The 72,089-nt window shown below is 44.5% G+C and overlaps 1 protein-coding gene across 2 annotated transcripts; it reads left to right on the forward strand.

The window, feature by feature from the left end:
• Window positions 1-38,431: 38,431 nt before the first annotated feature.
• On the forward strand, window positions 38,432-41,499 carry LOC123404153. 2 transcript variants are annotated; one of them, XM_045098072.1, is made up of 5 exons: window positions 38,432-38,591; window positions 38,675-38,819; window positions 38,925-39,047; window positions 39,134-39,218; window positions 40,978-41,499. In XM_045098072.1, exons 1-5 carry the CDS (start codon window positions 38,503-38,505, stop codon window positions 41,145-41,147), a joined length of 612 nt encoding a protein of 203 aa, XP_044954007.1. In that variant the 5' UTR covers window positions 38,432-38,502; the 3' UTR covers window positions 41,148-41,499. The 2 variants fall into 2 exon arrangements, with proteins under 2 accessions (XP_044954007.1, XP_044954008.1); XM_045098073.1 differs by having other exon boundaries at window positions 38,678-38,819.
• The last annotated feature ends 30,590 nt before the right edge of the window (window positions 41,500-72,089 follow it).

Consider the following 72,089-nt stretch of genomic DNA (forward strand, 5'->3'; position numbering starts at 1 on the left):
TGACTATAGAAAATATACATGGATTTATCTTCTTAAGAATCGTTCTGATGTGTTACAAGTTTTCCATAAATTCCAAGCTCTTGTTGAACGTCAATTCAATAGAAAAATTCTTTCCGTACAATCTGATTGGGGTGGTGGATATGAAAAAATTAATTCCTTTTTTCAGAAAATAGGAATTTCTCATCATGTATCTTGTCCCCATGCTCACTAACAGAATGGATCGGTCAAACAAAAACACACACATATTGTCAAAGTTGGCCTTGCTCTCCTTGTTGCTGCATCCATGCCACTAAAATTCTGGGATGAAGCCTTCCTAATAGTCGTTCACCTTATCAACATCTTACCTACTCGTGTCATCAAAAATGAAACTCCCACTGAACGGCTCTTAGGTACCAAACCTGTTTATAACTCGCTTCGTGTTTTTGGATGTGCTTGTTGGCCTAATCTTTGTCCCTATAATCCATGAAAGTTCATGTTCTGTTCCAATCAGTGTGCATTTCTTGGCTATAATGCTAAACATAAAGGGGTCGAGTGTCTTGATGTCTCTAGTGGTCGTGTTTAAATCTCTGGGGTGTTGATTTCGATGAAACCCAATTTTCCTTTGCAAGACTTCATCCAAAAACTCGTGCCTTACTTTGCAAACAAATCCTTTTTCTCCCTCCACATCTTTATTCCGAGGGTGATAATACGTGCAATGATTTAACTTTGTCTAACTCCTCTAATCCTAGGGCTGAGTGTGCAGCTGCAGAAAACAGGGAAGAAAACGGTGCTGAAAATGATGCAAATCTGGTGTCAACAGAGTCATATTTTATGTGTCCATCGACACCCTTGCGAGACCCTGTTGTGGGATCTGCCTTGGGCCAGATTCTCATGCAATTTGTCCCTGGATTGCTGTTGTCTGCCGGGCCAGGAGGATCAAGGAGATCTTCATTGACTGTTGTGCCGCAACCAACCGAGGTGCTCAACTCTCCGCCTTAGTCCGATTCGCCTGAGCCTAGACGTGTCTCAAGACCTGACAGTCCGGCTGTCGGGCACGACTCCACCACCTACATGCCTCCTCGTGTGAGGCCCTTTGGTTCCCGTGTTGTGGTGTCCCCTGTTGCGGGGCCTTCAGGCGCCAACACTGCTTCCTCGGCATCTGGGGCACCTGGATCACCTGCGCCATCACCCAATGCGGCATCTCCAAGCTCTTCTTCATCATCATCTCTTGCTCCTGCACCGACACCTCCACGGACATGCCTTCAACGAGGGGTTAATAATCATATCAATTACATAAATATTGCTAAGTTTGGTTTAGCATGCTTGTCAGGTGAACCCCGCACCATTCATGAAGCTCTTGGTGACACTCGTTGGAAACAAGCAATGGACGACGAGTTTTCAGCACTTCAGAAAAACAAGACATGGCACATTGTTCCTCATCGGCCGGGTACAAATTTAATTGACTGCAAGTGGGTCTATAGAACTAAATGCAAATCAAATGGTACCATTGATTGTTATAAGGCAAGACTAGTAGCTAAGGGGTTTAAGCAACACTATGGCATTGATTATGAGGACACTTCCAGCCCTGTTGTTAAAGTTGCTTCCATTCGTCTAGTTTTATCCATTGATGTCTCCAAGGGATGGAGTCTTCGCCAGCTAGATGTGCAGAATGCGTTTCTTCATGGTGTTCTGGAAGAGGAAGTGTACATGAAACAACCTCCTGGTTTGAGAATAAGAATTCACCATTTCATGTATGTAAGCTTGATAAATCCTTGTATGGACTGAAACGGGCTCCCAGAGCATGGTACTCTCGCCTCAGTAAAAAGATGCGGCAAGTTGGGTTTGTGCCATCAAAATCTGACACATCCTTGTTTATTTATAACAAGTTCAAGACATCCATGTTTGTTCTCATATATGTTGATGATATCATTGTAACTAGTTCCTCTAACGATGCAATAGCTGGTTTGCTTAAGGATTTAAGTTCAGAATTTGCTCTAAAGATCTAGGGGAGTTGCATTTCTTCTTAGGAATTGAGGTAAAGAAAATCAAGGATGGTATTCATCTCTCCCAAGAAAATTATGCAAATGATTTGTTAAATAGAATTGGCATGATGGATTGCAAGCCATCACCTAAACCTTTGTCGAGCTCGAAGTCATTAACTCTGTCTCAAAGAGAACTCTTGAATCAGGAAGATAATACCAGATATAGAAGTATTGTTTGTGCTCTTTAGTATTTGACTCTGACTCAGCCTGATATATCATTTGTAGTAAACAAATGTTGCCAGTTTTTGCATGCACCCACTATCGTGGGAACGAGCCTGATAGTAGCGGTAGGGGGTACGTAAGGAGAGGGAAGAGTCCTAGCTCCAGCAAGTTCATACACACGAATGTATGAGTTCAGGCCCCTCCCGTGGAGGTAACAACCCTACGTCTCAGTGCTCGGGAGCTCTTGTGCCAAAGGGGAGGGGTGGCTTATATAGAGTGTGTTTCCCCTCATGAATGTCTGGCAACCAAGGGTTCGATCGTGATAATAAAGGTGAATGTTACTGATAACATACATAATAAATGCTACGTATGGTGACCAGTTGAACGCCCGTCTGTTGTCCTCCTTGGAGTGACTTCTGATATTTTGCGGTCGACTGGCTTCTGGTTCTTCTGAGTGAAATGTAATTGTCGAATGGAGGGAGATACCTCCGAGTGGATGTTCTCTCGAGTGGAACATGAGCCATGGTGATTTCAGCCGGAGTCTTCCTTGTAATCTTGAAGTCCTCCAATATAGTGCCCTTCCGTAGGACATGTAGGTCAGTCCTATGACCCTACTCTAGGTATATATCCCCATCATTAGCCCCCAAATGGATCGGGGTTCGGGTGAAAAAGGGGGTCGATGCAGATTTTTGAGCTTCACAGGAATATACATTGATTGAAGTCTTTGTCATTCACCCAGATTGATTCTGCCTTGAAATGTGTCTGAATGAACTTAAGCGTGGAAACAGGTTCGAGTAATCAACATGGTCTCTTGATGTGACGGGTCACTTCGTCAGGTCCAGATTTAACGGGATTCAAAAATTTGGTAAGCGTGTGCCGCGCGACGATGGCGCAACGACTTGGCTAAGTGGGGGCATGATGCCTCGATTCTCGCTTCGTCTATAATGCCACATACCGCGCCTCCTCTGTTATCAGGATATACCAAGATCTGGTGAGCCCACAGGTCAGTGAGCCACTCGGGCGCTTATAAAACGGAGCGGTGTGAGGGCCAGGACAGTACCCCTCTTCCACTCCCCTCCTTTCCTCTGCCTCCTCTGCTCCACGCACGCCGCTCAGATCTGCCCCCAACGACCGTTATCGCGATGACGAAGGGGAAGACGGAGAAGCTTGAGCGTGCTAAGAAAGGAACCAAGGCAAAGAAGCGGTTGGGTGCCCGGTCCACTACGCCGTCGGGGTGGATCCAAGGGGATTTCCTTCGGTCAACCGTCACGGTGAGGGACGTCCAAAACCTTGTCGACAATGGGTTGATAGCCGACGGGGCATGGAGGCTGTCGGAGGGAGAAACCGAGCCAGAGTCGCTCGAAAGTGAACGAGTCCTCCTCACCACTCATGTCGAGCGAGATTTTTCTATGCCTCCCCATCCATTCGTCTGTGGGTTCTTAAATTTCTTCGGTGCTCAACGTCACCACTTCCCTCCGAATGCCATTGCATATCTTGATGTCTTCATAATGTTGTGTGAATGCTTCGAGGGTTGTGCCCCTCACTAGGGCTTGTTCAAACACATCTTCACTGTACGATCTCAATCTATCAAAAAGGCCAATCCTAGTGATAGTAAGACCCATGTGGCCCAGCTATGCGGTGGTCTGGGACTCCAAAAGAGGAGCAAGAGTGCCTTTCCGGCGATGACCTTTCCTGAATCCGTTCGGGGCTGGCAGTCGACTTGGTTTTACTGCAAAGATGTTGCATCTCCCAGTATGTTGACTGGCCTTCCCCCTTCACATTGGAGCGACCCACTACTCCCAGAACATTGCACGCGACAAAGGGAGAGAAGGTCGAGGTAGGAATTTTATTGAATGCAGTAGTATATTCTATCCGTGGCGGAGTGACTGGTATGGACCTCCTTGAGGCGTTTCTCAGTCGGCGGATTCAGCCCCTTCAAGCGAGGGACCAGACTATGTGGCATTATTCAGGCCCTGAAGGTACCACTCGGACACATCCAAAGGAAGTCTATGAGGAGATTATTGTGCAGTGGCTCAGAGGTATCACCGGAGCGTGCAACAACCCTCCGGTAGCCAAGTGAATCTTGCCCTTCTCTGTTGCAAACCCGCTGGCAAATTGGGTGAGTTATATCTTTGTCGAATGCTTTCATATTTCATCGAGTGATTGGGCTTTCAGCCGACTGATTTTGTTGTTTTTACCTTGTAGGAGTTAACAAACATGTACTCGCCCGTGCCAAATGGAGAACGGTCTAAAGAAGGAGAAGAGAGTGAATACGGTAACATGGACGCTGATGACACCAAGGACAGTGAAGGCAACGACGACGACTCAGAGGAAAGCGAGGAAGAGGTTCAGTCTCCTCCGTGCAACGAGGGTCGATCCGAGCAGCGCCAAGGCCCAACGGTTGTTCCAAGCAGAACCTTGGCATCGAGCACCTGGAATTCAAAGCCCGGCCGGTCCGCAACATCTAAGTCGACTAAAAAGGCTGCAAAACAACCCAGGTCTAACATACCAAAACCTCGGAAGGCCCTCCCCGTATGAAGGTCACCGTGCCCGTCGTCTCAACGTGAGTGCTCATTTTCTTTCTTTTGCTATTGTGGATCTTCATGTCTTTGCTGATCGAGTGGAATTTGTTTGCCAGAGTTTCTACCTCGATGACATCGCCTCCAAGCGATGAAGAGGAGCATATGGACGTGGACACTGCTGACGTGGCCACCTCTCAACGAGGTATAATGAATCTTCACCCTGTTTAATTGACTGGAGGTGATTCGTCGATTGAATAATATTGTCGTTTGGCAGCTACAGACGTCATCCACTTGGAAGATGATGAGGAGCCACATCGACGGAGGACATCATCGGAGAAGGAGCCTCATAGGTCGACCGTTGCATTGTCTCAAGAACTTGGAGATTCTTCCCGAGCTACAGTTGGACTTGAGGTTCAGCTATCGAATACCCTGCCAACAACTTCAACTCTTGTGGCCTCAGCGCCAATTGGGCAGCTTCAAGCAAATCTTGTGACCTCAGCTGCAACATCGATTCCTCCAGCGCCTGCGTTACCAATGCACCGCATCCCGGAGGACCAGACTGGAGCTGGAAAAGAGGCCATGATCCAGGCTGAGCAAATGATGCTGCGAGCGAAGGAGGCATACGAGGCCAGCAAGTTGGCTTATGACACCAGTTCAGCGTTTCTTGCCAATGTCCGAGTAAGTGTGATTGTAAGTTCATTTCCGATTGAATTCCTGTCCATCTTGACTCTACACCCACTAGGTGTTTTCATTTGATGCATACTTGCTTGTTTTCTCCTCAAGTAGATCAGGTCTTAGTCGAGTGGTTTTTGGTCCAGTGGGTGCATGCTGAGTGCACCCACTGGGTGTAGTCCCCGAGACAGTTGTCGAATGGCGGTGACACCAACAAGGGTCTTAGATTTGTTTGATAGTCGCTTTGCACTCGATAGGTCGGACCTGGTCGAATGATAGTAGGTCCAGTGAGGGCACGCTAAGTGCACCCACTTGGTGTAGTCCCCAAGACCGTCGTCGACTGCTTGCATCGGCGGGGGTCTGATAGAGACAATCTTGCATGTTTGCCCTTTCTTTTTTTTTATACTCGGTCGGGTCGGACCTGGTCGATTGGTTTTTTGTCCAGTGAGGGCACGCTGAGTGCACCCACTAGGTGTAGTCCATGAGACTATTGTCGATCGTTTACGATTGGCAGTAGTCTTAAGAACTTGGACTCGGGGTCCTTTTTCGTACATGGAGTACGATGGTCACTCGATCTGTCGACTGAGTTCCTTTACTTAGTCTTCACTTAGAGTGTCTCTCTTAGGGATGGAAAGGTCCGAACTGGCACGATCTTTGAAGTAGGTTTCATCGTCATCTTTTCCATCAACCATGATATGACGCTTTGCAAGGGTGTGAGGTGCGGCGGCGGACTGCCATCCACTCGGGAGTGGAGAAATATTAGTGTCTATTGAACTACTTCTTTGTTGATTTCAGAAAGCCTGTGAACTTGGGACCAAGTACGTCGACCTAGAGAAGGAGAAAAACCAGCTTCACCTGGATCTGGAGGTGACCACGAATGACCTGAACTGCTTGAAGAAGGCGCTTGATGATAAAGACAAGGACCTTGCTGATGCAAAGAAGAAGCTTGCCGCAACTAGCAAGTTGGACAAGGAGAACGCCAAACTTAAGCAAGAATGGGCCGACTAGATCAAACAGGTTGAACAGATGACCAAGAGGAGGAGCAGCCTAGAGAAGTACTTGGGAGACTTTGCGAAGAAGATATTCAACATGCTTGAACGTAATTTTTTTGTTGAGTGAATTTCCTCAATTTCCTTAGAACAGTAGCATGACCAACCTTTCATTTCTCCTTCGTGTAGAATTCTGCCAAGACTTTATCAAGGAAACTGAGGAGATTGAGCCAAATCTAGACCCCACCAAGTCACCCGTCGGGGACGCTATGGCCATGAACATGTTTCGCATTGATGCTCGTCTCAGAAGTGTTCAAGAGTACATTGCTCGACTGAGTGCTGCGCTGGTGAAGATCGACAAGGAACTATGGCCAGAAGGCACTCTCCAAACTAACCATGAGTCCATGATGACCTGCCTCAACCAGATTCCCAGTCGAGTACATGCATGGAAAAAGTCCGATGCTCATTGTGGAGCTGACATGGCGCTTTCACTCGTCCGGGTCCATTGCAAGGAGGCCAAGGAGGACAAGCTGAAAGCTCTCCAGGTGGTCAACACGAAGAAACTTCAATTTGAAAACTTCATGGAGACCTTCATAGAAAAAGCCACTCAGGTCGTTGATGGGATAGATCTGGACACCTTCGTCGAGCCCGCGAGCCCGACGAACCTTGAGAAAAAACTTTGGTTGCAGTTAAAACTTTATTTGCCTTGATATGCGGAGTGATGGTGTAACTGTTTAAAACTTCGTTCGGGCTTTAAGCCCGAGTACTTCCACTTGCGTAGATAACTTTAATCTACGCTAGAAATCTTGAATTTATCAACATTTTGCTTTCCAATCCTTCGCTTGGATAAGTTGTTTGATTTCCTAATGAGATTGATGCTCATTACTTGAAAGAATCTTGGACTTAGGCGAAAACTGGTTCGCAACTAAGTTTCCGAGTGAATAGGATGCTATTCACTCGGCGGAGTTTTTAACTTAGGCGAAAACTTGTTCGCGACTAAGCCTCTAAATGAGAGGGTTGCTCACTACTTAGAGTTTTAAAAAAACTTAGGCGAAGACTAATTCGCAACTAAGCCCCCGAGTGAGAGGGTTGCTCATCACTCGGAGTGTTTTTAAACTTAGGCGAAAACTGGTTCGCAGCTAAGCCCCCAAGTGAGAGGATCGCTCACCACTCGGAGTGTTTTTCAAACTTAGGCGAAGGCTGATTCGCAACTTAGCCCCCAAGTGAGAGGGTTGCTCACCACTTGGAGTGTTTTCAAACTTAGGCAAAAACTGGTTCACAGCTAAGCCCCCGAGTGAGAGGATTGATCACCACTTTGAGTTTTTTTTTAAACTTAGGCGAATACTGGTTCGCAACTAAGCCCCCGAGTGAGAGGATTGCTCACCACTCCGAGTGTTTTTAAACTTAGGAGAACACTGGTTCGCAGCTAAGCCCCCAGTGAGAGGGTTGCTCACCATTCGGAGTGTTTTTTGAACTTAGGCGAAGGCTGGTTCGCAGCTAAGCCTCCGAGTGAGAGGGTTGTTCACTACTCGGAGTGTTTTTAAAATTAGGCGAAAACTGGTTCGCAGCTAAGCCCCTGAGTGAGAGGGTTGCTCACCACTCGGAGTGTTTTTAAACTAAGGCAAAAACTGGTTCACAGCTAAGCCCCCGAGTGAGAGGATCGCTAACCACTCAAAGTGTTTTTTAAACTTAGGAAAAAACTCATTCACAGCTAAGCCCCCGGGTGAGAGGGTTGCTCACCACACGGAGTGCTTTTTGAACTTAGGCGAAGACCGGTTCGCAGCTAAGCCCCCGTGTTAGGGCATATTTCTCCCTAAGTGGTTTTGGTCATTGATGACAGTACCTCTGCGGACTAATCGTGTGCATTGAGCATTTCAGATAATATATAATTAGGCACAAGACGATTCGGTGCCCCTCGGTTTTTTCAAGAATGGTGGTCTTCTATGATTCTCTATGGTGGATTTGTGTCGTAGGAAAGCCGTACTATTAAGAGGGGGTCCGCGTCGGAAAGGTTTGGGTGGAATCACACGTACACACTTCTTTGCACCACTTTCCCTGTGCCAATGGAGCTCCAACCTTCCCCATTCTAGCCTCTGCAAAAAGGCCCAGCGGTAGTACCGCTCAGGGAGTGCTAGTACCGCTCTTTCCGTGGTAGTATTTTTTCTACTACCGCGAGCGGTAGTACCGCTCTTTCCGCGGTAGTATTTTTTCACTACCGCGCTTAGGGAGCGGTAGTACTGCTCCAGGGTGGTAGTAATTTTTTACTACCGCTCCCTCAAACTTTTTGCGCATATTTTCTTCAGCCGTGGTAGGCACGGTAGTAATTTTTTACTACCGTGGTAGGTGATATTGCCAAGCAGTAGTACCGCTGCTAGCAACGGTAGTACCGCTCTGCGAAAGGCAGTAAGTGGGGGTAACGGTTGGATTTGTCCCCCCACTATATAAGGGTGTCTTCTTCCTCATAACATGTACCTCTCACCTCCCCAAGCTCCATTGTTTCTCTAATTCTCATTCTTGCCCAATCTCTCTCCCTAGCCAATCAAACTTGTTGATTTTCTAGGATTTGGTTGAGAAGGCCCTGATCTGCATTTCCACCAAGAGATATTTGATGCCCCCCCCACTAATCCTTTGCGGATCTTATTACTCATGGGTGTTTGAGCACCCTAGACGGTTGAGGTCACCTCGGAGCCATATCCATTGTGGTGAAGCTCCGTGGTCTTGTTGGGAGCCTCCGAGCATTGTCTGGAGATAGCCCCAACCTTGTTTGTAAAGGTCGGGTCGCCGCCTTCAAGGGCACCAATAGTGGAATCACGACATCTCGCATTGTGTGAGGCCGTGACGAGAATACAGTGGCCCTAGTGGCTTCTTGGGGAGCATTGTGCCTCCACACCGCTCCAACGGAGATATACTTCCTGTCAAAGGGAAGGAACTTCGGTAACACATCCTCGTCTCCACCGGTTCCACTTGCGGTTATCTCTTACCTTTACTTTATATTTACTTTTGTTGTGGTGTATTCTTTAACTACTATTGTTGTTGTGGTTGTTAGCATCATATAGGTTGATCACCTAGTTGTCCATCTAGAGAACCTTTTGTTGCTAACCATAATTTGATAAGAAAAGCTAAAAACTGGTAGCTGCCTATTCACCCCCCCCCCTCTAGTCAACCATATCGATCCTTTCAATTGGTATGAGAGCTATGTCTCTTTATTAAGGGTTTAATCACCTAAAGAGTATGGTTTACGATGGAGATGGTACGAGTGGACCACCCGAGGCCATGGCGGTGAGTTCGGTCACACGGGACGACTTGAATGAGGCTATGGCCTCACTCAAGACGTCCATGACGATCGAGGTCAAAACCATGCTTAAAGAGCTGTTTGAGGGAATGAAGAATTCTCCCGATCTGGTGTTGGTGGTTAAACCCACCACATAGGAGTCAGATGCCAATTCCGACAAGGAAGCGGCTAAAGGCACTCAAACTTCTTCCCCTAGCAACAAAAATGGGACAAGAACTTTTGCCTCAGTTCCTCCTCCCCCGGTCTATAGAGGACCGGTCCCTACACCGCATATCAATAATCTTGGTCCACCTCCTAAACTTGTTAAAGGTGAATTTGCTAACTGTGTCTTTGGCATAAAGTCTCATTTGAATCACAGCTCAACAAATCTCTGGAGAATCATCGAGCAAGGGTTCTACCCACGTGATCCAAACAACTTCACCCCAAGAGAAGAGGTGGCCAATCAATACAACCAATGTCGCTGTTCATACTTCAGTCCGCAGTTCCTCCTTAATATCTACCTCATCTGCGCCCCTTCACCCGTGCTAAGGACTATTGGGAGCATATCATGGTGTTTTACTAGGGAAGTTCAAGCATCCAACGATCCAACTATCAAGTGGTTCTTGATGAGGTCGATGAGTTCGTGATGCAGGAAGATGAGGACCCCGGGATCTATATCGAAGGGTGACTGTTCTTGTTGTTGCTCTCCAAGATCACGGAAGCAAGGATGTGGACGACACTTGGATCAAGTGCAAGTTCCTAAAGTCCATCATGCCTTTCAACAAAGCCATGTCTTTGGTCATTCGTCAAAGGCCAAATTTCCATTCCTTGTACTCATGCGAAGTGTTGGATGAGTTCATTGCCATGAATATCATGAACAAAACCGCCGACAATGCTCTTTCTCGTGTTTGGTCAAAGAAAGGCTCACTCAACCTTGCTTTGAAAGCCAAGGTTGTCTCAGATGAAGAAGAGGAAGAAGAAGAGGATGGCTGCCTGAAAGATACAAGGTGTGCTTATCACGAGCACATGGCCTTTGCATCAAGGCAATTCTGGGGCAACAAGAGAATCTCAAGGCCCAACTTCTCCAAGAACAACTCGAGTGGGTCCAAGACCAAGCAGCGTGTGAGGACATGTTACAACTGCGGCAATGTGAGTCACTTCGTGGCTGATTGTCCTTATGAGAAGAGGGAGGACAACGGTGGCAAACTCATTCGTAAAGATAAAGCCAAGTCCTTCCCACCCAAGAATAACTTGACCAAGAAATCTCATCCAAAGGGTATGGTGGTGCTTGAAGGGTACCCCTCTGATGATGACGAGGATGACACAAGTCGTGAAGGGATGGAAACGGCTACTGTGTCCATTGCCACCTCCTCTCCCAAGGTGTCACTCTTCTGCGCCACCAACGAGAACCGTGTTGCCAAGTGCCTTATGGCCAAAGGTATCAATCAGGTAACACCCAACATCAAGACCACTATCACTACTACTCCTTCATTGTTAGATTGTGTTGATGATAGTGATGTAGTGGAGCTTGATGAGCATGAATTTGACAAATTCTTTTGTAAGATCAAGGGTGAATTCAAGAAGCACTTTGTTGCTTTATTGGAACAACTTGGTGAGGCAAATGATCTCATTGAGACTCATGAGGAGACTATTTCCGAGATGCAAGGACATACTCATGACTATGTCGATGAGATTGTCGAACTATCTATTGCTCTAGAGAAAGAGCACCGTCTCCGTTTGGCTCTTGAGGAGTCACACAACGTTGGCTATGCTAAATTACAAAAAGAGCTTAATCATGCTACTTTCCTTGCCCGTGTGCTTAAATCTGAGAAGGTTGCACTTGGGGTTGGCCATGATAGACTCAAGGAGGAGTTTGACACACTCGAGAAAGCCCACAAGGTCTTGAAAAGTGCTCATTCCTCTCTTAAGGAGTCTCATGATCAACTCCAAGTAAAATTAACCAAGGAGATCTCTACCTGTCCTCCTTTTGTTCTAATTAATAATGCTTGTGCTGCAAACACTTGTTGTAAGCATTTGCATCTTGTGGAGGAAAATGCTAAGTTGAAAGATCAACTTGAGAAGGTCCTTGTATCATGCATCCAAGGCGAGAAGAACCTTAATGACCTTTTCAGAAATCAAAAGGAAGATGTAGGAAAGGAGGGACTTGGACTCCCACCCAAGTCAAAGAGGAAAAGGAAGAACAGGAACAAGAAATATCTCACTCTCAAAGACATCTTTGTCAAGGAAGGGGAGAGTACTCACAAAGAGAAAAGGAACAAGGAAGGGGGCGGTAATGTCATGAAGGGCAAAACTGTCCCTTCCAACATAACCGACGATTTTAATCCTTCTTATGTTTTATGTCGTGCTAGTGATGGGCATGTTTATGCCAAATTTGTTGGTTCCTATTATGAGTACATTGAATGGGCTATTTGGGTCCGTAAGACCTTTGTTTCTAACATCAAAGGACCCTTTCAAGAATGGGTACCTAAATCCAAACCTTGATCTCTTGTAGGAGTTTGCTTCTGATGGGGTGTCATGGTTGCTCGGCAGTGGAGCCACAAATCATGTGACCGAGCGCAAGGACTTGGTGGTGGATGTGCATCATACTCCATCTATGCCCACCCATCTCCAATATGTCGATGCATCAACGTCTAAGGTATTGGGATTTGGTAAGGTGGTCATCTCTCAAGATTTATCTATAGAGAAGGTCATGCTTGTCGAGTCCCTTGCATACAATTTGCTTTCTGTTCGTCAGCTTGCTATTATGGGCTTTGCCACATTTTTTAATCTTGATACAGTGGCCCTTTTGTGGAGTAAGACTCTTAAAGTAGCCTATGTTGGATATGTCGAAAACGGTCTCTATGTGGTGAACTTTTCACAACGACCCACTAAGACCGCGACTTGTCTAATGGCTAAAGTTTATGTGGGTTGGCTTTGGCATAGCCAGATAGCTCATGTCAATATGAGATCTTTGCAAAGTCTCCTCAAAGGGGACCATGTTCGTCGACTAACAAATGTGAGCTTTGCCAAAGATCGTGCTTGTAGTGCTTGTATTGAAGGAAAGATTCATGAAACAACACACCATACCACGACTATCATCTACACTAAGAGGCCTCTGGAGCTCCTTCATATGGATGTCTTTGGTCCTCCATCCTTTGATAGTCTTGGAGCTAGAAAGTACTGCTTAGTGATTGTGGATGATTACTCAAGATACACTTGGGTACACTTCTTCAAGAGGAAGAGTGAGACACAACAGATCGTCATCAATTTTGCTAATGAAGCTCAATGTCAACATGAAGCAAAGATTTTGATGATTAGAAGTAACAACAGCATCGAGTTCAAGAACTACACCTAGGATGAGTTCCTTAGTGACGAGGGGATCAAGCATCAATACTCAGCACCCTACACCCATCCATAGAATGGTGTGGCGGAGAGGAAGAATCGGACATTGATGGACGCGGCAAGAAAATGATGGCAGAGTTCAAATCTCCGTATAACTTTTGGGCCAAAGCCATCAACCCAGTATGCCATGCATCTGATACGTCCAAAATGCATCACTATTTTGTATCATATTTTTTCCCTATTCATTGATATATTTCACAAAATGATGTTGTACTTATAGTGTTTTGGCTTATTTTACACAATTTACAACTTTCCGGTGCGGAAACAGCAGACGCAGGATTCAGCGGAGAAAATAACACAAAGAGTTACCATATCACGACATCTCCAACTGCGCTGAAATTTATATGGAAGAAGTTTTTGATCAGATCACAAAAGATGGCCGAAGGAGGGCTGGAGGGGGCCACAGACCACCCAGGCGACCTACTGGCGCGAGCCACCCCTAGGCTGCGCCAGGTGGCTGACTGGGTGGTGGGTCCCGCCTCCGGCGCTCTCCTTTGGCCTATATGACCCTCCTAGCCTAAAAGTTATCGGGGGCGGAGAGTTTTCGTGATTGCGCCGCTGCTCCACGGCAGAAACCTACAGAGAAGAAAAGACCTTTCCGACGGGCAGATTCCGTTGGGGACTACCCCTCCCGGAAGGGGAGATCGTCATCACCATCGACACGGGCATCATCGAGATCATCATCACCATCATCACCATCACCAGCACCATCTCCATCTTCACCTATCTCACTTTACCATTGCAATCAGAGTTGTACCTTGCACTATTCATCCCCTCTACTCTACCGGTGTTGATTACTCTTTTGCGGTGAATGCTATTCAGTTTTGTTGGAGAATTATTATTATGACCAGATTGTTTATCATATTCATATCACCTCTGATCATGATCTCTTTTATGTCTTCTGAGTAGTTCCTTTATTTCTTGAGGACACGGGAAAAGTCTAGATGTTAGTAGTCGTATGATGTTGAAGTAATATGTGTTGATTGATATTTAAGTTATGGTGTTATTCTTCTAGTGGTGTTATGTGAACGTCGACTACATAACACTTCGCCTTTTGAAGGACCTAGGGGAATGCATCATGTATAAAGAATGCTTATGGTGGGTTGCCGGAGTGATAGAAACCTGAACCCCAGTTCGCATACTTTTGCATGAGGGAGTATTGGATCCTAAAGCTTATTGCCATGGTTAGGCTTTGACTTAATTTCTCTATTGTATTTGAGGATGCTTGCAATAGGGATTAATCATAAGAGTGTACTTGTCTTAGCCTAGACGGTGCACTAATTAAGATCCACCCACATAACACTTATCAATACAAAACATGTTACTATACGGAATATGGCGAAAGCACTTGACTATCCTCCCATGTGTCCTCAGGAACTCCTTAGTCTTTATAAGTTCATTCCACCGGCTTATCCTTTGTGTTCAAAAGGATTGGGCCACTTTCTGCACCTCGACACCATTTATTTTCATTCCATTTATTTCCGCTTCCTTATACCAGAAAACCCATAAAAAGTTGCCTTTCAGTACTTGCAGTTATTCCTTGCTCAAGATCACTTGTAAGTACCTTCTGCTCCTCGTTGGGTTCGACACTCTTACTTATCGAAAAGGCTATGATAGACCCCCTGCACTTGTGGGTCATCAAGACCGTTTTCTGGCGCCGTTGCCGGGGAGCAAAGCGCTATTGGTAAGTGAAATTGGTAAGGAAACATTTACTCTGTACGTGTTGTTTTTTAATTTGTTGTTTTCAACTTTTGTCCCTACGGACAACTCTGCTCTTGGTTAGTTGCTTGTAGGGAACCTCCCCAATGCTATTGTGGTGGATAAACCTCCACCACCTACGGAAATTGTGCCCTTTAAAATACCAACCGGTATTATTGATTGTGTCTTGGCTAATAGATATGCAGGAGATAGACATCCAGGTGAACACTTGCTATATCTTTCACAACTATGCTCCTTTTTTAAGCTTGCAGGTGTATCGATGGATTTTGTTATGAGAAAGCTATTCTCTCTATCATTAAAAGATAAGGCATTGGATTGGTATATGCTTCTTGATAACTCTCATTTGCTAAATTGGCAAGATCTTATGCCTCTCTTCTATACAAAGTTTTATCCTCTTCATGAAATACATCGAGACAAGAATTATATTTATAACTTTTGGTCTCGTGACGGAGAAAGCATCGCCCAAGCTTGGGGGAGATTGAAGTCCCTAATGCTCAAATGTCCCAATCATGAGCTCCCCAAGGAAATTATTCTTACAAATTTTTATGTAAGCCTTTCCCGTCAAGATAAACAAATTCTGGATGCTTCCTCTAGTGGGGTATTCTCAAACAAAAGCACTGAAGCTAGGTGGGATCTTATTGAAAGGATCCAAAATAACACTAAAGATTGGGAGATTGATAAAGGTATTTAACCTGTTGTAAATTATGAGCGTGATTATATTGAGAGCTACGTGAAAACTGATTACTTCAATAGCTTTTGTGCTAAGATTGGTCTTGATTCCCAGCTTCTAGTTAATTATTGCAAAGACTTTGCCTCTCATATTGATTCCTCTAAGAAGAAGGAGGATTAGCATCATAAGCCTTTTAAAGAATTATCTGTTGAAATTAATGTTGCTCACCCGGTCTTGCCTGCAGTTTTGTATGAAAAGCCTCCTTTTCCCACGAGGATGAAGGAACATTCTTTTGTAACAAGCATACTGAATAAAAGTGAAAGAACAACTGATGAGCATGAGGACTTGATTAAGGTCAATCCTCAAGTTGCGTTAGTCAAGGATCTTGTTACTAGTAATATTGAGGATTCCGATATGAATTTTTGTGTTGTTTCCACTAACCTTGTTACAACCAAGAATAAAGGCCCAATTTCAGGTACTCCAGTTGTATCTGTCAAAATAGGAGATCATAATTATTACAGGCTATGTGATTTGGGATCTAGTGCCAGTGCTATCCCTTTTTCACTTTATCAAGAGATCAATTAATGAAATTCTACCATGTGAAATTGAAGAAGTTGATGTTACTATTCATCTTGCAAATAAAGAAACTATTTCTCCTATTGGAATTGTGCGAGATGCTGAAGTCTTAAGTGGAAAGGTAAAATATCCTACCGACTTCCTAGTACTTGGTTTAGTACAAGATAGTTTTTGTCCTATTATCTTTGGTAGACCTTTTCTCAAAACTCGTGTAGCTATTATAGATTGCAGGAAAGGGAAAGTTCTGTTGAATTCGATGGTGAGCCATATGAATTTAACTTTTCTAAATTCTCGGAGAAAACTCGTGGTACTGATTTGCCTAGTAATGATAAAATTATTGAAGATATTGTTTTTATTGATATTCCTCCTAACGACCCTCTGGAGCAATTTATGGAGAACCACGAGAATGATATGCATATGCAGGAAAGAAATGAGCTAGATGACATATTCCTGAGACAACCTGCTATCCTGAAGCACAACCTTCCGGTTGAGCCTTTGGGAATTTTATCAAAACCAAAAGAAGACCCGGTGTTTGATCTTAAAACCTCTTCCCGACACACTCAAGTATGCTTATTTAGATGAAAAGAAAATGTATCATGTTATTATCAATGCTAACCGTTTAGGATATGAAGAAGAGCGATTATTGGAAGTCCTTCGTAAACACTGAGGTGCTATTGGCTATACCCTTGATGATCTTAAGGGGATTAGTCCATCTATTTGTCAACATACTATTAATATTGAGCCTGATGCTAAACCGGTTGTTGATCATCAACGACAGTTGAACCTGAAGATGAAAGATGTTGTGAGGACATAAATCCTCAAACTCCTAGCCGCAGGTATTATCAACCCTATAGCTGATAGTAAGTGGGTAAGTCCGGTACACTGTGTTCCAAAGAAAGGAGGTACGATTGTGGTTCCTAATGATAACAATGAACTAATACCTCAAAGGACTATTATTGGATATAGAATGTGTATTGACTACAAGTAGCTGAACAAAGCAACCAGGAAGGACCATTAACTATTGCCGTTCATCGACCAAATGCTTGAAAGGTTATCCAAAAACACTCGCTTTTGCTATCTAGATGGATATTCTGGCTTCTCTCAAATTCATGTTAACACTCTCGATCAAGAGAAGACCACTTTTACTTGTCCCTTTGGTACTTATGCTTATAGACGTATGCCTTTTGGTTTATGCAATGCTCCTGCTACTTTTCAAAGGTGTATGTCTGCTATTTTTCATGGTTTTTTGTGAGGAAATTGTGGAGGTTTTCATGGACGACTTCTCCATCTATGGAACCTCTTTTGACCATTGTCTCCATAATATTAATAAAGTTTTGCAAAGATGTGAGGAGACGAACTTGGTACTTAACTGGGAGAAGTGCCACTTCATGGTCAATGAAGGAATTGTTCTTGGCCACAAGATTTTTGAAAGGGGAATCGAGGTGGACAGAGCAAAGGTCGAAGCAATCGAAATGATGCCCTATCCAAAGGACATCAAAGGTCTTCATAGTTTTCTCGGTCATGCTGGTTTCTATAGAAGATTTATTAAAGACTTTTCTAAGACTTCGAAACACCTCACTAATCTTCTCCAGAAGGACATTCCTTTTGTATTTGATGAAGATTGTAAGGAATCCTTCGAAGTTCTTAATAAGGCTTTGATAACCGCTCCTATAGTCCAACCACCTGATTGGAATTTTCTTTTTGAAATCATGTGTGATGCTAGTGATTTTGTTGTTGGAGCTGTGTTAGGACAAAGGGTCGATAAGAAATTAAATGTCATACATTATGCTAGCAAAACCCTTGATAGTGCTCAAAGGAATTATGCTACTACTGAGAAAGAGTTTTTAGCAGTAGTGTTTGCTTGTGATAAATTTAGACCTTACGTTGTTGATTCCAAAGTCATCATTCGTACTGACCATGCTGCTATTAAGTATCTTATGCAGAAGAAGGATGCCAAACCAAGGCTTATCAGATGGGTCCTTCTTCTGCAAGAATTTGATTTGTAGATTGTTGATAGGAAGGGAGCAGACAACCCGGTAGCCGACAACCTTTCTAGGATGGAGGATATACCATATGATCCTATTCCGGTCAATGATAGATTTCCTGATGAACAGCTAGCTGTTTTGAGGGTACAATCTAACTCCGATCTATGGTATGTAGATTATGCTAACTTTATTGTGGTGAAGTTTTTGCCTCCAGGTTTTACCTTACAGCAAAGGAAGAAATTCTTTCACGACTTGAGGTATTGCTTTTGGGATGACCCACATCTTTTTAGAGAAGGTGCGGATGGGATTTTGAGGAGATGCATACCGAAGCATGAGCAGAAGGATATCTTGAGACAATGTCACGACAGTCCTTATGGAGGACATCATGCTGGTGAGAGGACCGCACACAAGGTTCTCCAATCAGGTTTTTATTGGCCTACTCTTTTTAAAGACGCTAGAAATTATGTTTTATCTTGTGATAAGTGTCAGAGAGTTGGTAATATTAGTAGGATAAATGAGATGCCTATGAATTATTCTCTAGTCATTGAGCCTTTTGATTGCTGGGCTTTGATTTTATCGGTCATTTTCCTCCTTCACACAAATACACTCACATCTTAGTAGCCGTTGATTATGTGACCAAGTGGGTTGAAGCAATCCCCACTAAAAGTGTTGATCACAAGACATCTTTGAAAATGCTCAAAGATGTTATCTTCCCTAGGTTTGGTGTACCTAGGTACCTCATGACCGACGGGGGATCACATTTACACATGGAGCTTTTAGAAAGGCTCTAGCCAAATATGATGTTAACCATAGAATTGCTTCACCCTACCACCCTCAAACAAGTGGGCAAGTTGAGCTCACTAATAGAGAGATCAAGTTGATCTTGCAAAAGATAGTGAACAGTTCTAGGAAGGATTGGTCCACAAAGTTGGGAGATGCCTTGTGGGCATATAGAACTTCTTACAAAAATCCCATGGGGATGTCTCCGTATAAGATGGTCTATGGCAAGGAAATCCATTTACCTTTAGAGTTAGAGCACAAAGCTTTCTGGGCTGTTAGAGAGCTTAATGTTGATCCAAAGCTTGCTGGTGAAAAGCGTCTCATGAACTTGACTTCTCTAGATGAGTGGAGAAGTGAAGCTTACGAGAGCACAAAAATGTTCAAAGAAAAGGTAAAGAAATGGCATGACAAGAAAATTTTGAAACGTGAATTTAATGTTGGTGATAAAGTTTTGTTGTATAGATCTCGTTTTAGGTTTTCTCCACGTAAATTACTTTCCAAGTGGGAAGGAACGTACCATATCGAGGAGGTCTATCACTCCGGTGCAATCAAGATTAACAATTTTGAAGGCACCAAACCATAGGTTGTGAATGGGCAAAGACTCAAACATTACCTGGCAGGAGACCCTATCAATGTAGAGGTGGACGTGATATAGATAACCACTCCTGAAGAACATATTGCAACACTGTGTCAGAGACCGGCAAAAGCAGAACAAGAATAGGTATGTAATACGGTAAGGAAACTTCGCAAAAATCAATAAAAAGTTATGTATTATGTGTTTTCCAAAAATAGGAAAATTCCAAGCCGAAGTGGAGCCGAAGAGGAACTCCCGGTGCCCCGGCAACCTGGTGGCGCGGCCTACCCCCTGGCCGTGCCGGGAGGCCGCCTGGGCACCCGGGAGTCCGCTTCCGACCCTACTTTGGCTTGTTACCTTCCTTTCGATGCAGAAATTTTTCCTATATATTTTCCCGGATCATCCCGGCTTTGTATCTTCCGATTCCGTGTGTGTTATTTTCGATCTGTTTGTGCCAGGAGAACTTTCAGCAAACCCTATGTGCCATGGCTTCACCAAGTTCCCCCAAGGACAAGTTCCTCATCAACGTCATCAACCCTTACCTCGCAGAGGTAAAGAGACACCCTCAAACACTTTGGGTGGAGGATTGTGTCCTCCACAAAGAAGATTTGAAGGGACCTGTCAAGGAGGGAAGCACCAGGGCTAGGCTGGAAGACATGGAGCAAGAAGTCTTCAAGTACAAGCTGATGATCGAGCGTGGTGTCTCGGCCAACTACGACATCATCGCCGAGATGAAGCAACATCAAGAGGAGGAGATGAAGGAAGTGCGGTCAAGCATGACCGCACTGGAAGCCAAAGTGTTCGAACTTCAAGGACACATCTATGACCTTCAAAACCAGAACTGTGAGTATGAATTAAGGTTTTTGCGTTTAGGCTTCGCTGCCGAAAGCAGGATGCTGGAGACCAAAGAATCCTGTGTGGAGGGAGGACCTCTACCATGGAAGCATTTTGCCAAGGATTGCGTGATAAACATGAACAAGAACGACGAGTGAAATCTTCATGGGTAATGGCATTCCCTTGGCTTACTCCAAGCTTGGGGGAGTGCCCGGTATCTTTATCTTTATCTTTTGTCTTTTGTGATCAAGTTTAGTGTCATATCATGTCTAGGGAAGTTATCTTATGAAATAGGTGTTTGCATTGGGGTCTATCACTCCTTTTTGGAGAGTCTTGTATCCGTGAATGTGCAGTGTCTGATGGAATATTAATGATAAGTCTATTGGTTTCTTTGCTGCACTTGGTATTCTCTTCATGCAATCGATCTTATATGCTGATTCTTATGGGAAGATTGATCTTATATATCAGGTATGGCTTTGAAAACTTTATTCAATCTTGGCAAACATAGCATTGGTCATAACAACAAGCATGAGTTTTTCTAGTAGCGACGTAGCCAAAACCTTTATGTTCTTATGTTTGAAGTTTATGCTGACAAGGAAGACAACTTGTTGTTTATGCCAATTCTTTATGTTAAACTTTATATTGTTTTGCATCTAAGTCAACATTATTTGTTAGCTTTCAAAAACTCTTGCTAGCCAATCCCTATACTAAGCGGGAATACTGCTTGTGCATCCATACCCTCAAACCTCAACCTTCCCAAGAGTCCACCATACCTTCATATACGTGGTATTTCACTGCCACTCCTAAAGTATATTACTCATGTGCTATCTTTAAACCTTCAAAATATTATTGATGTTTTGTGCCTTTGTTTTAGCTCATTAGGAAGTAGTAGATAATTCATGATCTTCTCATATTGGACAAGTTTTACCCTGGGTTTGCATGTCTAATCTACAAACCCCTAATACGAGAAGGGACTGGCATGAGTGCGGCCAGCTCATAAAAGATAATAGCAACAAACAAAACCTCCTTCACACTTTGTTCATGAGAAATCATAAAACTTTGGTTGTGATAAACAAAGGAGACTAAGGGGATGTGATCGTCCCCACCTTGGGAGCCATTCCTCAAAACTTGTCCAGCATGAGAAGTATTGGGTTGTCTGCTAGCATTCGTTGACAAATTAAGCACCTCCCAAAAGCTTGTTTTACAATCTTTTTGATTCCAAAATTTCTAAAAGCTCTAGCACATGAGGTTTTCCTACTTCCCTCTGTAAAGGGCCAGTCTTTTACTTTTATGTTGAGTCAGTAAACCTACTTCTTTCTATCTTATGAAGAGGAGACACCTTATGTTGACAAATATGCATACATTTATATTGTTTCATTAAGAATTGCCACATCACAACCTTGTTAACATTGTCATTAAAGATAAGTAAGTTGTCTGGTAAGCCTAGCTAAAGCACACATCTTCCTTTGTGTTAGCATTTTCACTTCTTGACTAATAACATGCTCTTTCAAAAAGCTTGAATCAATCTCATCAAAATATAAGAGGAAGAGCAAAAGTTAAAAGTTATTAGTTATTCTTTGACAAAAGACATGTTTTCCATGGTTTAATGAGTTTCCTTAGCCTTACTTTTGATTGTAATTGATATTACTCTTTCATATGAACCATATGAGTTGAGATTACTATTGGGGATGGTTAAGTTTAGTAGAGAAATTATGATGCTTCTTGTCCATGTTCTTATTTATCGACACTTCACTCTCTAAACCTGTGGCAAGTTTACCGAGCTCAGTATTCGCTTGGGGACAAGCGAGGTCTAATGTTGGGGGAGTTGATACGTCCAAAATGCATCACTATTTTGTATCATAATTTGTCTCTATTCATTAATATATTTCACTATGATGTTGTACTTATAGTGTTTTGGCTTATTTTACACAGTTTACAACTTTCCGGTGCCGAAACAGCAGATGCAGGATTCAGCGGAGAAAATAGCACGAAGAATTACCATATGAGGACATCTCCAACTGCGCTGAAATTTATATGGAAGAAGTTTCCGATCAGATCACGAAAGATGGCCGAAGGAGGGCCGGAGGGGGGCCACAGGCCACCCAGGCGACCTGCTGGCGCGGGCCACCCCTAGGCCGCGCCAGGTAGCCGCCTGGGTGGTGTGTCCCGCCTCCGACGCTCTCCTTTGGCCTATATGACCCTCCTGACCTAAAAGTTATCGGGGGCGGAGAGTTTTCGTGACTGCTTCGCCGCTCCGGCTGCGGAAACCTACAAAGAAGAAAAGACCTTTCCGGGGGCACATTCCGCCGAGGAGAGCCCCTCCCGGAAGGGGAGATCGTCGTCATTGTCATCACCATCGTCACGGGCATCATCGATATCATCATCACCATTATCACCATCACCAGCACCATCTCCATCTTCACCAATCTCACTTTACCATTAAAATCGGAGTTGTACCTTGCACTATTCATCCCCTCTACTCTACTGGTGTTTATTACTCTTTTGTGGTGAATGCTATTGAGTTTTGTTGGAGAATTATTATTATGACCAGATTGTTTATCATATTCATATCACCTCTGATCATGATCACTTTTATGTCTTATGAGTAGTTCCTTTAGTTCTTGAGGACACGGGAAAAGTCTAGATGTTAGTAGTCATATGATGTTGAAGTAATATGTGTTGATTGATATTTAAGTTATGGTGTTATTCTTCTAGTGGTGTTATGCGAATGTCGACTACATAAAACTTCACCTTTTTAAGGACCTAGGGGAATGCATCGTGTATAAAGAATGCTTATGGTGGGTTGCCAAAGTGACAGAAACCTGAACCCAAGTTCGCATACTTTTGCATCAGGGGGTATTGGATCCTAAAGCTTATTGCTATGGTTATGATTTGCCTTAATTTATCTCTTGTATTTGCGGATGCTTGCAAGAGTGATTAATCATAATATTGTACTTGTCTTAGCCTAGACGGTGCACTAATTAAGATCCACCCAAATAACACTTATCAATACAAAACATGTTACTATACGAAATATGGCGAAAGCACTTGACTATCCTCCCGTGTGTCCTCACGAATGCCTTAGTCTTTATAAGTTCATTCCACCAGCTTATCCTTTGTGTTCAAAAGGATTGGGCCACTTGCTGCACCTCAGTACCATTTATTTTCATTGCATTTATTTCCGCTTGCTTATACCAGAAAACCCATGAAAAGTTGCCTTTCAGTACTTGCAGTTATTCCTTGCTCAAGATCACTTATCAGTACCTTCTGCTCCTCGTTGGGTTCTACACTCTTACTTATCAAAAAGTCTACAATAGATCCCCTACACTTGTGGGTCATTAGCATCCAATCGGCTCTACCTCCGCAAAGACTTGAACAAGACCCCATATGAGATTCTTACCGGGAACAAGCCCAACCTCAAGTACTTCAGGGTGTTCGGTTGTAAGTGTTTCATTCTCAAGAAAGGTCCTCGTTTAGATAAATTTGATTCTAGATCTCACGAGGGCATATTTGTTGGTTATGCTACAAACTCTCATGCTTACCGTGTCCTCAACAAGTCCACCGGACTCATTGAGGAGACGTGTAACATGGAGTTTGATAAAAATAACGGCTCCCAAGTGGAGCAAAGTGGTATTTGTGATGTAGGTGATGAAATTCCTCCTCAAGCCATAAGAAGAATGGGGATTCGTCAAATACTCCCCGTTGAGGAACCCCTTGCGGATGAAGGAGAAGGAGAATGCTCTACTCAAGTGAAGCCATCACCTTCACTAGACCCACACGCTTCCGAAGAAAAAATAGAAGACCTTCAACCCACTGAACTAGCTCAAGGACAAGATCAACCACAAGAAGATGGTGATGCACCAAATGATGTCCAAAATCATTCTCAAGATTCCGAGCCTGCTCAAGATCAAGTGGAGTCACAAGTGCTGCCACAAGATCAAGTGCAGCCACAAGATCAAGGTCAATCGTGCGAGCAAGCTCAAGACGAAGCTCAAGGTGTTCATGATGTTGCTCCTGAATTACCCAGCACAACACCTGTGAAGCATCGCGCTGCCAAGACCGCCTCAAAACTCAAGGCCAAACAACGTAATCAAGTTGATACTCCTCAGTTAATTAACGCAGAAATCTTGGAGCGCCACGCAGCCAAGATAGCATCCAAGCTTAGAGTAAAATCACATCTCATGAGGAATGTGCTTGGAAGCTTAAAACGGGGAGTATCCACTCGTCAACAAATTCAAAACTATTGTGAGCATCACGCGTTTGTTTCGTATTGTGAACCTCAACAGGTACATGAAGCACTCGATGATGAGGACTAGCTTACGGCTATGCATGAAGAACTGAACAACTTCGAGCGCAATCAATTTTGGGTATTAGTACCAAGACCAATGGAAGAGCATAATGTCATTGGGACCAAATGGATATTCAAGAACAAGCAAGACGCGGATGGCATTGTGGTTCGAAATAAGGCAAGATTGGTGGCTCAAGTCTACTCCCAAGTCGAGGGTATCGAGTACGGTGAAACCTTTGCCCCTGTTGCTTGCCTTGAATCTGTTCGCATACTGCTTGCATTTGCTTCTCATCATAATTTCAAGTTGCAACAAATGGATGTGAAGAGTGCATTTCTTAATGGTCCCTTGAATGAGTTGATATATGTCAAACAACCCCCGGGATTCGAGCATCCCAAGCTCCCCAATCATGTATACAAACTCAACAAGGCACTCTATGGCCTTAAACAAGCCCCACATGCGTGGTATGAGTACCTTACTGATTTGTTGCAAGATCATGAGTTTGAAATTGGGAAAATCGATCCAACTCTTTTTACCAATAAGGTCAAAGGGAAATTGTTCATATGCCAGCTATATGTTGATGATATTATTTTTGGTTCTCCTAACGAATCTTTTAATGAAGAGTTTTCCGCACTAATGACCGAGAAGTTTGAGATGTCAATGATGGGTGAGTTGAAGTTCTTCCTCAGATTTGAAATCAAATAAGGATTAGAAGTAACATTCATCAATCAAGCCAAGTACACTCAAGACATTCTCAAGAGGTTTGAGCTTGAGGACGTCAAGCCGGTCAAGTTCCCCATGCCAACCAAATGCAAGCTTGACACTGATCCCAATGGTAAAGCAGTGGATCAAAAGGTATATCACTCCATGATTGGATCCCTCCTTTACCTTTGTGCATCTAGACCAGATATCGTGCTGAGTGTAGGAATTTGTGCATAGTTTCAATCCGCACCAAAAGAAAGCCACTATGCGGCAGTCAAACGAATCTTTCGATATTTAGCTCATACCCCAAACTTTGGCTTATGGTATCCCAAAGGAGCAAGCTTCAATCTAGTAGGGTACTCTGACTTAGATTGGGCGGGAGACTGTGTGGCAAGAAAGTCAACGTCCGAAGGATGCCAATTCCTTGGTTGTTCTTTGGTAAGTTGGTCTTCAAGACAGCAAAATTGTGTCTCACTTTCTTCCACAGAAGCTGAGTATGTTGCTGTTGCCAGTTGTTGTGCTCAATTGCTATGGATGAGGCAAACTTTAAAGGATTACGGTGTCACTTGTGGCAAAGTGCCTCTTCTATGTGATAATCAAAGTTTTATCAAGATTTCTCTCAATCCGGTGCAACATAACAAGACCAAGCATATGGATATTCGTCACCACTTTATTCGTGAGCACATCAAGCATGGAGATATTGAGGTTAACTTCATCAACACTCAAGAGCAACTTGCAGATATTTGTACGAAGCTTCTAGATGAAGCAAGGTTCCGTGAGTTAAGGCATGAGCTAAATATCATAGATTCAAGTAACGTGGATAGAAACTAGGCACATCGCACCTCACTCGTCATTATATTCTTCTCTAGGTGTAGGCCTGGACATAGGGGGGTCATGTTCTCTCAATGTACTTCCCTTCCCCCCATTATGCATAAATCGATCAAAACTTTCACATTCGCCATTGATGATGGCACTTGTGCTTCAAAGTTGAGCGTTGGTCCTGAACCCAAGAATAATTCTTTGCGGTGTCATACCAACAGTCTCAAACATAGGTGGCTTCGGTCACCGCCCCCTTCTCATGTCAATGCATGTTGATTTTGTTTGTTCTTCTGGTGTTTGGCATTGCATGACGATTGTTCACAGTTTTCTTCGGGTTTTTGCAAAGTTCACGGTCTAGTTTTGAGAAGTGGGCACGATACTACTGCCCCAGACACAATAGTAAAAGTTTGCTACCGATGGGGGAGCGGTACTACCGCTTGAGAGCGGTAGTCAAAGATTACTATAGCTAGCCAAGCGGTACTACCGCAATGACCACGGTACTACCGGGCGAGCGATACTACCGCTCAGATAGCGGTAGTAAAATTTCACTACCGCTCGCCAAGTGGTACTACCGCGCTGCCAGCGGTACTACCACTTTACCCGAGCCAGGGGTATATAAACAGAGGGGGGGCAGTTTTTCGCCCCCATCTTATTTTCTCCCCCGTGCTCTCTCTCTCCTCTTGAGTTACTGTGCTAGAAGGACTCTCGTATCTCCTTCTTCGGTCACTCCCATCTGATTCCGGTTGGAGGGATAGTTCCCCTCCTGTTCCTCCGGCCATGGAACACGGTACCATCCCTAGATCCTCTTTCTTCGTGTTATTTTCTCTTGATCTATGGTTATGGATGTTAGGTTCCAAAGTTTTGTGGCCAAAGTTCTTGATTAGGAAGTTTGAGGAGTAGTTGTAATGTGGAACTCTTGTTTATTGGTCTCATCTTGTAAGTTTGGACCTCCGGTAGTACCAGATATGTGCTTTCTATTTGTTAGATCTAAAGTCTGCTTCCCCATACGGTACTACCGCTCGTCGAGCGGTACTACCACTGTGGGGGCGGTAGTAAAATTTTACTACTGCTTAGACCACGGTACTACCGCTCCCTGGAGCGGTAGTACCGTTGTCCGAGCGGTAGAAACTTTTTAACTACCGCTCCTCGAGCAGTACTACCGCAGTGGGGGCGGTAGTAAAATTTTACTACCGCTCAGACCATGGTACTACCGCTCCCTAGAGCGGTACTACCGCTGTCCGAGCAGTAGAAAAATTTTACTACCGCTTGAAGTGCGGTACTATTGTTGTGCCCTGCTCATGCATGCTTTCAGCTCATATTTTCTGGGTTTCTCGCATGTGTTTTTGGACTTTGTTGTAACATTTTTGTCGTTCTCTTGTGTTTTGCGTTGCGTGTCATAGGTGGTGGCTCGTTCCAACCCGGTTCACGACACCCAGTCCTTCCAGTCCAAGAGGCTCTGCAATGCTGATGCAGCTGAAGGCTTAGATCCTCCCAAGCGCAGCTTCCAAGAACAAGGATACCAACATCTTCTATGAAACCATGCCACTTGCAGACTTTGTTGCTCCCAAGAAGAGGAATCCATATGACAGTGAAAGAGTTCGTGCGAAGGGGTGTGCGAAGTTCTGTACTAAGCAGCATGCTCTCATATACCAGGATATCATTTTGACTAAGAAGAACCCCTATGTCCCCTGTCAGTTTATTGATCTGAACCATCTCAGGAAGGATCTTCCCTATTTTGGCAAGGCTCTGGACATGGTGAAGCAGCTGGGCATTGAGGATATCATATCCTTTCATCTTGACTTCGACCCAGAGCCTGTGGCACAGTTCTTTGTGTCTGTTCACTTCCATCCTGATGATGAGCGCACTATGACTTGGATGAAAAATGGCGAACAACTTTATGGCACTTGGAAGGAGTTCATGGATCTGTTGAACATTCTAGATGAGGCGCTTAACAACCCAGTGGTCTTATGCCCACATGCTAAGCCTGATCCCACCCCTAAGAGCAACTAATGAAATACTATGTCAAGAGGAGGTTTGCCTCTACACAGGATACATTTCTGCTCAATGACTCTCTGGATGCTATGCATAGGATTTTCCGCTACACCCTATTCCCTCGGGTTGGTAACAAGGACCAAGTTCACTCCTATTTGGTTGATATGTCATCATGTGTCATAAAGGAAGGACTTGTGACTCAGGGCCACTGGATGTGTCCCATGTGATGTGGAGCGAGATTCACTCAGTTGTCTTCAACTGTAAGGTCGCAATCTATGGGCCTTACCCGTTCCTCTTTCTCAGGGAGAAGTGGACACGCGCATTTCCCAATGTTCCCTTTCATGCTCCTCGTTGTCTTTGTCAAGAAACCATCAAGATGCGCCAAAAGAACAAGTGGTCTAACACCTGCACGACCCGCTCTGCTGCACAAATGGAGATCAGTGATGATGAGGGTGAGGCGGAGGCTGAGGCTGAGGCCAGCCCAGCGACTGGTGTGCAGTCCTCTGCTGAGCCATCTTGGGCTAAGAAGCTGAAGGACCAGATGAAGACCCTATTCTGCATGCAGGCTCAGGGGCGGTACAGGTCTCATGTCGCACTGATATGAGGAAGCTTGATGTGCACTGTTCCAGCGGTTCTGAGGAGGTAGTCACTCCGGAGGCTGAGTGGCTGAAGAAGAACAACAACCTGCAGTGGGCTGCATCTGATTAGGAGGCGTCTGAGGAGACTGATGACAAGGATGATGCAGCGGCTGAGGAGGAGACTGATGAGGAGTCACATGGCTGATCTATCTACTTGTTGAGCTGCCACCTGTGTCATTAGGTGTCCTCTCTGCCTTTTTGGTGTCCTGATGCCAAAGGGGAGAGAGTGTAGGATTTGCTTTATCCGTGTGTTTTTATTCGTTGCCACTCTTTCGTCGTTTGTTGGATATTTTTTATGTGTGTGAGAGACCTGGTTTTACTCTTTATCATATGGTGTGAGACATATTCTATCCCTATTATCTTTATTGTCTCTTGTTTATTTAGACTGCTTGTAGCTTGTGAGTTTATTCATCATGTGCCCTTATCTTCATGCTCACATGCTATGCCTTGCTACCATATTTATCTTGCTTATCTGTTTGGTGCAAGGAGTGCCTCACCTATAATCTCTAGGGGAGTGCCTCTCCCAGGTTGTGTGTTTTGCTGGCCAAAGCACTACTCTAAATATTTGCACACATCCAGGGGGAGCATGTCTCTAGTTTTTGCTGGCCAATACACTTTTTTGGTGAAATGATGACAATACAGGATTTGCTCAACAAAAACACTTAGGGAGAAATATTCCCTACACTAAATATGACCTTTTTGCAAATCCTGTATTGTCATCATTTCACCAAAAAGGGGGAGATTATTAGGGCATATTTCTCCCTAAGAGGTTTTGGTGATTGATGATAGTACCTCTGCGGACAAATCGTGTGCATTGAGCATTTCAGATAATATATAATCAGGCACAAGAAGATTTGGTGCCCCTCGGTGTTTTTCAAGAACGGTGGTCTTCTACGATTCTGTGTGGTGGATTTGTGTCGTAGGAAAGCCGTACTATTAAGAGGGGGTCCGAGTCGGAAAGGTTTGGGTGGAATCACACGTACACACTTCTTTGCACCACTTTCCCTATGCCAATGGAGCTCCAACCTTCCTCATTCTAGCCTCTGCAAAAAGGTTTTGCGGTAGTACTGTTCAGGGAGCGGTAGTACCGCTCTCTGCACGGTAGTAATTTTTTACTACCGCGCTCAGGGCGGTAGTACCGCTCCAGGGGCGGTAGTAATTTTTTTACTACCACTCCCTCAAACTTTTTGCGCATCTTTTATTCAGCCATGTTAGGCACGGTAGTAACTTTTTACTACCGTGGTAGGTGAGATTTCCAAGCGGTAGTACCGCTCTGCAAAAGGTAGTAAGTGGGGGGTAATGGTTGGATTTTTTTCCCACTATATAAGGGCGTCTTCTTCCTCAGAACATGTACCTCTCACCTCCCTAAGATCCATTGTTTCTCCAAAGCTCATTCTTGCTCGATCTCTCTCCCTAGCCAATCAAACTTGTTGATTTTCTAGGGTTTGGTTGAGAAGGCCCTCATCTACACTTCCACCAAGAGATATTTGATTCCCCCCACTAATCCCTTGCGGATCTTGTTACTCTTGGGTGTTTGAGCACCCTAGACGGTTGAGGTAACCTCGGAGCCATATCCATTGTGGTGAAGCTCAGTGGTCTTGTTGGGAGCCTCCGAGCATTGTGTGGAGATAGCCCCAACCTTGTTTGTAAAGGTCCGGTCGCCGCCCTCAAGGGCGCCAATAGTGGAATCACGACATCTCGCATTGTGTGAGGGCGTGAGGAGAATACGGTGGCCCTAGTGGCTTCTTGGGGAGCATTGTGCCTCCACACCGCTCCAACGGAGACGTACTTCCTGTCAAAGGGAAGGAACTTCGGTAACACATCCTCGTCTCCACCGGTTCCACTTGCGGTTATATCTTACTTTTACTTTATATTTACTTTTGTTGTGGTGTATTCTTTACCTACTATTGTTGTTGTGGTTGTTAGCATCATATAGGTTGCTCACCTAGTTGTTCATCTAGAGAACCTTTTGTTACTAATCCTAATTTGATAAGAAAAGCTAAAAAATGGTAGTTGCCTATTCACCCCCCCTCTAGTCGACCATATCGATCCTTTCACCACGAGTGAGAGGGCTGCTCACCACTCGGAGTGTTTTTAATATGACATTGTACGATTGAAATCGACAAAATACTACGAGAGTCATAACTTTGTTAAGCAACATTGTCTAGAGTACTCTTATTACATAAAACCACTCAATCGTTAGGTGTAAAAACGTCGAAGTAAATCCGCGTTCCAAGCACGTGGTTCATGAATTCTCTTCTTGAGGTTGAAGAGGTGGTAGGCTCCATTGTTCAGCACTTTGGTGATGACGAAAGGACCTTCCCATGAGGGGAGCGAGCTTGTGAGGCCGCTGCTGATCCACTTAGAGAACTAGATCACCTTCATGGAACGACCGGCTCCTGACGTGCCTTGCATGGAAGCGGCGCATATCTTCTTGGTACATTGTCGACCGAATCAAAGCCAGTTCATGTTCTTCTTCCAGGAGATCTACATCGTCCTATCGCGCCTGTTCAGCCTTAGCCTCTGAGTAAAGATCTACACATGGAGAATTGTGAAGGAGATCACTCAGCAAAACGGCTTCTGCTCCATACACTAAGAAGAAGGCAGTGGGCCCAGTCGACCGGTTAGGAGTTGTCCTCAAGCCCCACAGAACAGACGGCAATTCAGTAACCCAAGCCCCAATTGCATGTTCAAGATCTTGCATGAGTTGAGGCGTAAACCCTTGAAGGATAAGTCCATTTGCTCGCTCGGCTTGACCATTAGTCTGGGGGTGCGCGACGGATGCGTAATCCACCCGAGTGCCTTGGGCGGAGCAAAAGTATCTGGACTCTTCCGAGTCAAAGTTGTAACCATTATTTGTAATGATACTGTGGGGAACTCCATACCGGAACATTATCTCTTTCATGAATTTGACAGTAGTGCGTGAATCCAGCTTCTTTATGGGTTCAGCCTCAATCCACTTGGTGAACTTGTCGACAGCTACAAGCAAATGCGTGAATCCACTCTGGCCCGTTCGAAGAGGACCGACAATATCCAAACCCCATACAGCGAACGGCCAGACCAGTGGAATAGTCTTCAGGGCAAACGCGGGCTTATGTGACAAGTTTAAGTAAAATTGGCATCCTTAGAAGTGTTCAACAATTTCCTTAGCCATTTCATTGGCGCGCTGCCAGAAGAAACCGACTCGGTATGCTTTGACAACAATCGTTCGAGAAGACGCATGATGACCACATGTCCCCGAGTGAATTTCTTCCAGAATCAATTGACCTTCTTCAAGAGAGATGCATCGCTGAGCTACGCCAGTTACATTTTCTCTATAAAGTTGTCCATCCATCACAGTAAAGGCTTTGGACCTGCGGACGATATGTCGAGCTTCAACCTCATATTCTCGGCGTTATTGCCTCAGTATGTATGCAATATATGGCACCGTCCAATCGGGCGTAACCACCAGAATCTCCATGACCAGATCAATGACTGTTGGCACATCAACCTCAGTCGGATTGGAAGCGCTTATCGCTTGTGGGGGCTCTTGAGTGAAGGGATCTTCTTGCACCGAAGGATAATGTAGGTGTTCCAGAAACACATTGCCAGGCACAAGCCTCCGAGTGGATCCAATTTTTGCTAAGTTGTCGGTTGCTTGATTTTTTTACTCGGGGAATATGGTGGAGTTCTAAACCTTCAAACTTCTTCTCTGATTGACCACCAAATCTGAATCACCGTGTACCATCACGCACCAGACGCCGAGTGAGTTGCCATACGTAACCTGTAGAGGAGTGCCTCGTATTCAGCTTCATTATTGGAGGAATCAAAGTGAATCTGGAGGACATATCTAAGCTTGTCACCCTTTGGAGATACCAATACCACGCCGGCACTAGACCCATTCAACATCTTAGAGCCATCAAAGAACATGGTCCAGTGTGCCGAGTGAATTTGAGTTGGCTGCTGTTGTTCTATCCACTCGGCCATAAAATCAGCAAGCGCTTGAGATTTGATTGCCTTCTTTGCTTCAAACTAAATATCAAAGTATAGGAGCTCGATGGCTCATTTGGCCACTCGACCAGTTGTGTCTCGATTGTTGAGGATGTCAGACAATGGAGCATCACTGACGACTGAGACTGAGTGATCTTGAAAGTAGTGTGCCACCTTCTTTGTTGATAGATATATACCATAGAGGAGCTTCTAATATTGAGGGTACCTTTGCTTGGAAGGAGTCAACACTTCAGAGATATAGTAAACTGGACGCTGGACTTTATAAGCTTTGCCCTCTTCTTCTCGCTCGACAGTGAGAACTGTACTGACTACTTGGTTAGTAGCTACAATGTAGAGGAGCAGGGGTTCTTTGCTGTGCGGAGCAGCAAGCACCGGCTGGGTGGAAAGCAGGGATTTGAGCTCGACAAACATTGCTTCTACCTCAGGAGTCCACTTGAACGTATTGGATTTCTTCATTAGACGGTATAAAGGCAATGCCTTCTCTCCAAGGCAAGAAATAGAACTACTCAAAGCCGCCAGGCAGCCTGTGAGCTTCTGGACATCATGCACATGCTCGGGGCGTTTCATTCGGACAATGGCGCTGATCTTCTCGGGATTGACATCGATCCCTTGTTCAGAAATGAGGAAACCGAGTAACTTGTCACCAGGAACTCCAAAAGCGCACCTAGTTGGATTTAACTTGATATCATATTTCCTCAAATTGGCGAATGTTTCTGCCAAGTCAGTCAGCAGGTCGGAACCTTTGCGAGACTTGACTAGAATATCATCCATATAAGCCTCGACATTCCGACCGATTTGATCAAGTAGGCACTTCTGAATCATACACATGAAAGTAGCGCCAGGATTTTTCAGACCGAAAGGCATGGTGATATAACAGAAATACTTGAAAGGGGTGATGAAGGTTGTCTTTATTTCAACTAGTCCAAACAGACGGATCTAGTGGTAACCAGAGTATGCATCGAGAAAAGATAAATGCTCACATCCCGCAGTTGAGTTGACAATCTGATCGATGCGGGGGAGCGGAAAATGATCTTTCGGGCATGCCCGATTGATATGTTTAAAGTCAATACACATTCAGAGATACTTGTCTTTCTTGGGGACCATGACGACATCGCGAGCCACTCGGACTGGTAAACCTCGCGTATGAACTTAGCCGCCAATAGTCGAGCCACCTCCATACCAATTGCTTTCCGTTTCTCTGTCGTCGACCGATGCAAGTGCTCATTGACGGGCTTAGCTTTCGGGTTCACTCTTAGTCAGTGCTCAGCCAGTTCCCTAGGTACACCCGACATGTCAGAAGGTTTCCATGCGAAGATGTCCGAGTTACCACGGTGGAACTAGATGAGCGCGGCTTTCCATTTGTTGCCGAGTGGCGTTGAGATGTTGGTCGGGGCAGCATTATGATCTATCGGGTGAACGTTGACTTGCTTGACGTCACCCGCCAACTGAAAAGAAGACTCAAAAGCGGGCTTCTTGGAATGCAACGGGTCGGTGTGATCAGTATTCTTCCAACTCGACCACATCCATTTGCTGGTCGGCGATCTTGGAGCCTTGCTGAAGGCACTCCTCAGCCCTTTGCCGATTTCCTGTGACTGTGATCACACCCTTGGGTCCAGGCATCTTCATCTTGAGGTACACGTAACATGGGCGAGCCATGAAACGGGCATAAGTTGGATGACCAAGGATGGCATGATATGCGCTCTGGAAGTCTACAACTTCAAACGTTAACTTTTCTTTGCGAAAATTCTTGTCGGTGCTGTACACCACATCCAACGCAATCTGACCGAGTGACCTGGCCTTTTTCCCAGGGATGACTCCATGGAACTGCATGTTGCTCTCACTCAGTCGGGACATCAGAATGCCCAACCCCTTGAGGGTATCTGCGTACAAGATGTTCAATCCAATCCCGCCGTCCATGAGAACCTTGCGGAGACGAGTGCCTCCTACAACCGGATCCACCACCAGAGCTTGCCGACCGGGGGTAGTGACATGAGCAGGGTGATCTGACTGGTCAAAGGTTATGGGAGTCTGAGACCACTTGAGGTACGTGGGGGTGGTGGGAACAGCCATGTTGACCTCTGTGTTTATAACTTTCTGTCGACTTTTGCTTTCTATATCGGCAAAAATCATCAGAGTGGCATTGACCTCAGGAAAAGGTTCTTTTTCGTCATCATCTTCTTTTTTAGTAGTTTTTCCACTCGACTGTCCTTCCTTGAACTCTTGGATCAGTAACCTGCATTGTCGAGTGGTATGTTTGGGCAATATCAAATTGCCTTCCTCATCCTTCTTCATGTGGATTGCACATGACATATCTAGGACGTCCGTTCCCGACTGATTCTTTGATTTCTTGGGGGTAAATTGCCCTTCGGGCTTCCCCTTATTCTTTCCTTGCACCGCCAGAGCGGTGCCTCTGCCTGAGCAGAACCATCAGCCTTGCACTTCTGCTTCCGATTGGAATTGCCACCATCGGCGTCATTGTCGACTCCCTTTCCCTTGCCGCTGCGGAGGTGGTCCTCTTCCTCGCCATTGGCGTACCAAGTGGCAATCTCCATCATCTTGCTCAGGGACATATCCCCTGTACGACCAAACTTTAGATAAAGTTCTTTGTACCTAACACCAGCCTTGAAGGTGCAGACGGCTTGGTGCTCGGAAACATTTTCCACCGTGTGCTGGAGGGTGGTGCAACGCTGGATGTAATCCCTCAAAGTCTCACTCGGCTTCTACACACAATGTTGTAGCTCGGACAAAACAACACGATGTTTGCACGTGCCCTCGAAAGTTTTGATGAACACTCGGGCAAGGTCCTCCCAGCAATTGATGCTAGAAGGAGCCAACTGATTAAGCCACGCTCGGGCCGAACCATCCAACATCACAGACAAATGCTTCATGGCCACATTGTCATTTTCTCCACCGATATGCACTCCACTCGGTAATCGTCTAGCCATGTTTCCGGCTTTGAATCACCACTGAACTTGCTTATTCCAGCCACCAACCTGAAGTTGGGGGAATCTCAGCAGATCGAATGGCTCTGCTGAAACACTCGGGCCCACAGACAACGGTACCACTTCCACTCGGATGATCTCTATCATAACCATCCCTGTGAGCTCCGTCCCTGTCAACCCCCTTCTGCAAGAGGACGTTCCTCGCATCGAACCCAGGATCCCACTCATCGCCGGTCGGGCGCCTATCGCCATAGTGTCGGGGCACATATGAACCACTCCACGGGGGAGTAGGCCCTCGACGACTGTCGTCGTAGTGATAACGAGGAGAAAACTGATCTCGCCCCTGATCTTTGTAGTGATCCTCACGGTAACCTCCGCCCCTGCGATGCAGAGGCGACCCCGAGCTGTGAACCGACTGAACTGTGTCCGCCCTGAGTGAATTACTGTGTAACCTATTGCGCGATTGAGAAACAGCCGAATTCTGCTGTTGCGCTACGTGAAGCAATGTTCGGATCTGCTCTAAACCTCTGACAACCTCTGATTGTGACGTTTGAATGGAATCTGCAATCCTAGCGGTGGTTGCAACATTCAGAACTGGAGTACAAAATACCTCAACTTTGTTATAAGATTCACCCAGAAACAATCGTTGCAGACATCGACCGGACGCTAGAGGACGTTGGCGGGCGTGCTCACTCGACGATCCTCATATCTCGTGCCCGCCAGGGCCGTAGTCAGGCGGGCTTTGTTGTGAACCAGTCATAAGAACATCAGTCGCTGGATCGCAACTATCGCTCTCGGAAGGAACGTCAGACTGGTCTGATGCCGAGTCGAACGCGTCAGGAAGTGACTCGGCAGGCTCGATAGTCGCAATCTACGGATATGACGCTTGGCGGGACACCGCATGCCTCACCCAATGTTGGAGCCGCGAGCGACCAGATCGCTTGCGGTGACGAACAGCGGGGAGAGTGAACGAAAGCGGAGTCGACGACTGTTAAAGAAGAACACCGCAGGAGCTTGCACAGAAGTGCGTCGCCCCACGGATCGAGAGCGCCTCAATGTCGAGAGGCACTTCCTGAAGCCATGCCGAGTCGTCGGCAACGAAGGTGAGCGCACCGAGATGGATCTCGTGGCCCAGGAACAAACCTCCGCCAGAAGACATGACGAAGAAGAAAATCGCAAACTCGCCGGAAGTCGCTTAGACGCCTGCCCCACGGCGGGCGCCAACTGTCGTGGGAATGATCCTGACAGTAGAGGTAGTGGTACGTAAGGAGAGGGCGGAGTCCTAGCTACGACGAGTTTGTACACACGAATGTATGAGTTCAGGCCCCTCCCGTAGAGGTAACAACCCTACATCTTAGTGATCAGGAGCTCTTGTCGTGTGGAATGTGTGTGTTACAGGGGTGCAAACCCTTGTGCCAGAGGGGAGGGGTGGCTTATATAGAGTGTGATGTCCCTCATGAATGCTTGGCAACCAAGGGTTCGATCGTGATAATAAAGGTGAACGTTATTGATAACGTACGTAATAAATGCTACTTATGGCGACTAGTCGAACGCCCGTCTGTTGGCCTCCTGGAGTGGCTTCTGGTCTTCTATGGTCGACTGGCTTCTGGTTCTTCCGAGTGAAATGTAATTGTCGAATGGAGGGAGATACCTCCGATTGGATGTTATGTCGAGTGACACATGAGCCATGGTGATTTCAGTCGGAGTCTTTCTTGTATTCTTTAAGTCCTCCGATGTAGTGCCCTTGGTAGGACATGTAGGTCAGGCCTATGACCCTACCCTAGGACATATCCCCATCACCCACCACTGCACATTGGACAACAGCAACGCGTATTCTCAGGTATGTGAAGAATACGACCAGTCTTGGTTTAACTTTCAGAAAATCTTCATCTACTCGTATTAGTGCCTTTTCTGATGCGGATTGGGTTGGTTGTCTTGATGATAGAAGGTCTACTGATGGGTTTGCAATTTCCTATGGACCAAACTTAATTTCATGGTGTGTCAAGAAACGAGCAACTGTCTCAAGGTCAAGTAAAGAGTTAGAATATAAAAGCATTAGCAAATGCAACAGTTGAGGTGATTTGGTTATAGTCTATGTTGAAGGAACTTGGAATTCAACAAACTTTGCCTCCTTGTCTTTGGTGTGATAATTTAGGTGCTACATACTTGTCTGCTAATCCAGTATTTCATGCCAGGACTAAAGATATTAAAATAGACTTTCACTTCGTCAGAGAACAAGTTACAAACAAGCAGTTAGAAATCAGATTTATTCCCTTCAAGGATCAGCTTGCAGATGGGTTTACAAAAGCATTGCCAGCTAGAAGCTTTGAAGAGTTCAAGCGTAATCTCAACTTGCGCACATGTGATTAAGAGAGGATATTGAACGTAACATAGTGTGAAAACAGTCACGGTTGATCTCCTCCTTCTCTTTCGGTTTAACCTGGCTTGCACGCCAAGGATAGCTAGAGATATAGATAGAGTTTGTTTTAGATTAAAGTAGTTTAAGATTGTATCTCTTTTTCTGTTTCTACTCAAACCGAATATTGTAATCCTATAGAGAGGTTCTCTCCTTTTATCAATATAAACCCGCGGGCTCTCCTCTAAAAGGTTGAGACGCTTCAACCAGTTTTTCAGGTGATACTTCTATTTTGCATATCTTCTATTTCCTCCGTTCCTAAATATAAGTCTTTCTAGAGGTTTCACTAATGGATTACATACGGATGTATATAGACATATTTTAGAGTATAGATTCACTCATTTTGTTTCGTATATAGACATCTTATGAAATATCTTAAAAGACTTATATTTAGGTACGGAGGGAGTAGATCGCATACAAGGATTGTATTTTTGTTGTTGTTGGAAGCACTATATCATAAGTAGATTTTATTCATCATTATAATCCTACGAACCAGACAAAAGACATCTCGCCGTCGCCGAAGAGCGCCCCGCCGTGCGAATGCCAGCTCCGCCGCCTTCACTCTCATCGCTATGCCGCCGCCTGTGCTTCTTCCTGACCATCCTCTTCCTGCTGTCCTCCGCGCGCAGGTGCGCTTCTTTTGCTGCCCCCATCCGCCGCTCTACCTGGTACTGTGCGTGTGCCAACACCTCCCCCGTGTGTTCCCTCGCAGCAGCCTGGAGGATGCCAGGGCCCTTAGCGTCGGCGATGAGCTGGTGGGCGAGACCATTCCGCTTCGCTACGGCCGGAGGCTCTACAGACTCGCCGGGCTACGGCCGCCCGCGTGGTACGAAATCAAGATCTCCTACCCGACCTCCGTATGACCTGCCCCTTCCCATCGACTGAAAAGAAAGAAGATAAGAAACCTTTTTCACCAGTCAATTGCAGCTTCTGGCTGCTGAAGTCTTTGCTTGTGTTTACAGATACCGTCCAGCTTCTCGATTCGCCTCGTGAACGATCCTAATGCCGTTGAGGATTTGGGGAGTAAGAACAGGAGGTTGCTCAACACGGAGAAGATACTTTTCAAGGCTGAGAGCACCAGGCCGGTTGGTATTCAGGAGTAACTCTTTAACTAGATTAGTTGTTTGGCTGCAACGGTGATTTTACAATGGCTGTTTGTGATCGGATTTAGGTTTATGTTCTTGTCATGGTGGAGCCTGAGGGCGTGGTTGCAAAGCCAAATGTGCCAGAGAGAGAGCTTGCCCTGTTCAACATTGGTATGCTAGTGCTGTTTAATTACAGTTCATTTTCCCTAGTGATATTCAGAACTGAATAGCCATTGGTGTGCTAATAGTAGTGTTTATATATGTTTCCTGTTTCCACTGATATTCATTCATATCTGATTAGTCTAATTAGGACAGAAATTTTAGTAACTGTAGTGACCATGCTGAGCAAGCTTACCATTAGGTTGGTCTGATATGTTGGTCATTTTTATGCAATCCCATAGAATGAATCTTAGTTTTCACCTTTCAGCAACATCATTTATTTGAATTTTTGGCTGACCCTAATCGTTTCGTTGCTCAATATTTGTTTCCCAGTTTAACTAGGAAGAAAAGGTCAATCCTAACAGGCTTGATAAGTGCTTGAAATTTGGATAGCATCCTTTCACACAACAAAATAACTTACCGATTTCAAGCACTGTCGAGGAAAATCAAAGCGTTGTTCGCTAACATAATAGGTTAACATTTGCTATGCGATCCTCCTTTTTTGTACTATTCACATTTTCCTTCATATGCAATATGTGTATCCTTTGTGCGCTTTGCATGATTAGTACTCCCTCTGTTCCTAAATACTCCCTCCGTTCCTAAATATAAGACCTTTTAGAGATTCCACTAGAAGACTACATACGGAGCAAAATGAGTGAATATACACTCTAAAATATGTCTATGTACATCCGTATGTAATTCATAGTGCAATCTCTAAAAGGTCTTATATTTAGGAACGGAGGGAGTATAAGTCTTTTTAGATGTTTCATTAGAAAACTACATACGGATGTATATAAACATACTTTAAAGTGTACATTCACTCATTTTATTTCGTATGTAGTCCACTAGTGAAATCTCTTAAAAGACTTATATTTAGGAACGGAGGGAGTATCTTCTAGTCATGAACTATAAGAAAATATTTGTTTGACTGCTGGTACTGATCTATTGAATCTTATTGCGTATAATTTGCACTGGTACAAATAATTTTGAATAAATTTCTGCTACATCGGCGAGCAATCATAATCAATGATTTTGCTCCATTTCATTATAACAAAGAAAAAGGATGGCTGGACATCTCTTCATTTAGAGAATGATAGGTCACTGGCTTTAATCGATAAAAATTCGAGAGTGGTCTTGAGAAGTTGGCCCTGGTAGAGATCTTGGGTTTATACATTATGAATTCCGACAGAAGCAATATTCAGTTGGAAATATCGAAAACGTGCTCTTGCACATTGGTTCTATACACAGACCTTGGAATCTTAGATTTAGGTTCATTATTCTTTGTTTTCTTACTGGCGATCATAATTTTTATACAGGTAAGCTTGGTTACTCCAAGGACATGTGTATTAGCATAAATGAGTAGGTGCAGTGGTACTGTACACATAAGCAACAATAACTTTAAGTAGTAAGTTTCTGTATTCACAAAGCAGAAATGTGCAGCTTATTTACTTCGAGACCATCTGATGACATCAATAGGTAGGCCCAAACCTGTCTGGTAAACTGTGGCTTGCGCATACCCAGAGGTTTCTATTATAAATCATTCACCATCGTCATCATGAAAGGAATTTAGAAAATTGCATCGCAGGAGCTTCACTGAAATTATTCCAGTCATTCTTTTTGAATTTGTCAAATTATTTAGATATGGTTATCCATTTCTTTGCTCCTGGCTATCATTGCCTGGCCCTTGTATAGATTAGATGATAGTTTGATGCAAGCACCTAAACAGCATGTCTAATACAATATTTGCTTTGTGATCTCCATTGCTGTGCAGTTTGCGACGAACTTTTGCTCGGGATCCCACATTTTGCCTGGTGGGTGGGAACTGCAGCATTAATTTGCATTGTGCTGGCATCAATAGCACCATATTTCCTCCCGCTGCACAAGCTACTTAACTACGAAGCTGCAGAGTTGAGCAGCGTTGATGCAGCTAAGCTTTCGTGATAAGGCTGAAACATGACCTATGAATGTTCAGTTTTGCGTAGCAGGCTAGTAGTATACATCGGTACATGTATCTTGTTCTTTCTTCTTTCTATATTTTGTTTTCTGTTAGTTCGCAGCTGTACACAAATCTGACGATGACTGCACCCTATAGTTCAGCACTAGATTTTTTTGTGTGTGGCTATTTTAGATATCTACCACTCCATGCGGCAAAACCCCAAATTTCCCATGAATTTTAGATGTCATTTTTCCATCTTCATTTTATTATCGTGACATTCATAATCAAGACATCATCATGATTGAAGATCTCTTTGGAGGGAACCTTATTTGAAGATCTTTGAATTTTAAGCCCTAATGATCTGGAAACGTGATTTGACGCTACAAGTTTCGAGTACTCTTATATCTTTTCAGCCATACTTTCCTGCACTTTAGAGCCTCTTACTCTACCATGTCATTAAACACATTTTCATTGCTAAACTTTGCCATACAAGCTTGACTGATGTCTGCCTGTCTATGGCTATTGTTGGTTTCATTGCCAGAACTATAGCATGCCACACTTTCTTAAGTCTGCTTCACATGCCGTAGACTCAAACCGTGCCACGGTTAGAGCAACTCCAAGCACGTGCGATCCAAATGGACACATGTTTTGTCCTTGTTTTATTAGACGATGGACATCCATGTTCGGTTTTGGAAATGAGTTGGCACTTGCGCTCATAGCTGCCATGATTCATTTTTAGGTGGCACGAAAAAAAATATACCATAAATATTTTGAAAACAAAAAACTTTAATTAAGCATTAATGCTGGCCTCAAAGGCTTGCGAGAGTCCACGGGTCCACTTTGCATTAAATAAAAACATTAAATTAAACATAAAAACTAGGAGGTGCGTGCCCTAGGCTTCCTTCTTGTCATCATCAGGGCCGTGAGGTCGACGAGCGTCGGCGTCGGGCCAGTCCAGGGGAACGCCGTCTCCCAAGCTGCAGCGACGTCGTCCGTCGGTGGCTGCACAACTAGGTTGGGCCGCCGTCTCCCAAGCTGCAGCGACGTCGTCCGTCGGTGGCTGCACAACTAGGTTGGGCCGCGACACAACGCTCCTCCTCCTTTGCCTTGGCATTGCGCTCCAATTGCTCGAGCCGCTGGCCCTCGAGGCGCTCCTCCACAGCAGCGCTCCTCCACCAGCTGTCGTTGTCGTCAATTCTCCATGTAGATCTGCTTCTGCGTCGGCGTCATCCCCAAACACTTTGCACTAAATAAAACATTAAATTAAACATAAAAACTAGGAAGTGCGTGCCCTAGGCGTCCTTCTCGTCGTCGTCGGGGCCGGTGAGGTCGACGAGCGTCGGTGCCGGGCCAGCCCAGGGGAACACCGTCTCCCAGGCTACAACGACGCCGTTTGTCGGTGGCTGCACCACCGCTGGCTAGGCCACGACACGACGCTTCTCCTCCTTCGCCTTGGCATTGCGCTTCAATTGCTCGAGCAGCTGGCCCTCGAGGCGCTCCTCCGCCAGCCGTCGTTGCCGCCAATTCTCCAGGTAGATCTGCTTCTGCGTCGGCGTCATCCCCAACCAGACGGGTGGCGCACTCACCCACTCGCGCACTACCCTGTCCCATGTGTAGCTCTCGGTCTTGAGGGCGGTCGTTGACGCGTGGGTCCACCGTCGGCTGTCATCATTAATAAAGACGCGAGCGATAGTTGACCGGCCATCATGTGAGGATGGGGCAGACACCGAAAGGACGCGGTCCATCCGCTTGGCATCCGCGCTGACACATTTCAGACCCAAATTTAGGCTGAAAATAGATCCACGCGGACGAGAACCGGATGTGTTTTGGGAATGAGTTACACGTTGGGACATCGAGAACCGGATGTGTTTTGGGAATGAGTTACACGTTGGGACATCATTTTTGTCCACAACGACCGAAACAAAGGGCGACAAAGGAAATGGATCGTCCAGTTGGAGTTGCTCTAAGAGCAGTCCTCGGCCCCGTCAGCTCCGGCAGAGCACTCCTCGGTCCCGTCCTTGTCACATGGGACGTCGTCGTTGGCCCGGAAGCCACCGCGGCACGTCCGACAACTCTCTAGCTCCGCATTGCGCTGGATGTGTTCGACACATTGTCTGACTGGATTTTTTGTGATTTTTTTGGGAAATCGATGGATTTCGATGCTTCGTTCGGCGAGAAGTATGGACTGATGGAGCTTGATCAAATGATTGAAGATCAATTCTTGGATTCGTTGGATTCAGGCGAAGAACTAAACATGATCATGCTTATGAGCATGCAAGAGGAAATGGACAGTCAAGTGGAGCATATTCTCAATTTCAAGGGCTCAATCAAAGGGAGAAGAGTGATCAATCGGGATAGAGTATCCAGAGCAAAGCTACTGCAGAAGGACTACTTTGCTCTGAACCTAATTTTCCCGGATGATCCATGGTTTCGACGACGTTTTCGCACGCGAAAAACCATTGTTTTTGCGCATTATGGACGGAGTGGATGCACACGATGACTACTTCAAACTCACACGGATTGTTGCGGTCAACTCTCTTTCTGTGACAAGCAGAAGTGCACGGCTGCTCTGAGAATGCTTGCACTTGGTACTGTTGCGGATGCTGTTGGTGAGATGGTCGGGATGGGGGAGTGCACATGCGTGAAGACTATTATCAAGTTTGCCCGTGTTGTGATCGAGGTGTTTGGAGCAGAGTATATGAGAGAACCAAATGCACAAGACACAGAGAAGTTGTTGGCTATTGGAGAGGCCATAGGCTTTCAGGAATGCTCGTATCAATTGATTGCATGCATTGGTGGTGGAAGAACTGCCCCAAAGGTTTGCGACGAATGTATCAAGGTCACACTAGAGAGGCCACCATCATACTAGAAACAGTGGCATCGCATGACTTATGAATTTGGCATGCTTTCTTTGGATTGTGAGGTTCTCACAACAACATCAACGTGCTTCAACGATCTCCGATATTCAGGAGGCTTTGCAATGGGGAATCACCATCGTGCAACTATACTGTCAACGATCGAGACTACAACATGGGCACTATCTTGCAGATGGCATCTATCCTCAGCGGGTTGTGTTTGTAAAGACCGTATCCGAACCACATGGCAACAAACAAAAACACTTCACATCAATGCAGAAAGCATCTAGGAAGGATGTGAAGAGGGCATTCGGAGTGCTTCAAGCTCGTTGGAAAATTGTTCGTGGGGCTACAATGATGTGAGAATCAGAAATTTTGTGGGAGCTCATGACATGTTGTGTTATTTTATACAATATGATTTTCGAGGATGAGGGTGATGGTGTAACCCAAACCAATGATTTTGAAGCACCTGAAGGACAAGTTGAAATCTCGAAAGATCAAGATGTAGTTCAGCTTATGAACTTTTTGCACATGCATCAAAATCTTGGACATCATGAGGTGCACGCACAACTACTCAATGATTTGGTTGAGCATATATGAACTCACAATGAAAACCAAAGAGCAAATGATTGATTGTGCACTTTAAACAAATTTTATGTAAACACTATTTATGTTCGATACCAATATTTATTATTCAGGTGTGGAAATGATTTGCGTGATCGATGTGCATAGTTTTACATGGATTTGAGAGTTTTCATATGAGATATGTGAATATGGAAGCGGAATCTGAGAGATAGTCCGAATATGTTCGTAGGCGCCTATCCAGTCTGGCTGATTGGCGTGATTGACGTGCATAGTATTACATGGATTTGAGAGTTTTGATATGAGATATGTAAATATGGGAGCGGAATTTGAGAGATAGTCCGAATATGTTCCCAGGCGCCTGTCCAGTTCGGCTATATAGATGCTCTAAGAGCAAGTACAATAGAGCTGAGTCAGCTGGCTATAAGGAGTAAACTAATTTTTTTTGTTTAGTTAGAGGAAAGAGAGGAGGAGAGAGAAGGTAAGCGGGCTCTTAGCTAAGAGCCAGTTCTAGCACGTGTTTCTAGACATTTTGTGAGTATGAAAGGTGGACTATATAATAAAAAAGTAGTACACTTTTACAATAAACTATTGTACATGTTGGTTATAAGATGGGCTATAGATGACATGACAATAACTTATAGCCAGCAACTGGCTATACTATTGTACTTGCTCTAATAGAGTTTTTAGATTTAGGAGAAAACTTTAGCGCGTAATTGAGAATTGCGCGCTCCATTCAGCGGGCGCTTCACCAATGGCGCATTGCTGGCGCAGCATGTGTGCAGTCCCCGTTCGGGGATGGTGATGTGACGTAGCTTCCTAGTTTCACTTGACCCCCATCTCGCCTTTATTCCATGTGTCTTTATTTTCCTCTGTTTTTTACGAGGGCCTTTTCCCCTATTGCTCATATGTATTCTCTCTGTATCATAATACTTATAATTAGGGATATTTGTATTAGCGTTCCTCAACAACAAATATTTAGATTCAGAGGAAGTATGATCTGTTGGTTCTTAAAAAGAAAGTTTTTTTTTCATTCTGAAAAATGAGACTCTTCCTAGTTTCCAATTCCTCGAGGCTGCAACGGTGAATTCCATTGGAAAAAGGGGCATGAGATTGTAAATTTCATCAATATGAGAGATGCCTCTCTTTATTAAGGGTCACAAAATATCCCACATTATTCTGGATCGTCCCTTAGGGTATCTCCAAAGCAGATCCTCAATCACCCCGCAAACATTCAAATCACGTAGTTTGGATGTAGTTTACCATCCAGCATAGTCTCGGGACGTCCGTTCTCCCCCAAATTGGAGGCAGACTAGGGAGACTAGCGTGAGTCCGGAATGCCGCCACGTAGGAGTCCAACACCCCCAGTGTCGGGGTATTTTCGGGTCAGATGCCATGGGGTGGCTTAACTCGTGGTTTGAGGCCGATGGACGCCGACGACGTCTGGGAACGAGTTTAGGCGCAACACACATGACGTCAGTTTACCCAGGTTTAGGACCTTCCGATGAGGTAAAACCCCTAGTCCTGCTTGTGTGTCTATATGGAAATCACAGTACAAATGATGCTCCTGGAGCTGTTTGGGAGGAGGGAGATGGAGCACTCGCTGCCTCTCTCCTTGCCTTGGTTGCGTGGTGGTATGTATGAAACTAAAGAGGGCCTGTCTCTCTATGCTTCTCCACGTGTTGAACCTCGGTGGGCAGGGGTCAGTCTTTATAGTGCAGCCGAGGGGTACAATGGTAAAAGCAGGTCTGGAGGTCGGGACCGTCTGCCAGTCTCTCTGGCTGGCTGCGGGGCCCACCGGCTATCTAGTCTTTATTGTGGGGCCCGTCGGTCGTGTGTTGTTGGGGAACATAGTATGGGAAACAAAAAATTCCTACGCACACGCAATACCTATCATGGTGATGATCATCTACGAGAGGGGAGATCGGATCCACATACCCTTGTAGATCGCTAAGCGGGAAGCGTTAAGAAATGCGGTGGATGTAGTCGAACGTCTTCGCGATCCAAATCGCAGCCGTCCCACGATCCGTCCCTATCTAGCGCCGAACAGATGGCACCTCCGTGTTAAGCACACACACAACTCGATGACGATCTTCGCCTTCTTGATCTAGCAAGAGGGGGCGGAGAGGTAGATGAGTTCTCCGGCAGCGCGACGACGTAACGACGATGGTGGTGGAACTATTCCGGTAGGGCTTCGCCTAAGCACCGCCGAACTAGACTAGAGGAAGAACTACGATCTAGAGGATGAGGTAGCACGTGGCTAATTTCTGTGTGTTCAAAACCCCTCAATACCTCTATTATATATAGGAGGAGAGGAGGGAGGCCGGCGCCCTGGGGTTTCCCCTTTGGGGTGGCCGAAGTGGGGTGGAGAGGGAGTTGGACTCCAATCCTACTCCTAGTTGGATTCCTCCCCCACTTGGAAACCCTTCCACCTTTTGGCTTTTTGCCTTATCTCTCCACTCCATCCACATGGGCCCTTAGGGGAGGCTTCGGCCATCCCACTAGGAGCTGGTTTGCCTCCTCTCTTGGTCCATGAAGCCCTTAGGTCGTTACACTCCTCCCGGTGGTCCCCCGGTACCCTCCCGACACTCCTGGTACACTATCGATGAGCCAGAAACTTTTCTGGTGACCAAAACAGGACTTTCTATATATCAATCTTTACCTCCGGACCATTCCGGAGCTCCTTGTGACATCCAGGATCTCATCCAGGACTCCGGACAACCTTCGGTCACCAGCACCTATAACTCAACTATACCAAAACATCACCGAACCTTAAGTGTGCAGAGCCCGCACGTTCGAGAACTATGCAGACATGACCTGAGACATTCTCCGGTCAATAACCAATAGCGGGACCTGGAATGCCCATTTTGGATCCTACATATTCTACGAAGATCTTATTGGTTTAACCTCTATGTCAAGGATTTAGTTAATCCAGTATATCATTCCCTTTGTCCTTCGGTATGTTACTTCCCCGAGATTCGATCATCGGTATCCCAATACCTATTTCAATCTCGTTACCGGCAAGTCTCTTTACTCGTTCCGTAATACAAGATACCGTGGCTAACCCTTTGGTCACATTGCTTGCAAGGCTTGTTTGTAATGTTGTATTACCGAGTGGGCCTTGAGACACCTCTCTGTTAGAGCATATTTCTCCATATGTGGTTTTGGTAATTGATGACAATTCCTATGGACTAATGGTTGCCTTAAGTTATATTTATAGGATTTGTCCATAGGCACTTCTTGAAGTCCATCTGTTGGGTTCAAGGAGTTTATATGATGACCAAGATGGTATTCAAGGTATTATCCAAAGAATGGTCATAGAGACACAAGGTTGATCAAGATCGTCAAACAAAGAGTAAATTGTAACGCCCCGACACACCCGCCGGCGGTAGTTACTCCTGGCGGGATCTAGACTGGCCCCACATATCAATACTAGTATTTTCTGCGTATTTTGTCCTCACTCATGCGCACCCCGGATCAACTTCCCGGTCGGTCACCCATCCTAGAACTACTCCAAGCCAAGCACGCTTAACCTGGGAGTCCTGTTTGAATGGGCTCCCGAAAAAGAAGGAATTCCTTATTTATATGAGTAGTCTATCATCCCTAATAAGCCAGGCTATCACATACACCACCACTCAGAGGAACCGACATCCTCGTCGGGCCACATGAGCGTTCCCTCTTGGTACAAACGTCTGTGCATCCAGTCCAGTACATGTACCATGCCGTGTGCCACGACGGGTCACAAACGTCATGAACAACATGACCGCACACCTATCCGCAAACATCCGTGTAACCGCGAGGGTCGGCTCTGATACCAACTTGTAACACCCCGGACACACCCGCCGGCGGTCGTTACTCCTGGCGGGATCTAGACGGGCCCCACGTATCAATACTAGTCTTTTCTGCGCACTTTGTCCTCACTCATGCGCACCCGGGATCAACTTCCCGGTCGGTCACCCATCCTAGAACTACTCCAAGCCAAGCACGCTTAACATGGGAGTTCTGTTTGAATGGGCTCCCGGAAAAGAAGGAATTCCTTATTTATATGAGTAGTCTATCATCCCTAATAAGCCAGGCTATCACATAAATCAAGATGATCAACACACAAAGCGTACAAGATGTACCGAGAGGGATCAAGTGATCCCATGGTATGGTAAGCATTGTCAATTACGTGTTTGTGTACTAACCCATGGTCTTCGTGAGAGTTCTATGTGGGGGTGATAACCCACAAGTATAGGGGATCACAATAGTTTTCGAGGGTAGAGTATTCAACACAAATTTATTGATTCGACTCAAGGGGAAGCCAAAGAATATTCTCAAGTATTAGGAGTTGAGTTGTCAATTCAACCACACCTGAAAGACTTAGTATCTGCAACAAAGTATCAGTAGCAAGGTAGTGTGATAGCAATAGTAGCAACAATAACCAGTAGCAGCAAGGTGACAGCAGTAGCAGCAAAGTAACAGCAGAAGCAACAGAGTAACAGTAGCAGAAGTGACAACAGTAGCGGCAAAGTAACGTAGCAAGGACCAGTAGGAAAAACTCGTAGGCATTGGATCGGTGATGGATGATTATGCCGGATGCTATTCATCATGCAACAGTTATAACATGGAGAGATATGTAACTAGCTCCAGTTCGTCAATGTAATGTAGGCATGTATTCCGTATGTAGTCATACGTGCTTAGGGAAAAGAACTTGCATGACATCTATTGTCCATCCCTCCCGTGGCAGCGGGGTCCTAATGGAAACTACGGGATATTAAGGTTCTCCTTTTAATAAAGAACCGGACCAACGCATTAACACTTGGTGAATACATGAACTCCTCATACTATGGTCATCTCCGGGAGTAGTTCCGGCTATTATCACTCCGGGGTTGCCGGGTCATAACACATAGTAGGTGACTACAACTTGCAAGATAAGATCAAGAACACACATATATTAGCGACAACATAATAGGTTCAGATCTGAAATCATGGCACTCGGGCCCTAGTGACAAGCATTAAGCATGGCAAAGTAGTAGCAACATCAATCTCAGAACATAGTGGATACTAGGGATCAATCCCCATCAAAACTAACTCGATTACATGATAGATCTCATCCAACCCATCACCGTTCAGCAAGCATACGATGAGATTACTCATGAACAGTGAAGAGAATCATGGGATTGGCGATGAAGGAAGGTTGGTGATGACGATGGCGACGATCTCCCCGCTCCGAAGCGCAGAACGGACTCCAGATCTGCTCTCGAGAGGAAGAACAGGAGGTGGCGGCGCCTCCGTATCGTAAAACGCGATGAACTCTTCTCCTTGATTTTTTTTCCGGACGAAAGGGACTAAATAGACCTGAGATTGGAGGCGGTGGAGCAACATGGGCCCCACAAGCCTGCCAGACGCGGCCAGGGGGGGCCGCGCCTGGTGGGCTTGTGGGCTCCACGCTCCACTTCCTCCGTTGAATCTTGCGCCAGTATTTTTTATATATTCCACAAAAATTCTCCGTAAATTTCCAGGTCATTCCGAGAACTTTTATTTCTGCGGAAAAACAACACCATGGAAATTCTGCTGAAAACAACGTTAGTCCGGGTTAGTTCCATTCAAATCATGCAAATTACAGTCCAAAACAAGGGCAAAAGAGTTTGGAAAAGTAGATACGACGGAGACGTATCAACTCCCCCAAGCTTAAAACCTTGCTTGTCCTCAAGCAATTCAGTTGAAAAACTGAAAGAGACAAAATAAAAACTTTTACGAACTCTGTTTGATCTTGCTGTTGCAACTATGTCTAACTCATATCCAGAGTTTTAGCAAGATCACAAGCTAACCACAAAAGCAAATGACATCTAGGTCTCACGGTAAACTCATATCAATGGCATAATCAACTAGCGAGCAAATAATAATAAGTTTCAAACGTCAACACTTCAATCAAAACAATCATGAAGCAGTGCGAACAGATGGTATCTCGCTAGCTCTTTGTGAGACCGCAAAACATAAATGCAGAGCACCTTCAAAGACCAAGGGCTGACTAAACATTGTAATTCATGGCAAAGAAGATCCAGTCACAGTCATACTCAATCACAGTTAAAAGCAAAGCATAAAAATGACAGAGGTGCTCTCTAATTGGTGCTTTTATAAGAAGAGGATGACTCAACAGGAACATAAATAGACAAGCCCTTCGTAGAGGGAAGCATTGATTTGCAGAGGTGCCAGAGCTCAAGCTTTGAAAATAGAGATAATAATTTTGGGTGGCATGCTTTCATTGTCAACGCAATGACCAAGGGTTTTCACCATCTTCCACGCTACACATGCTATAGGTGGTTCCCAAACAGAAAAGTAAAGTTTTGACTCCCCCACCACCGATCAATCACACTCCACGACTAGCTGAATACTCGGGTGCCGTCCATACCAACATCAATCCAGGGGGAGGTTTGTTTGCAATTATCTTTTCGATTTGACCACGGAACTGGGCATTCCAATTACCGGCCCCTTTCTCGTGAATGATAGTGAATAAACACATATCGAGGATAACACGCCTAGCATGGAAGATACTGATAGCCCCCTGTCACCACATGAGCGGTCCGGGCATGCAAAACAGATTATTTCTTGAAGGTTTAGAGAGTGGCACATGCAAATTTACTTGGAACGGCAGGTAGATACCGCATATAGGTAGGTATGGTGGACTCATATGGAACAACTCTGGTTTTATGGAAGTGGATGCACAAGAAGTATTCCCGCTTAGTACAAGTGAAGGCTAGCAAAAGACTGGGAAGCGACCAACTAGAGAGCGACAACAGTCATCAAAATGCATTGAGATTAACCAACAATGAGTGCAAGCATAAGTAGGACATAAATCACCATGAACATGAATATCATAAAGGCTATGTTGATTTTGTTTCAACTACATGCGTGAACATGCGCCAAGTTAAGCCACTTGAATCATTCAAAGGAGGATACCATCCTATCATACTACATCATAGTCATCTCAAAATTCATGTTGGCACCCAAGACAAACCATTATAAGCTCCTAACTAATTAAGCATGGCATCAGAAACTATGATCTCTAAGTTGTCATTGCAAACATGTTTCTCTCACAACAAAGCTGAATCAGGAACGATGAGCTAGTCATATTTACAAAAACAAAATAGGTCGAGTTCATACCAGCTTTTCCAGGCTCAGTCACTTCATCATATATCATCATTATTGCCTTTCACTTGCACGACCGAATGATGTGAACAATAATAAGAGTGCTCGTGCATTGGACTAAGATGGAATCTGCAGGCAAACACAAAGGAGAAGACAAAGTAATATGGCTCTATAACAGATAAACAGATATGCATGCGAGAGCCACTAAACATTATAACCATGGTCTTCTACCTTGACCCAAAGAAAAAGAAAACTATTTACACGGGAAAGCTCCCAACAAGCAAAAGAAGAAGAAGAAGAAAATCTTTTTGGGTTTTTCTCAAACTAGACAAACACACGAAAAGAAAATGAGAAAAGAGAAAATAAACTAGCATGGATGATACAGTGGTAAAATGTGAACACCGACTAACAAAGTGAAAGCGTAAGCAAGAATATAAAGTCGATGAGAAACACGTACTCCCCCAAGCTTAGGCTTTTGGATTAAGTTGGTCTACTCCCATGGATGGTCCGGGCGATACCCAAAATCATAATGGGGGTTGTACGGGAGCGCTGCAGCCACCGCCTGAATAGCTGCCTCACGGAGACGAGCAGCCATTGCCTCCCTCTCATACTCTTCTGCCTCTCCTCTGGTTATGTAATATCTCCGTTTTACCTGAAAGTCAAAGAAGGCAGGAGCAGGAAGGGTAATATGGAAAACACGCTGCCGGTTAAATATTAACCGGTATAGGAGGGATTCATCATCCCTCTCAAGGAACTGATAGCGTGTCAAAGCGGTGCGATCAAGGAAAGTTGTATGGAGCGGGGGATCTCCTTCATGGATGGGTACTCCAAGAAAATTTGCTATGCGAGTGGCATAGATCCCACCAAAGAAATCCCCTTCATTAGCATTATTATTCAACCTCCTTGCTATTATAGCTCCCATGTTGAAACTTCTATCACCCGTTACTTCGCTCTTAAGAATACTAAGGTCGGGTGCGGAGAGGTGAAAATGCTCAATCTTGCCATTAATGCATCTGCCTATGAAGAGGGCAAAATAATGCAAGGCAGGAAAATGAATGCTCCCCATGGTAGCCTGTGTAATACGTCTAGTTTCTCCAACAGTTATACCAGAGAAAAAATCTCTAACCGAAGATTTAGGAGGATCATTGAGACTACCCCAAATAGGTATCTTGCAAATTCTATTGAAATCCTCTAAATCCATGGTATACGATTTGTCATAGAGATCAAACAGTACAGATGTATCACGACCAACTGAAAATTTGAATCTACAAACAAAAGAGGCAGTGAGAGCAACATATTGTTCACATTTATCGGAGATGAATTCTTCGAGTCCGACGTTGTGAACAAGTGTATCAAACTCGTCTTTGAAACCTGCCTCAATCATGAATTCATCATAAGGCCATTCACATGGTTGTACTTGTGCGTTCCTCGGTTGGTAAGGATCGAGCTCCCGAATCGCAAGACGGGGACCTCTCTTGCTTGAGGAACCACCATGATAGTTTCTCCTGAACATCTTCCTTTTCTGAAATTTTCAGTGACCATAAGGAAAAGTGAACAAGGCTCAATGAAACTCGTAGCAACTACTCCCTCAAGTGCCTAGAGGCCATATTACACATCAAAACTACTTGGGTCCAGCTAAAATTAGCATGCAAAGCTCAAGAACAGGGTCACCAAGGCAACAAAAATACGCGAAGTATAAGGCACTAGAGCAAAAACTAATTGGACCAATGGAGGAGTCACTTACCAAGGAGCAATTTCCCCAAAACAGCTTGGTGAATGGTGCTTTGCACAAGGAGATCGAAAATCCCAGCAAGAAGAGCAAGAACACGGGTTTGAGCTGCGAAACGATTTTTTCTGGAGGTAGGAGATGCAGATGGGAGCTAGAATGAGTGGAAGGGGTGCATGTGGGACCCACAAGCCTGGTAGGCGCGGCTAGGGGGGTGCCCGCGCCTCCAGGGCTTGTGGCCCACTAGTGCAGCCCCGTGACTAGATCTTCGTCTCAGTATTTTTCGAAAATTCCAGAAAAAATCATACTTGATTTTCACGACATTCGGAGAACTTTTATTTTTGGGGTAGTTTTCTACGGGACACAAAAAGCAGAAAACAGGGAAACCTAACTAAATCTATCATTTTTCTTCTAAGCAACCGAAGGTGAAAGCTTGGAACAGAGGTTTGTGACTCCTCGATTCATCCATCTCGTGGTCATCGAAAGAAATCCGTCAATGAGGTTGATCAAGTCTCCTTGACAAACCTTTTCGAATCGCAAAAGAAGACGGAGAATTTCCGAATAGTCACTAGGTCACCTCAATGGGGATATGAATGTCCCCAACAAGCAAATCATACTTCATCTTGACAGGAGGTATAGGGCATTCAAAGCTCCCAATAAGAATCGATGAAGTCTTTTCAATAGCATTGATGCAATGTACTCGATATTGTTTCTTCGGAAAGTGCACCTTATGCTCATTACCGTTGACATGGAAAGTGACATTGCCTTTGTTGCAATCTATAACAGCCCCTGCAGTGTTTAAAAAGGGTCTTCCAAGGATGACCGCCATGGCATCATCCTCGGGGTTATCCAGAATAACTAAGTCCGTTAAGATAGTGACGTTGGCAACCACAACAGGCACATCCTCGCAAATGCCAATAGGGAAAGCAGTTGATTTTTCGGCCATTTGCAGAGAGATTTTAGTGGGTGTCAACTTATCCAGTTCAAGCCTACGATAAAGAGAGAGAGGCATAACACTAACACCAGCTCTAAGGTCGCATAAAGCAGTTCTAACATAGTTTCCTTTAATGGAGCAAGGTATAGTGGGCACTCCGGGATCACCTAGTTTCTTAGGAGTTCCACCCTTGAAAGTATAATTAGCGAGCATGGTGGAAATATCAACCTCAGGTATCCTCCTCTTATTAGTCACAATATCCTTCATGTACTTAGCATACAGAGACATTTTGAGCATATCTGTCAAATGCATTTGTAGAAAGACATGTCTAATCATTTCTATAATTCGCTCAAAATCCTCATCATCCTTTTTCTCAGATGGTTTGGGAGGAAAGGGCATAGGTTTCTGAACCCATGGTTCCCTTTCTTTACCATGCTTCCTAGCAGCGAAGTCGTTCTTATCTTATCTTCTATTCTTAGGCTGTGGGTTATCAAGATCAACAGGTTCAATCTCCACATCCTTATCGTTGCTAGGTTGAGCATCAATATGAACATCACTATTGGTATTATCATTAGGCTCATGTTCATCACGAGATTGTGTTTCGGCATCAGAGACAGAGACATCGTTTAGACTCTCAGGTGTAGCAGCAACAGGGTTGCTAGCGTGCAAATCCCTATCATCTTTCTTCTTCCTAGGATGACTAGGTGCATCAGTGCTAACTCCTTGAGAATCTTGTTCAATTCTCTTAGGATGGACCTCAGGATACAAAGGTTCCTGGGTCATTCTACCGCCTCTAGTGACGACTCTGACAGAATTGTCATTTAACTCATTGAGCAAGTCATTCTGAGCCTTAAGTACTTGTTCTACTTGAGTAGTAACCATAGAGGCATGTTTACTCAAGAGCTTAAGATCATTGACGTTTCTGTCCACACAAGCACTTAAATGACTAAGCATACGAGCATTCTGTTCCAATTGTCTGCTAACATAATCACTGAAACTCTGTTGTTTGGCAACAAAGTTATCAAATTCATCCACGCACAAGCTAGCAGGTTTATCAAAAGGAATACCACTCTCATTGAATCTACGCAGAGAATTTACTTCTACTACCTGTATTGGGTTATCAAGACCATGGTTCTCTTTGATAGGTGGTAGATTTTTGACATCTTCAGATTTACTGCCTTTTTCTTTTATAGATTTCTTAGCTTCTTGCATATCTTCAGGACTGAGGAATAGAATACCTCTTTTCTTCGGAGTTGGCTTTGGAGGTGGTTCGGGAATAGTCCAAGCATTCTCATTGCACAAGATGTTATTCAATATGATCTCAACTTGTTCTACGGTTTGTTCCCTAAAAACACAACCAGCACAACTATCTAGGTGGTCTCTAGAAGCATCAGTAAGTCCATTATAGAAGATATCAACTATTTCATTCTTCTCAAGAGGGGGATCAGGCAAAGCATTCAGTAGCTAGACGAGCCTCCCCCAAGCTTGTGGGAGACTCTCTTCCTCAACTTGCGCAAAGTTGTATATTTCCTGCAAGGCAGCTTGCTTCTTATGGGCAGGGAAATATTTCTCAGAGAAGTAGTAGATCATATCCTGGGGGCTACGCACACAACTAGGAGCAAGAGAAGTGAACCAAGTATTAGCATCATCCTTTAGTGAGAAAGGAAATAGCTTGAGGATATAATAGTGTTGGATCTTTTCCTCACTAGTGAATAGGGTGGCTATATTGTGCAGTTTGGTAAGATGGGCTACAACCGTTTCAGACTCATAACCGTGAAAAGGATCAGATTCGACCAGAGTGATTAACTCAGGGTCGACAGAGAATTCATAATCCTTATCGGTCACAAAGATAGGCGAAGTAGCAAACTTCGGGTCGTATTTCATCCTAGCGTTCAGAGATTTTTCTTTCCACTTGCGTAGTAAATTCTCAACATCATAGCTATCCTTACACGCAAGAAAGTCCTCAGCTATCTCTCCCTCCATAACATAACACTCAGGCATATCAGGCAAGTCATATCTAGGAGAGCTAGTTCTAGCAGGCAAAATAGGAGGTTCTACTTCAATAGTATCAGGAGTTTCAGAAGTATCATCACATCAAGCAACAACTCTAGCAATTTGTGCATCAAGGAATGCACCTAGTGGCAAAGCAGTATCAAGCATAGCATCATCATAAGCATCATGGGTAGCAGAAGTAGCATCATCAAGCACATGCGACATATCAAGATTTCTAGCAGGAGGTGGTGTCGCAAACTTACTCATAACTGAAGGTGAATCAAGTGCAGAGCTAGATGGCAGTTCCTTACCTATCCTCGTAGTTGAGGGCAAACTTTAGTTCTTGGATCTTTCAGATTCCTCATAGTGACTAGCAGACGTAAATCCCAAGTGACTCAGAGAATATAACTGTGCTTCCCCGGCAACGGCGCCAGAAAATAGTCTTGATAACCCACAAGTATAGGGGATTGCAACAGTTTTCGAGTGTAGAGTATTCAACCCAAATTTATTGATTTGACTCAAGCAGAAGCCAAAGAATATTCTCAAGTATTAGGAGTTGAGTTGTCAATTCAACCACACCTGAAAGACTTAGTATCTACAGCAAAGTATCAGTAGCAAGGTAGTGTGATAGCAACAGTAGCAACAATAACCAGTAGTAGCAAGGTGACAACAGTAGCAGCAAAGTAACATCAGAAGCAACATAGTAACAGTAGCAACAGTGACAGAAGTAGGGGCAAAGTAACGTAGCAAGGACCAGTAGGAAAAACTCGTAGGCATTGGATCGGTGATGGATGATTATGCCGGATGCTATTCATCATGCAACAGTTATAACATGGAGAGATATGTAACTAGCTCCAGTTCGTCAATGTAATGTAGGCATGTATTCTGTATGTAGTCATACGTGCTTAGGGAAAAGAACTTGCATGACATCTATTGTCCATCCCTCCCGTGGCAGCGGGGTCCTAATGGAAACTATGGGATATTAAGGTTCTCCTTTTAATAAAGAACCGGACCAATGCATTAACACTTGGTGAATACATGAACTCCTCATACTATGGTCATCTCTGGGAGTGGTTCCGACTGTTGTCACTCCGGGGTTGCCGGGTCATAACACATAGTAGGTGACTACAACTTGCAAAATAATATCAAGAACACATATACATTGGCGACAACATAATAGGTTCAGATATGAAATCATGGCATTCGGGCCCTAGTGACAAGCATTAAGCATGGCAAAGGAGTATCAACATCAATCTCAGAACATAGTGGATACTAGGGATCAATCCCCGTCAAAACTAACTTGATTACATGATAGATCTCATCCATGCCATCATTGTCCAGCAAGCCTACGATGAGATTATTCACGAACGGTGAAGAGCATCATGGAATTGGCGATGAAGGAAGGTTGGTGATGACGATGGCGACGATCTGCCCTCTCCGAAGCCGAGAACGGACTCCAGATCTGCCTTCCACGGGAAGAAGAGGAGGCGGCGGCGCCTCCGTATCGTAAAACGTGATGAACTCTTCTCCTTGATTTTTTTTCCGGACGAAAGGGACTAAATAGACCTGAGATTGGAGGCGGTGGAGCAATGTGGGCCCCACAAGCCTGCCAGGCGCGACCAGGGGGGCCCGCGCCTGGTGGCCTGGTGGGCTCCATGCTCCACTTCCTCCATTGATTCTTGCGCCAGTATTTTTTATATATTCCACGAAAATTCTCCGTAAATTTCCAGGACATTCCGAGAACTTCTATTTCTGCGCAAAAACAACACCATGGCAATTTTGCTGAAAACAGCGTTAGTCCGGGTTAGTTCCATCCAGATCATGCAAATTAGAGTCCAAAACAAGGGCAAAAGAGTTTGGAAAAGTAGATACGAGGGAGACGTATCAGGGGGTTAGGTGTGTTTCCATGGGCTTGCGTCAAAAGGAAGATCTCATACAACCCATGAAGGATGGCGTCAAGTGGTGATCGTCATCTAGATTGTGGTGTGCAAGTTCAAGTGGATCAGCACGAATATATCATGCTTGAAGCTTGCTGTCCATTGTGGTGGCAATGGACTTGTGAAGTTATGCTGAAGAGTGGCTCACCCATAGTGAGTATGGGGGAGCAATCAACTAGTCTTCATCAAGACAACGCAATCAAGAAAGTTGGTCCATCTTGAGGAAGCCAAGATCATCATCATCTAGCTCAAGAGGACGAGGTGCAAGGTATAGGTTTGCCCTTGATAGGTTTTCTGTTTTAGGATAGATTGTCGTACTCTCAAGGGGGGCTCTCAAGTGACTAGCTTGATCGTATCGTTCATTGAGAGCTCAAACCATTTGCATCCTTGCATCATACTTCTTGGTTCTTGTTTGGTGTTTCTCTTTGTGTGTTTTAGAGCTTATGGTCATCTTCAGGACAAGCTTGAGTTCATCGAAAACGGAGTCCATATGCATCTTCTATGATGTTTTCAATGTTGGGAACTTTTACCGGTCTTATTCGAAGAAGGGTTCTCACCATTTTCTTATGGGCCTTTTCTCACTTGCTTCTTATTTATATTTCTATCAAGATTGTGTTAGCCCATGTCGTTAGCTTTCCAACAAACTTGGTTTCATTGAAATCGGAGTCCGTTTGCGAAAGTTAGAGTAGATTCACTATCCAGCGGTAGTACCGCTCCTGGTGCCAGCGGTAGTACCGCTCCTATAGCGGTTGTACCGCTCCTGGTGCCAGCGGTAGTACCGCCCCCGGAGCTGTAGTACCGCCCGTGGAGTGGTAGTAGTTTTTTACTACCGCTCCCTAGCGGTAGTACCGCTTCGGGATGATTGTACCTCTCTCTGAGCGGTTGTTCTTCGTCGGACTTTTTGCGAAGACTTTCTCTAGAGGTAGTACCGCCAGGGCTAGAGGTAGTACCGCGAGGGTCTAGCGGTATTACCGCCAGGGCTAGCGGTAGTACCGCCAGGGGCTAGCGGTAGTACCGCTGTGCTCGGGCTGTAAGTGGGGGTAACAGTGTGATTTCTTCCCCCACTATATAAAGGGGGTCTTCTTCCCCCTTGGACTAACTCATCCGTTGAGCTCGTGTTCTTCCCCCATTGTTGAACTTCTTAGAGCTTGCTAACTCTCAATATCTCCAATGATTCTTGCTAGTTCTTGAGGGAAAAGAGAGAGGAGATCTAGATCCACATCTCCATCAATCACTTTCTACTCTATGTGAGGGGAACCCCTTGGATCTAGATCTTGGAGTTCTTTGTGAGCTCCTTGTTCTTCCTCTCGTATTTCTCCATAGCTTTTGTTGTTGTGCAGGGATTTGAGTGCGAGGGACTTGAACACTTTGTGTGTTCTTGCCATTGCATGAGTTGCATCGGTTTGAGTTCTCCACGGTGATACGTGGAAGTGAAGTTTGAGAAGCCATATTACCTTTTGGTACTTAGTACCCTAGAGATTGTTTTTCGTGGATGCTTTGGCGTCCTAGAAGCTTGGTGGTGTCTTGGAGCTCAATCATTGTGGTGTGAAGCTCCGGGCAAACGTTGGGGTCTCCAATTAGGTTGTGGAGATTGCCCCGAGCAATTTGTACGGGTACCGGTAACCGCCCCCAAGGGTTGCCATTTGTATGGGTTCGGTGACCGCCCTCAAAGGTCCCTTAGTGTAATCACGACATATTTTATTGTGCAAGGGCGTCAGGAGATTACGGTGGCCTTAGTGGCATCTTGGGGAGCATTGTGCCTCCACACCGCTCCAACGAAGATTATCATCCACAAGGGTGTGAACTTCGGGATACATCATCGTCTCCACATGCCTCGGTTATCTCTTACCCGAACCCTTTACTTATGCACTTTACTTTGTGATAGTCATATTGTTTATTGTCATATATATTGCTATCACTTAGTTGTTTATCTTGCTTAGCATAAGTTGTTGGTGCACATAGGTAAGCCTAGTTGTTGTAGGTTTTGTGCTTGACAAATTAAACGTTAGTTTTATTCCGTATTTGTTCAAGCCTAAACCGTAATTATTTTAAAGCACCTATTCAACCCCCCTCTAGGCGACATCCACGTCCTTTCAGTCTCCATCATATGGAGTGACAAATCCCAGTCTTGATCCATGCTAACTCAACGGACACCTTCGGAGATACCTGTAGAGCACCTTTATAGTCACCCACTAACGTTGCAACGTTTGATACACACAAGGCATTCCTCCGGTATTAGTGAGTTACATGATCTCATGGTCATAGGAATGTATACTTGACATGCAGAAAACAATAGCAACAAAGTAACACGATCACATGCTACGTTTATAGTTTGGGGTCATGTCCATGATACGTCCCAAATGCATCTATGATTTCTGTTTGTTCCATGCTCTTTTGGGTGACATTGTTATATGTTTTGCTACACTTTTATACCTTTTACACATATTTGGACTAACCTACTAACTCAGTGCACCCAGTGCCAGTTTCTACCTGCTGATGTCTTTTTTGGAGGGACTTTTACCCCAATTTATAGAGCCCAATAATTCTGAGAAAAATATATAAAAATCAACATGACGGAAGCTTCACGAAGCACCAAACGGGCCAGAGGGGAGCCAGGGCTCGCCCAGGCAGCCACCCTGCGTGGGCCACCTCCTGGCCGCGCCACCAGGCCGCCTGGGTGGGGCCCACCCCCTCTGGTGCTCTCCTTCGGCCTATATTTACTTCTCAGACGGAATACCCTATTAACAAATCTAGAATCGTGAATTTCTCCACCGTTCCGCCACCGTAGCGCTTCCGAGATCGGGAGCGCTAGAAGACCTCTTCCTGGCACCCTACTGGAGGGAGGATTGACCTCCGGGAGCTTCTCCACCACCATCGACGCTTCCGGACGTGCCGTGAGTAGTCCTCCTTGGACCATGGGTCCATGAACACTAGCTATGTGATGTGTTCTCTCCAATCTTGTGCTTCAGTTCTTAGCCCTTGTGAGCTGCCCTACATGATCAAGGCATCTATGTAATTTACCTGCTGTTTCTATACTGAGTTTGCTGGGATCCAACGGATTATGAGATTATGTTCAGATTGTGATGAGTTATATATTTGGTTCTCCTTTTATATTATGTTCTTTTGTAATTCATGCATGTTCTTCGTTGCGTTTTATTGCTTTGGTCAAGTAGAAGATTGTAACTCCAAGAGGGAGCGTTATGCATGATTGTGGGTTCATGCCCCCTGATGTCTAGCTTGAGTGACTGAAACAGAAGACTAGGGGATGTGTTGTTGCCATCAGGGAGAAAACAACGGTGCTTGTGACCACGGTTGCTAGGATTGTTTACCTTACGCAAAGTTCGTTAATGCAGTTGTCCATTGCTTTGAGTTTACACTTTGGGTAGGGCTCGCAACTTAATACTAGCGAGATGTTCTGGATAGCTATCTCAAGGTGAGTGATTAGTGAGTAGATGCTGATGCATAAACGGTCTACTTGTCTTGGCGTACTGCCCATTACTTTTGAGCCTCTAACTTTCTAGTAGCATGATTAGCATTGCATTGCGTTTATAATTCTGTCAATTGCCTAGCTGTAATTTGTTTACCCAACATAGTTGTTTATCGTCTTTTGGGAGAGAGACATCACTAGTGAACATCACGAGACTCTGGTCCATATTTCCACCACTGTTTACACCTCCACCATTTACTGCTTTTATTTACTGTTCCGTTGCAGTCACCATCGCTATTCCCGCTTGTGTTTGATCCTTTGCAAACTACAAGGCCAGAGAGATTGACAACCTCTGTGAACTCGTTGGGAGGAAAGTTATTTGTTGTGTGTGCAGGTCCACGTCTTCTGCTAGCGCTAGAGCAGCGGGCACCTACTTGTTGATCCTCGGAGTCCTCTTGGTTCGATAAACCTTACAGTCCCCGTGTAAGGGAAATCTGTTGCTGACTACATCTCAACCTTCCACTTGGGGTAACCAAAGAGGGGCGAGAAGTAGATCCGTCAACTCGTCATCAAGCAAATTTCTGGCGTCGTTGTCGGGGACTCGAGTCCTCAAGATAGGGGAGTTGCATGCTATCTTTTTACCTTTGCTTTTTAGTCTTGTTAGTTTGCTTTCTAGTTTTTGCTTTAGAGTCTTATACTAAAAACCACAAAAAAATAGTTTCTTTGTTCTTACTTGTTGCTGCTGCTATGGGTTCCACTAAGAACACCAAGTTGTGTGACTTCACTAGTCACAACAACAATGATTTTATCTGCACTCCTATTGCTGCTCCCGCCACTGGGGCGACTTCCTATGAGATTAATCCTGCTTTACTAAACCTTGTTATGAAAGATCAATTCCCCGTGCTGGAGATGATGCTGTTTTGCACTTGAATAATTTTGTTGAGCTTTGTGATATGCAAAAGTACAAAGAAGTAGATGGTGATATTGTTAAACTTAAGTTTTTTCCTTTCTCCTTGAGAGGAGGAGCTAAAGTGTGGCTTCAATCTTTTCCTAGGAATAGCATAGATTCTTGGTATAAGTGCGAAGATACTTTTATTGGGAAGTATTACCCGCCTGCTAAGATTATCCAGTTGAGAAGTAACATGGATAATGAACACGTTGCCCAAGCTTGGGAACGTATGAAATCTCTTGTTGAGAATTGCCCTACACATGGTTTGACTACTTGGATGGTTATCCAGACTTTCTATGCAGGATTGAACTTTACCTCGCGGAATTTGTTCGACTTGGCCGCGGGAGGAACCTTTATCTCAACTACACTTGGTGCTGCCACGAAACTATTGGAAGAGATGACGACATATAATTCTCAATGGCACATCAAGAGAGCTCTAACAGGTAGAAATCCTAGACCGTTCCCATCCAACAAATCTGGGAACAACAACACTTATCCTAGCACCAAAAACTCCACTTTTGAATTAGAGAGCATGCTTAAGGACTTTATCACTTCTCAAAAAGCCTTCAACAAGAGTGTATAAGAGAAATTAGAAAAATAGATAATATCTCTTTGAAGGTAGACAACATATCTCATGGTAGGATTAAGAACCTTCCTACACACACTATCCTTGCTACTATACAAGTTGTTGAGGATCCCAAAACTTTTAGCACCCATCACATCCCTAGTCCCAATGGACCTATTAATGGTGATGCTAATACCTCAACTTTAGGACAATAAGGTCCTTTGAACTTAGAGACTACCGAAAGAATGAGCTTAAATGACATCACTGCCGCTTTAATTAATGGTAGTAATCTTGATTTTGACAATTGTAGTCTTTCTGAAGTTATCACCTTTTTGCGAAGAATAGCTAAAGACCCCAACACTAGTACACTTAATATTGCCTTCACCGAGCATATTACCAATGATCTTATCGAAGCTAGGGAGGAGAAGCTCAAGCTAGAGACTTCTATTCCTAGAAAATTAGAAGATGGTTGGGATGCTATGATCAAGATTAAATTGAATAATTTCTCTTGCTTTGCTTTATGTGATGTTGGAGCTAGTACCTCCGTTATGCCCAAAAGAATGTATGATATGCTTGATTTGAAACCTTTTCATCAATGTTCTTCTGGATTTCGTCTTGTTGCTTCTTACATAAAGGAACCTTTAGGGAGGATTGATGATGTTCTTATTGTTGTCAATGATAATTATGTTCCCGTTGATTTTCTTGATATGGACATTGAGTGTGATCCCTCATGTCCAATTATTTTGGGACATCCTTTTCTACGCACCGTTGATGCTATCATCGACAAGAAAGAAGGGACCATAAGATTACAATTTCCCCTTAAGAAGGGAATGGAACACTTCCCTCGAAAGAAGATTAAGTTACCTTATGAGTCCGTTACTCACGCAAGTTATTCTTTTGGAATTACTTGATCTTTTTGCATCATGCCTAGCTCAAAGGCATAAAAGAAAGCGCTTGTTGGGAGGCAACCCGATTTGTTTTTACTTTAAATTTTAGTGGTCTTGATGCTTGTTAATACTATAGCAACATCATTTTATCTTTATTTTCAAGCTTTGTCCAAGTTTTAGACTCCAATTGCGAGAAAGTTCAAAAGTTGTGACATGTTGTCCAGAAACAGATTATGTCTGCTTGACGGAAAAATTCGCCAAAAATCACGAGATCATCTTTTTGATCTGAATTGTTTCTACAGTATACTCTATATAATTGTCTTTGTGGTGTCTGTTGTGAGTTTTTTTATTTGAGTTGCATAAGTGCCCCTAAAAAATTATTTACTACCTGATGGTTTGTTTTTCTCAGATTTTGCCCCGTTCTGCGTTTTCATTGTTTTGCAAATCTTAAGCTTGCTTTTTCTTTGCAAAAACCTTTTGGCAATCTTGAGAAACAGTAGTTCTTCCTGAAAATCTTTATTTCCAGTAGAGAATAAATTATTTTATTATGGGCACTAACCACTCTAATAACCTTATGATGAGTTTCGTATGAAGGGAGTTTTCAAGTATGCGATGGAAGATGATGAAAGAAGATCCAGGAGTGTCAAGCGCTCAAGCTTGGGGATGCCCCCATGCACCCCCAAGAAATATTCAAGGAGAATCAAGTGTCTAAGCTTGGGGATGCCCCCGTGCATCCCCTTCTCCATAAACAATCATCAGTTTGTCCTTCTCCATGCTATATTTTTATCACTTCATATGTTATGTGCTATGCTTGGAGCGTCCCGCTCTTTACTTTTTAGTTTGTTTTAGTTTTGAATGATGTTCATAGCGAGTTCGACCCTAGCCTTCTTTGTTTGGGAGAGAAACACGCTCCACTCCAGAACACAACATAGGTTTTCATGCTTATCTTTTTGTGTGTTCTTTAGCTTTTCATAGCCGTTGTCATGCTTAGCTCTTAGTTTTCATGTTTATTCTTTTTAAGAGATTTTATTAGGGTTCTTTTGAAACTCTCTTGAGTTATCATGCTTATCTTGTTTAGAGAGTTGGCTTGTTGCACTGAGTTGTGTGTCTTGCATGAGTAGGTAATTGAGGTTGCTATTTAAGTGTAGTAGTAACTTGCAATAGTTTTGAGGTATTTATTTGAGTGATTTTTGAACTATTGGTGTCAAGATATTGAGCCTATTAGTGATAGGTGTCATATTTTGGGAAACCCATGTGTATTTTCAAAAACTAAAAAAATTAGTTGAGAACTCTAGCTACTAGATGGATCGCTAACCTCTGGAGGGGTTGGAATATATAGAGTACCCTCTCGTTATCATGGGTCGAGGATGCGCAAGGATAACCAAACCCCCAAACAATCCTCCTTAGGGTACTTGTCTTTTTGTGAGTCTCTTGACTAGATAGAGTGTTACCGATAATAAGTGCATGAGTTCTTCGGACTAACGTGAGTATTCGATTGTTGGCACTTCCACCATCCATATTTTGCTAGCCTCTTTGGTACCGTGCATTGCCCTTTCTCATCTTGAGAGTTGGTGCATACTTCGCCGGTGCATCCAAACCCTTGGCATGATACGCTCTGTTATCATAAGCCTCATATATCCTTCCTCAAAACACCCACCATACCCACCTATTAAGGCATTTCCATAGCCTTTTCGAGATGCATTGCCATGCAACATCCACCATCTCATGACTTGATCTTCATGTCATACGTGCTTTTTCTTGATCGAGGAGCCGCATGCTAGTTGGGCTTTGCCCTTATTATTGCTACATGACGCGCTAGTATCATTGCATATCTTGCTACACTAGCAGAGGCATACATTTGCATACATCATGATAGTTTTCATTTATCTTTATCTTGAGTACTTCTTATAAATTGTGAAATCTTATTTTATTCTTGTAAAAAAATAGAGTGTTTCCCTTAAGTGAGGAAAAGATCCCAAAGAGGACAAATTAAAAGATCCCAAAAGAGGACACATGAAAAGATCCCAAAGAGGACAAATGAGAGATAAATAGAAAGAGCCAAAGAGGCGACAAAAAAGAGAAGAAAAACAAAGATAAGGGGGCAACACTACTATTCATTTAGAAAGATCCACACTCGTAGTCCATTGTTATATTTGTGCTCCATAGAGATTATCATTCATGCATAACTATGTGGGGACCCTTATAGAACTTGGCTTGTATATTCCAATGATGAGCCTCCTCAAATGAGCTCTAGGTCTTCATGAGAAAGCAAGTTGGATGCACCCCCACTAGTTCCATTGGTGAGCTTACCTTAGCTCATATGTGCATCCGTTGCATGGAAATTCCTACTCCTCACACCATATCTATCATTTGGCTTTCTCTCGCCTATGATTGTCCTCATTGATGTGAGCCTTTCACACATTTCTTGTCTTCCTTCCCCATCATTATTCTCTTTAACATCCTAAGTGCCAATATATCTTGCTTACGCTCATCCATTGCATGAGTGCTCAAAGTTGAAAGGGAGAGGATCATTTTGACTTGTGCCTCACTAGTGGTCTCGGGATGAGTCAAAATAAGATTCCGAAGGAGACCAAGTGTGAAGTTTTAGTAGATTGAGTTCTCAATTAAACTATTTTTATGCTCTAAACCCAACTCCCACTTCTTGCACGCAAACACCATTTGGAGACATTCGAGTCACGGACAGCGAGAGCTCTTGCACCTTTATGATCTTACTTTGCTAATTTTAATACTAGATATAGACTCTTGCTTGTTATTGTCTTGACTTGAATTGCATATCTTACTTGCTTTACTTTACAGTTCTTATATGTGTGTTAGCATGTCATCACATAAATTATTTGTGTTACCATTTACCTACTCGAGGACGAGCAGGAATTAAGCTTGGGGATGTTGATACGTCCCAAACATATCTATATTTTCTGTTAGTTCCATGCTCTTTTGAGTGACATTGTTATATGTTTTGCTACACTTTTATACCTTTTACACATATTTGGACTAACCTACTAACTCAGAGCACCCAGTGCCAGTTTTTGTTTGCTGATGTCTTTTTTGCATGGACTTTTACCCCAATTTATAGAGCCCCAAAAATTCCGAGAAAAATATATAAAAATCAGCATGACGGAAGCTTCACGAAGCACCAAGTGGGGCCATAGGGGAGCCAGGGCTCGCCCAGGCGGCCACCCTACGCGGGCCACCTCCTGGCCGCGCCACGAGGCCGCCTGGGTGGGGGCCACCCCCTCTGGTGCCCTCCTTCGGCCTATATTTACCTCTCGGACGGAAAACCCTATTAACAGATCCAGAATTGTGAATTTCTCCATCGTTCCGCCGCCGTAGCGCTTCTGAGATCGGGAGCGCAAGAAGCCCTCTTCCCGGCACCCTGTCGGGGGGAGGATTGACCTCCGGGATCGTCTCCACCACCATGGACGCTTCCCGGACATGCCGTAAGTAGTCCTCTTGGACCTTGGGTCCATGACCAGTAGCTATGTGATGTCTTCTCTCCAATCTTGTGCTTAAATTCTTAGCCCTTGTGAGCTGCCCTACATGATCAAGGCATCTATGTAATTTACCTGCTGTTGCTATGCTGAGTCTGCTGGGATCCGATGGATTATGACATTATGTTCATATTGTGATGAGTTATATATTTGGTTCTCCTTTTATATTATGTTCTTGAGTAATTCATGCATGTTCTCCATTGCTTTTTATTGCTTTGGCCAAGTAGTAGATTGTAACTCCAAGAGGGAGCATTATGCATGATTGTGGGTTCATGCCCCCTGATTTCTAGCTTGAGTGACAAAAACATGAGACTAGGGGATGTGTTATTGCCACCAGGGAGAAAACAACGGTGCTTGTGACCACGGTTGCAAGGATTGTTTACCTTACGCACAGTTCGTTTATGCAGTTGTCCGTTGCTTTGAGTTTACACTTTGGGTGGGGCTCGCAACTTAATACCAGCGAGATGTTATGGATAGATATCTCAATGTGGATGATTAGTGAGTAGATGTTGATGGATAAACGGTCTAATTGTCTTGGTGTACTGTCCATTACTTTTGAGCCTCTAACTTTCTAGTAGCATGATTAGCATTGCGGTGCATTTATAATTTTGTCAATTGTCTAGGTGTAATTTGTTTACCCAACATAGTTGTTTATCGTCTTTTGGGAGAGAGATATCACTAGTGAACATCATGAGACTCTGGTCCACATTTACACCACTATTTACACCTCCACCATTTACTGCTTTTATTTACTTTTCCGTTGCAATCACCATCGCTATTCCCGCTTGTGTTTGATCCTTTGCAAACTACAAAGCCGGAGAGATTGACAACTTCTCTAAACTCGTTGGGAGCAAAGTTATTTGTTGTGTGTGCAGGTCCACGTCGTCTGCTAGCCCTAGAGCAGCGGACACCTACTTGTTGATCCTCGGAGTCCTCCTGGTTCGATAAACCTTACAGTCCCCGTGTAAGGGAAATCTGCTGCTGACTACATCTCAACCTTCCACTTGGGGTAACCAACGAGGGGTGAGAAGTATATCCATCAAATCGTTATCAGTCCATCATATCATTCTCCTAATGATGTGATCCCGTTATCAAGTAACAACACTTGTTTATGGCTAGGAAACCTTAACCATCTTTGATCAACGAGCTAGTCAACTAGAGGCTTACGAGGGACACTATTTTGTCTATGTATCCGCACATATATTTTTGTTTCCTTCAATACAATTATAGCATGGATAATAAACGCTTATCTTGTAATAGGAAATAAAATAATTATTATTTTATTATTGCCTCTAGGGCATAATTTCAACATGTGCATTAATGGCTGACGCATCGAGTCATTAGGGTGCATGCGCATGGGGAACCGGGGCTACAGTGCCGCCCCGCCTGGTTGACATTGGTCTCGTCTAGGCGCCGTGTAGTCACGCTGACCCCGCCATGATTGTGGTGTGACCGCGCCAGGCATGTCAGCGCGTACTGCTGCCATGATAACTTCTAATTATTTGTCTTGTCTTCATACGGTGGTATGGTCGAATGATACGGGAGTTGGTTGTCCAGCTGGCGGCAGGCCAGCAGGTCAGGCTCGCATTGGGGGGCTGTTAGAGCATATATCTCCATATGTGGTTTTGGTAATTGATGACAATTCCTATGAACTAATGGTTGCCTTAAGTTATATTTATAGGATTTTTCCATAGGCACTTCTAGAAGTCCATCTGTTGGGTTCAAGGATTTTATATGTTGACCAAGATGTTATTCAAGGTATTATCCAAAGAATGGTCATAGAAACACTAGGTTGATCAAGATCTCAGACAAAGAGTAAATCAAGATGATCAACACACAAAGCGTATAAGATGTACCGAGAGGGATCAAGTGATCCCATGGTATGGTAAGCATTGTCCATTACGTGTTTGTGTACTAACCCATGGTCTTTGTGAGACTCCTATGTGGGGGTTAGGTGTGTTTCCATTGGGCTTGCGTCAAAAGGAAGATCTCATACAACCCATGAAGGATGATGTCAAGTGGTGATCGTCATCAAGATTGTGGTGTGCAAGTTCAAGTGGATCAACACAAATATATCATTGAAACTATTGTCAATGATCATGTGTTGATAAGGACAATCTCATGTGCTAACAAGGACAAGATCAAGATAAGCATTCCTGAGCACTACATGCTTGATTCTTGTGGATGTTCACATGGTGGATAGGACAAGATCAAGATAAGCATTCTTGAGCACTACATGCTTGATTCTTGTGGATGTTCACATGGTGGACAAATGAAGATAAATACATAAGCTAGGCTTTCCGCATTGTGTATGGGAAAGCTACTTGAAGACTTCATCATGTCTTGCTTTCAACTTGAGCCAAGAAGGAACAACAATATCAAGCTCAGGTGAAAGGGCTAACTCAAAGGTATAAGTTCCTTTGACGTTAGTGGTGCAGAGTGATGATCAGCGAATAAAAGTATACACTCAAGTATGGATCATCAGTACTCTTTTATGATTCTTGAGTCCTTTGGGATCCCGCACTATTAAGAGGGGATCACAGGTTTTGCGATAAACTTGCTCAAACTACATCTCCATTGTTCTGCTCATACCACATCTCCACTGCTCTGCTGTTATCAGAAAACAGGACCAGTGCCTCGGACATCCGGCCTCCTCCGGACGTCCGAGGCCCGGACATCCGGCCTCCTCCGGACGTCCGAGGCCCGGATTTCTGACCAGCTTCGGAAATCCGGAAGCCTGCACCAGTAGAAGTTGAGTTCTATATCTCGGAAATCCGGCTCCCTCTGGACGTCCGAGCGCCGGACGTCCGACACCCGTCGGAAATCCGGTACCTACCACGAGTAGAAGTTGAGCTGTATAACTCGGATTTCCGGTCCTCTCCGGACGTCCGGTGGCTGATAAATTCAACATAGGTTCAGTCGTATCTACAGGCCTCGGACGACCGACCCCTGTCGGACGTCCGGTCGCTGTTTAATTCAAAATAGTTTTAGTCGTATCGATAGGCCTAGGACGACCGACCCTTGTCGGACGCCCGGACTTCCGACAACTGTCCGACGTCCGGACCCTGTGTGACTTAAAGTGTCCCCAACAGCTCTTTCTCTCTCCCCACTATAAATACCCCCCTCCCACTTCGTGAGAGGGTGGCCCAACACAGCCTTATCCTCATAAGAACACATTTCCACCTCACACACATTTGCTCACTCCAAATCTTAGATCCCAAGAGCATTTGTGAGCCCCTTTGAGAGTTGTTCCAATCAAAAGATAGATCGTCTCCCTCTCCTTCTCTCAACCCAAGCTATTTGTGATTTGAGCAAGTTTTGAGCATTCCCCGTGATCTTGTTACTCTTGGAGGTTGGAGACTCCTAGGCGGTAGGAGTTCTTCGGAGAGGAATCAATCCGTGTGATTTCCCCCGAAAAAGTTTGTGAGGGTTTGGAAGCCACCTCAAAGGCTTACCACTAGTGGTTGAGAAACGCCTTCGTGGTGTTATCTCAAAGGGAGAATAGGGTGAGCCTTCGTGGCGTTGGTGTGCCTTCGTGGTAACATCCACCTCTCTAACGATGACTAGCTTCCCTCCAAGGAAGTGAACATCGGGATACATCTTCGTCTCAGTGACCTTGGTTATCCTTAACCCTAACTCCTTACTTGTGGTTTACTTGTGTTATTTGAGCATACATACATTGCATATTGGTTGTGATCATTATATTGTGTTGGCTATTTCTTGTACAAGATTAATCATTCAAGCATACCCTCTATATCCACATGTTCATACTTGCAGCCCTTGATATATCGTGTTGATATAGTGTGATCTAGTATCTTGTGTTGTTCACCTACTTGTCGTATAGCTCAAGTAAGTTTGTGTAACTTACTTGTGCTTGTTAGTAAATTGTATTGTTTCCATCTTTGTAGATCGTGTTGTTGATACACGTTGCAGTGCCTAGTGCATTTAGGATTTGTGCTTGACAAGTACCCTCTTAGTTTATTTCCACATTAGGTTGAAGCCAAATCCGAAGAAGTTTTTAAATAGCCTATTCACCCCCCTCTAGGCGTCATCGAGGTCTTTTCAATTGGTATCAGAGCTAGGTCTCTCTTTAATTAGGTTTCATGACCTAGAGAGTATCGATGTCGACTATTGGATTAGTGCACAATGGCATCTTTGACTTTGATGGCACAAATTATACCCTATGGAGAATTCGTATGCTTCATCACTTTCGGGCCATGGGCCCAAATACTTTACGAATTGTTCTTGTAGGGATTGCCGACAAAAAGGATGATGCATCTTCATCTACTAATGAAATGTATCTTGATTGTGAGGCCTTTCTTGCCATTCATCGAACCATAAGTCCTGAAGTGTTTAAGTCTATCTCGACTTGCAAGTCAGCTCATGAAGTTTGGACTAAACTTGAAGATATATATGGTGGGTCCAATCTTGATGAAGACGGTATTATGATGAA

The sequence above is a fragment of the Hordeum vulgare genome, chromosome 6H, assembly GCF_904849725.1.
Source record: "Hordeum vulgare subsp. vulgare chromosome 6H, MorexV3_pseudomolecules_assembly, whole genome shotgun sequence".
Taxonomy (NCBI): Eukaryota; Viridiplantae; Streptophyta; class Magnoliopsida; order Poales; family Poaceae; genus Hordeum; species Hordeum vulgare.

What these genes read in the sequence shown, in the direction of transcription:
- LOC123404153 (XM_045098072.1), top strand. Translation starts at nt 38,503, where the DNA reads ATGCCAGCTCCGCCGCCTTCACTCTCATCGCTATGCCGCCGCCTGTGC. An exon ending in AGATCTCCTACCCGACCTCC is followed by an intron (nt 38,820 to 38,924) that starts GTATGACCTGCC and finishes TTGTGTTTACAG; the next exon opens with ATACCGTCCAGCTTCTCGAT. An exon ending in AGGCTGAGAGCACCAGGCCG is followed by an intron (nt 39,048 to 39,133) that starts GTTGGTATTCAG and finishes GATCGGATTTAG; the next exon opens with GTTTATGTTCTTGTCATGGT.